This window comes from Equus caballus, chromosome 3, assembly GCF_041296265.1.
Source record: "Equus caballus isolate H_3958 breed thoroughbred chromosome 3, TB-T2T, whole genome shotgun sequence".
NCBI classification, from domain to species: Eukaryota; Metazoa; Chordata; class Mammalia; order Perissodactyla; family Equidae; genus Equus; species Equus caballus.
The window spans coordinates 39,867,627-39,934,548 of record NC_091686.1 but is presented as its reverse complement, the minus strand read 5'-3'; the positions used below and the strand labels follow the sequence as shown (position 1 = coordinate 39,934,548).

At 45.1% G+C, this 66,922-nt stretch overlaps 1 long non-coding RNA gene across 2 annotated transcripts; it reads right to left on the bottom strand.

Moving 5' to 3' along the window:
• Window positions 1-6,179: 6,179 nt before the first annotated feature.
• On the bottom strand, window positions 6,180-45,628 carry LOC102147471 (uncharacterized). 2 transcript variants are annotated; one of them, XR_011436990.1, is made up of 8 exons: window positions 45,194-45,628; window positions 25,210-25,796; window positions 14,720-14,809; window positions 10,643-11,712; window positions 9,451-9,650; window positions 8,732-8,874; window positions 8,255-8,340; window positions 6,180-6,610 (listed from the first exon to the last, which is right to left on the bottom strand). It is a non-coding gene; the product is annotated as an uncharacterized lncRNA (long non-coding RNA). The 2 variants fall into 2 exon arrangements; XR_011436989.1 differs by lacking the exon at window positions 45,194-45,628 and adding an exon at window positions 43,788-43,916 and having other exon boundaries at window positions 10,643-12,351.
• Between the last annotated feature and the right edge of the window lie 21,294 nt (window positions 45,629-66,922).

Sequence of the window (66,922 nt, the reverse complement as noted above, 5' to 3'; positions counted from 1 at the left end):
CATGGTTGGGTCTCCGAGTCTCACTGTCGGTTGATGTATTTTGGAGCTGAGCCTCCCTCCATCATCACAGGCAGAAAGGGAGAGAGGAAGGAAAGTCTTGGAGGAGTCACCCTAGAGGGATGGACACAGCCTGGGAGAGCCTGGAAGGGGCACATGGAGATGAACCTCTGGATAGGAGGATGGGGGCATGGGCCTCCCTCCGAATGATGGTGTTACCATCTCCACCTTCTCACTTGCTCTCCTGCCTCCGAGGGCTGAGCCCTTCTGAGCATAGGAGGAGGTTTTGGTTGCACTTCCCCATGGGTTTACATCACTGTGGAAACACCATGATCCACATACAGATCACAGTAATAGTTGGCATGTTTTGGTCTCAGTTCCCCATGGGTCCGGAGCACTGTGTTATTGCTGATGCTATCGTCCCATGCTGAACAGTAATAATCAGCCTCATCCTCAGGCTGGAGCCCAGAGATGGTCAGATAGGCCGTGTTGCTGGACTTGGAGCCAGAGAACCGAGCTGGGATCCCTGAGGGACGAGAACTTCTGAGCGTCACAGTTTTGGGGGCACCGTGAGAAATTTGGTACCAGCCCACATCAAATATTCCAACGTTGTTGCTATTTCCAGCGCAGGAGAGGGTGACTTTCTGTCCCACAGACCCAGACACTGAGGCTTCCTGTGTCAGCCCAGACTGCGCCCAGGACCCTGGAACAGAGGAGGTAGAGACATGGAGAGTTGAGACTGGGGTTATTGCCCGAAGCATGTGCACAAAATTATGGTTAAAGAGCAGCCAAATTGTCCCCCATAATCACTTCTCCTGCTTTCCAAAGCCAGTCACCTGAGCAGTGAGTGAGGAGGGCGAGGAGGAGAGGGGTCCAGGCCACGGTGGAGACACCCAGGCTCTGCTTCAGAGCCTCAGGAGTGAGGGAACTGCAGAGTCCTCTTATCTCTTCCCTCAGGAGAGCAGAGATGGCCACTTCATGCAAACCACCCCCTTCCCCTGGAGTGCCTGGGCCCGCATTTGGTGGAAGCTGAGTATGGGTGGGGCTGGGGAGCCTCTCCTAGGGCCCTGGGAGCTCCAAGCTGCTGGACCCCAGTGAGCACAGAGCAGATGCACAAGGCAGGGCTCCAGGCTCTGGGTTCCCAGCTGAGATCACCCCACAGACCCTCCGGACAGGCCCACAGCACCCCCTGCTGTCTCAGAGCCCAGATTCACCTGTGACTGGGATGGATACCCCAGGGCTGAGCAAGGAGAGAGAGAGACTCTGGACTCAGCCCTGCCTCACACCCCTTCTCGTCCCCAGGGGGCTCCTTGCTGTGCTGCAGGTGTCACCGCATCTTTTCCTTACTTCAAAAATATGGCCTCTTCAGTATAAAGTCACCCTTCTGCCCCTTCCACCGTTAGTTAATTATGTGTTGGGGCCATGGGTGACTGACCCCTCAGAGAGACCATGTCCTGCAGCCAGTGAGCAGAGGGCAGAGGGCATTAACCCTCCTCCACACCCTCTCTGTGGGGGGCCTGAGGTGACCAGTTCCTCTCTCCCTCATCACAGGTCACTTCCAGCCACGGCAGGCCAGTCTCCATAACCTTCTTTACTTGTCCCCACCTTTACCCTCAGTGGGGCAGGGGTCCATTAATAACTACACACAAGGAATTCTTCCAGAAGAACCTTTATTATTTAGGAGAGAGACTTGCTTCTCCTGTTGCTCGTCCACCCTGGGGAAGATGATCAGGGACATCAGTCCCCCCAGGAAGCAGCCAGGAACCCACAGCCCTGAGGGTGGACAACAGGGTGAATGGGTCTCCCACACACGATGCGGGCTGTGCATTAGGACAGGGCTGGACCTCCGGGGAAGTGCAGAGGGGCTGACCCTGCAAGCAAATGGGTGAGGAAGGTGGCACAGATGTCCCCAGATTTCTTGTCTAAATCCTCTACTCGCAGCCCATGCATCATTTATTCCTACTCTACAGATCCTTCTGTGGCACTGCCATGTGTTAGATATTATCCTACCTGCTTTATGAACATTAACAAAATTGTTTCTCCCAGTGACCAGATCCACAAGTGTAGTTACAATGGCTTTAATAAACTTCAGTCGATTACATACATATATTTCTAGCCAAGCACTTGCTTCTTGACCTCAGTCCTCTACACTCTATTCCTGTAAGTACTGACTGTGTCCAACTGACTGAGTCACAGAAAACATCTGCTCAACTTCTCTACCGCTGAGTCAGACTAAAAGCCAAAGGATGCCTGTGGCCTTAACAGTGTTGTTTCACTGCTGTGGCACTCAAACCCGGGAGAGTGCTGAGACTTAGTAGTAGCCAGTCCAAAAGTAATTTTGAATGAAAACGTAAATGAGTCAACAAAAAAGACAAAAATGCCTCTCCCCTCCCCCACACAGGGTGAAGCATGGATAGAGACACTATGCCGGACCTGCTCTTTTATCTGTGTTCTAATCGACCATCCACATCCCCAGCTGTGTACATGAGTCATCCTAGAGACATCCACTCACGTCTCTCACGCATCCCAGCAAACCCCCCAGCCTGCGGATCCTTCAACACAAAGACCACCAGGGTCAGGCCCCTAGCCGAGTGGTTAAGTTCGTGCCCTCCACTTCAGCAGTGCAGGGTTTCGCGGGTTCAGATCCTGGGTGTGTAAATGGCTCCGCTCATCAGGCAATGCTGAGGCAGCGTCCTACATAGTACAACCAGAGGCACTCACAACTAGAATGTACAACTATGGACTGGGGGCACTTTGGTGAGAAGGAGAAAAAAAAGGTCAATATTGGCAACAGATGTTAGCTCAGGCGCCAATCTTTAAAAAAAAGCTCTAAATTCTGATGAATCTTCTTTGCCGGTGAAGGCAGCCTCTCCAACCCCTGTGGAAACAGCCTCGTGAGGAGTTCCCTGTGATCAGCTTGGGAAGCAGGAGAAGCCTCGGGCCAGATTTCCAGAGCACTCTGTGATATGCAGGTCCCACCCAATGGTGCACAGCAGCATCCCTGTGCCCCTTTCTGGGGCATCCACGAAGGTCAGTGATGAGGGGAAATCTTTCCAGTGAGCAGGACTTCCAGGAGCACTCCTGGCTGCTCACTTTGCTTTGAATAAGAAATATGATCCGTGAGTGGGATCACGCACTGACACATGGGCTGTGGACAACTGCTTGGCCTGACGGTCAGGTCCCTGGAAGCAATACCGTTGGAAAACTGCTGACCAAGAAAATGCAGACAGGTCTCTCTGAATGGGCAAAAAATGCGCAGACATTTGTATCACATGTGAATGCTCCCCAAAGGGTGACCTTGGCACAGGAGGATTTTAATCAAATGGATGGCCTGTTTGTGGATACCAATCAGCCTCTTCCCCAGCAGCCCTGGCATCACCCAATGAGCTATGAGCAAAGGGGTCCTGGTGGCAGGGATGGACGCGGTGGCAGGGAAGGACGTGGTGGCAGGGATGAACGTGGTGCCAGGGATGGACATTTTGCATGGGCTCAGCATCATGGACTTCCACTCACAGAGACTGATTTGGCTCCGGCCACTGCTGGGCGCCCACTCTGCTGACAGTGGAGACCCACACTGAGTGACTCACACAGCAAGCATCGCCACAGCCATCAGTCAGCTGCCTGGGGTCAGGGTGATGACACTGGACTGCATCCAACATGGAAGAGGCAGTGTGCTGTTCTACCCGAACAGACACTCACTGTGAATATGGACTTGGCTTCCCTGAATACAACATTTCTGCGAAAACTACTGTTAGTGAGCTCAGAATCTCTTTCCCACAGTTATGGTTTCCACATAGCCTTGCTTCTGATCAAGGAACTCAGTTCATAGCAAATGATGTGAGACAATGGGCCCATGCTCATGGAATTCACTTGGCTTATCATTTTTAACTGTCCATTCACTTGTCCATCCTGAAGCAGCTGGCTTGGCAGAATGGTGCAGTGGCCTTTTGAATTCCCAGTACAGTGTTTGCGAGGGGACGATCCCTTGTAGGGCTGGGGCATGGCTTTTCAGGAGGCTTTAAATGCACTGAATCGTTAATTGACATGTGATGCTCTCTCTCCCACATCCGGTATTCAGAGTTCCAGGAATCAAGGAGTGGAAATGGCAATGACATAACTATTACCCCTAGTGATCCACTAGCCAAGTGTTTAACCTCTGTCCCCTTGACCTTATGTTCTGTTGGCCTAAAGCTCTTAGTTCCAAAGGGATATATGCTGCCACCAGGAGACACAACGATGATCTCATTGAACTGTAAGTTAAGACTGACAACTAGCCACTGTGGGCTCCTCGTGCCTCTAAATCAACAGGATAAGAAGGAAATCACTGTGCTGGATGGGGTGACTTCTCCTGACTGCCTTACCAAGGAGAAATTAGACCATTATTTCACAGTGGAGGTAAGGAAGAGGGTGTCTATAACACAGAAGACCCCTTAGGGTGTCTCCTACAACTGCCATGCCCTGGGATTAATGTCACTGGAAAATGACAACAACTCAATTCAGGCAGGTCTACTGATTGTCCGTACCTTTCAGGAATGAAGGATTGGGCCATCGCAGTGACATCTAGGAGGTCACACTGTCTGACCTGGAGCCAGAGAATCTCTCAGAGACCCCTGACAGCCAGCTGTTACTCCTGTGGATCAGGAGTTTGGGGACGCGGCCCAGGAGCTGCTGCAGCCATGCTGCTCTCTGTTGGCCAACACTGTTGCTGTTTACCATGCAGGTGAGTGTGCCTGTCTGTCCCAGGGACTTGGTCCCTGAGGGTGGCTGAGTCAGTCCCATCTGGACCCAGAATCAATAGTGGGAGACACAGGGAGAACAGTGAGCTGAGTGAGTGAGGGGGAAGCAGAGGTGAGCTGAGGCTCCCCAGAGTCTTGCACTCAGGAGAGGCCCCCAGCACCTGTGCAAAGTGAGGAGGCAGATGGGGAAAGGGGCCCAATGCACCATGCAGGTGCTCAAGAGCTCCCCTCCCAAGACCCCTTCAGGGACACTTGGGTCCCCCATATCTCTTTCATTATCTAAAAGACCCAACAGGGGAGGAGTTCCTACATTCAAATGTGTGTGGGTCCCTGACCCCCTGTAGCACCCCTCAGCTCTAGGCACAGTCTCTGTTGCCTGGAGGAAGAGGAGGAGGAAGAGAATTGCACCCTCCCAGGCCCCAGGTGGTGAGAGAGCCTGGCCCTTCATGGCCCAGGGTCCCGGAGGTCCTGACCGCTGCAGTCTCATCACAGCACAGCTCAGTGAACTCACTGCTCACTTCCCTCTGGCCTGTGAGACTTTCCCAGGTGGCAGGGCCAGGCAGGCTCACCTCTGAGATAGCCCCACGGTGCCCCCTGCTGGCCACATGTCCTTGCAACCAGGCCACAGACCTGACACACCTGAGTGTCCTGCAGGTCTGCACTTGATGGTGCAGTTGCTTCAGGAAAATTCCTTGCAGGTATTCAAACAGTGACACCAAGAGTTACCATGTGACCCAGCAATTCCACTCCTGGGTACAGACCCAAAAGAAACAAAAGCAGATGTCCACACAAAACCTTGTACATGAATGCTCATAGCAGACAAATACATAATAGCCAAAAAGTGGACACAACCCAAATATCCATCAGCTGAGGAATAAACAGACTGTGCTGCAGCCACACGATGGAATGCCATTCAGCATCGAAAAGAAATGGAGGGCTCACACATGCGGCAACATGGGTGGACCCTGAAGCCGTCATGCTGAGTGAAAGAAGCCAGAATCAAAAGGCCACGCATCGTATGATTCCATTTATAGGCAATGTTCAAAATAGGCCAATCCACAGAAACAGAATATGAATTTCTGTTTGCCTAGGCCTGAGGGCTTAGCAGAAACGGGACTGTCTCCTAACGAGTAGAGTGTTTCTTCTGGAGCAGTGATGGAAAGCTTCCAAAATCGATTGTGGTGACATTGCACAATTCTGTGAGAATATTAAAAACACTGATTTACACACCTTACAGTGTGACTCATATTACATGTGAACTATATCTCACTGACGCTGTAATGATGACTAAAGGCTGCACGGTGCATCAGCAACACAGAAGACATCCTCCAGAAGGGAGGACAGAGTCTCGTTCACTCACTTTAAAGGGTCCCAACCAGGGCAATGAAAACACAGAGGAATTCCAGTAGCGAATGTTCTAGGTACTAGGACATCCTGAAACATCCATGAGGATTTCTATGTTTTAATTTTTTTAAAAAAGGCACCTAAAGTTTAAAAAAACATATTCACAAGTGTCATAAAAGAATCATCATAGCTCAGGGGGAGGAGAACACAGGGAACCATCAAATGGAAAAGAAGTGGAAGAGTTCGGATCATGTGGATCTGCACCCCGAACATGAATGTGGACCTGCGTTTATTACTGCTCCACCCCAGAGAGACGTGAAACAGTCCAATTAATGAGATCTCTTTCAAAAGCATCAGTTTATGACAAAACAAAATATTAGGAAATAAATATTTTGCAATCATGAATTGAATCTTCCAGATTCCAAGATTTATAACTAAAAACTCCTGAAGGTTCCATTTCATAGGCATTGAAGTGACTCTCCTCCTCGTCGTTGTAGTGGATTCCAGAAGTGACAGATGCCTTCAGGATCAAACTGAAAAGAGTCCAACAGTGTGTGTAAGAGGCTGTTCTCGATGCTTAGTCTGACCCTAAACTCTATATAAGATCAGAGACGTGAACAAAGAGCAGCACAACCAGCAGGCAGAGCAACAAGGAACTGTGGAAAATTCAGCTCTGTGTGCCGGGATATTTCAGGGCACATGTCTATTAAAATTCATCAGGCTTTAACGCACCTTTCACGGTTAAACAAAAACAAATACAAAGACATTCTGGATTTGTCCAGGCGTGTGCCTGTTCCTGATACCAGCCTTTGGTGTCCCTTCAGTTCATGTGACTATCACCGACGACAGTATACACCCCTGGGCGAAGACACCGCTCACCAGGGCCAAGGTGACTGAGGCACTGGTGCCATGGAAGTCTGGGCTACTTAGCCAGGGGACACCTCCTACCTCCGCCTCCTCCACTTCTGTCCTGGGCAGTCAGGAGAACCCCACCCCACCCTAGGGGCTCTCAGATGGCTGTCATGACGTGGTCAAGGTTTTAATGACATTGTGGGCATAGGGTTGCCAGGTAATGAATGCACAAAGAAGCTGCCCTCTATCTGTATTATGATCACATCAAGGGACATTACTCACACTAAAAAGGAAAGATATTGTTTCTAGAATAAAGGACAGACTATCCTAGGACAGACCATTTGCCAAGCTTCCCCTGACGTGTGTGTACATAACACATAAATCGCATTCACCCACCTTTCTAAGGGGTTTCCTCATCTCTAAATGCAGATGATGATAAACCTCCCTCCCAGGGGTGTGGCGAGAAGGAAGCACAGGGAAAGTGTGGATCCAGCCCCAGAACAGAGTGAGAGGGAAGACATGTCAGCTGCTGGATTCTCACACACGCCTCCTCCTGGCCTCGATCTGCTCACTGCCCTCCATCAGGGAAGACTGCACAGGCCAGCGTGGAGAACCAGACCCAGGTGAGAACACCAGGTCACAAGGAAGAGGCCTGGCCCTGAGTCTGCCACCAGGGGCCCCACAGCTTCATTTGTACAAGACAGCTCTGGTCCACTCTGCACACCCACCTGAGCGCTGACCTGCTTTATACCAAGCACAGCACTGGGGGCCACGGTCGGGAGCAAGACAGCTCCTGCCCCCCAGGAACGTCAGACCCAGGGAAAGGAGAACCAATGACGGCCTCGGGTAACCAGTGGTCACTGATCTAGTGCTTCTCATGGAGGTTTAAACAGAAACATAAAGAAGCAAGCCATTTGAAAGACAGTCGACAGAAATTGGGAAAAAAATGAAATCATCTGGCTAAATGAGCATGGAGGTATAATCCGCTTGTCAAAATCTTAGCAGGATGCTCATGAGCTGTGCAGGCTGCTGGCTGAGTGGGTAGTAGAGGCAGCGGAACAAACCACCCTGTGTGGGAACCAAGCGCACTGGCGGGAAATCTCCACCAAGAGCAGGGTTGTCATCACCGCTCCCCCAGATTACCTGTTGCACAATCTGACCCTCACCCAACATCCCCCCTGAGGGTCATTTTCATTGATGGAGACTCACGCGAGCACCATGTGCTTCCAGCTCTGGAAAGCAAGGGGTCGACTGACCCGCACATATCAGGACCTGGCCTTGGTCCTGCTACCCTGCAGGTGCCCCAGTGCCAACAGTGAGCCTACCTGGATCTGCCCGAAGTCCACGGTGATGGTAGCAGCAGAGGTGAAACCTTTAATGATGGCACAGGAGACGAAGTACAGCAGGAACCCTGGCAGCCAAGAGGGAATACTGTGTTGGTCAGAGCTCTGCCTGGTCCCAGAGGACATGGGTGGACATGGCGGGGAAAGGCAGTGTGGATGAGACTGAGGCTGAGGACTGGAATGACATGCCCTGTTTGGGCTGGTTGGAGAGCAGGAAAGGGAGGTTGGGGTCTGAGGCTCTGGGAGCTTCTCCAAGTGTCCTGGCCTCTCAGCAGAATAGGGGAGGGCTGAGGGGTGAGGGTCCCCCTGCCCCTACTACACGCACACAAGGATAGCCCTTGGAATGCAAAGAAGGAAATGCTGAGGGCAGGGCCATCCTCAGAAGGCAGGGGCCTCGGTACTCTGGGAAGAGCAGAACCACACCTCCCCCACCATGGAATGAAGGCCTGAGAGTCTTACCCAAGCACAGGGACCCCATGGCTAACTGCATGCAGCCCCACAGGAAAGCCAGTAGCACAGCACAGGCGGGCTCAGGGTAACATGCCAGAAGGTGACCAGGAAGAACTACACGAAGCACCCATGAAGGCAGAGTAGAAGCCACACTGTTGGGGAGAGAGTGATGAGCACCCAGGAGGCACACGGCACACCCATGGTGCCCCTGGTGTAGACATCTGAGCACAGGGGTCTACGGTGTCCACTGTGTACTTTGGGCACACCAGCGCACACAGGCAGGGTAACCACTCACCCTCGATCATCCATGAGTGTGACCTGCTGTGATGAGGGGACCTCTTTTCTACCCGCACCCAAGTGGGGCCACAGGTGCCACCTGTGGGAGCACAAAGACCTGCGTGTTTCTGTGTGAGTCTGCGAGTCTGAGAAATAATGCTTAAAGCTACAGTGAGTCATCCTGCTGGCCCCATCACACAACCCAGAACTGCCCTGATACCTGTGTGTGACAAGTGTGACAAAAGAAGTTATAGGGGCGCGCGTCTCCCCAAAGGCAGTCACATGCTCTAGACTGTAAACCAAGGCTTCTTGGTTCCCATGGGGCTGGAGCCCTGGGTGCCCCGCTGTCTGGAGAGGATACTGTGCATTTCTACTCTGCATCTGGGCAGGCGATGAGGCCTAGTGTGGGGTCAGGGAGGGGATGTGGCCAGCAGCAGGGGCAGACATCTCACCTGGGGCAGGAGTCAGGTCACCTCAGCACAGGCCAGTGCGTGGGGAATGACCTTGAGCCCCACTGAAAGTCCAGTGATGAAGTCCATCTTCAGAGTCCAACCGCCAGGCCAGGATGGGCAGCCTCCTCTGCACAGCCGCAGGGGTGCAGCAGTGGTCTTGCAGGGCCATGCTGGAGCCTGAGGGCCTGGCCTCACTCAGCCTGGGGTGGAGCAGGGGCAACACAGACCAGCAGTCAGGGTCCCGGCCTCAGAGGACCCAGCAATAGTGCGGGGGTCCAGGGCATCAGGGGAGACACAATCTGTCTCCCCCCCAGGGGGTCTGAGCTAGATGGCCTACATCCCACCCCCTTGCTGGTCTGAGACAGGAAGCCAGAAACCTGTGCAGAGGGGGCCTCCACCAAAGATGGAGTGTCCCCACACCCCTGCCCCGAATCCCAGAACCCCACTTGCCCAAACCCTAGCTGATGAACAGTTTCTCAATAAGAAGCCTAAACACTCAGTTTTTCCTCCAAGGAAAATCTGCTTGCTTCTTTTTTTTCCCTCCCCAGGGAATTTAAGGAGGCACAGTGCAGAGAGAAGCAGCGTCCAGGGGGCTCCCTCCTCTGGCTGGTGTGGGTGGGAGGACTAGAGGCCCTGAGGGCCGAGGCTTTGCAAAGGCCAGCCATGGAGACTTCCACCCACTAAGGGGACTGCAGCGCTGGAGGGGCTGTCTTCCATTGAGGCCTTGCCTTACCCCCGCCCCCACCTGTGGCATTGGCATCCTAGGGGGCCCCAGGGGTTCTAGTTGGTTCTGGGAACTTCAAAGCCCCTTGATTAACTCAGAGTGCACAGCATCCATAGGATCCTGGCACCACCTGCACAGAGTTGGCCCCAGACTGCCCCTCATCCCCACCCCTGCGAGGCTGCTCTGGGCACAACATGGCCCCCACCCCGAAGCCACTTACGGCGAGTCTAAGGGTGGGACACCACGCTGCCTAAGAGTCTATGGCCTGCGGGCTCCACCAAGTTCGGTGGAGGCGGGAACCTGGGTTGGGACGCAGTGGGTGGGGAGCGGGGTCCACGTGGAAGGCGCCCGCATCCTCGGCCCCTACGCCGGGCCCCGCATCGGCCTCCTCACGCGGCCCCGCTTTCTCCCGGGAGCTCACCTACCCTTCCCTGGGCCCAACGCCACCCACTGCCGCCGCGGACTCACCAGGAACCGCAGCAGCTGGGGGTCTCCTGAGATCACCGCATCAGGGTCCACGGGAAGCGCGGTGGTTGAGCGAGGGGCGGGGCCAGGGCGCCTGGGGGCGGGGCCTGACGCGCACGTGTACTCGGGCGGGGCCAGAGCCCCGGGTGCAGGCCTTTGAGGCGCTGCCGGACCCTGAGCTCTGCCGTGCGCATCGGGCGCCTAGCTGGAAAGTGCTGCTGGTCCTCGGTGAGTGCGTCCCCCGCAGGCCCGCTGACGGCCTGAGCGCTGCCTTCCACCGCCGCCTGTTGTTCCGCCAGAAGTGGCCACTCGTCCCTTTACACCAGCGGTTAGTGCTGACCCGAGCGTGCCCTGCAGCCCCACTGCCATTCCCTCCCCATCTCCCCTCTCTGCTTCTCGGACTTCGTGGTCGGCTCCTTGGAGAGGGAGGCAGGGGCGGCCTCGCCCACCGCGGGGTGTGCAGGAGTGGGCACCATCATTCAGCCCCCAACTGCTGCCCTCCGCTCTGACCCTGCTCTCCCACAAGTGCCCAGAGCAACCAGAGCTAACCCTGCGGGCCCCCAGCTCAGAAGGCTGGGCGGCTTTCCACAACTCAGGGACCCACAGATCCTGAAGGAGATGCCATAGGAGGGGCTGGTGCCCCAGTCCCCAGAGACCAGCCGGGGTGCCCTGGGGCTCTCAACTGCTCCCCAGTCCTTTTTTCAGACTCCGGAGCGCTGTACTTCAGCTCTCCTTCTCCTGGCTGAAAGGTGCAGCCCCTGACAATGCATCCCCTGGTGGAAACCCCTGGGAGGTTTCCAGAGCCCTGCCGTTCAGGAGATTGGCTGCTGATGGGGATGTTTCCAGGGGCAGCAGGGCCCCAAGTGGTGGTGGTAGCAGAGGCGGCGGCAGGTTCAGCCTTAGGAGAAAGGAGGGCCACTGCACAGGGGTGTGCCAGGACCCGCGGTTGCAGGCTGGCTGGTCTGTCTGTCCCAGGAGCCTGTCCCCGTGGCATCTGCACAAATACAATTGTCCAGCCCGAATGCAAGGACACTAACTGCGGTACTCAGGCAGCAAACTCGATCAAGAAATTCCTGCAAAATAAAAGTGGATACTGGGCATTGCAATAAATCATATCGGGGAGAATTGAAGAGTGTTAGAATTATTCGAAAGATTTAATATCTCTGGTTTCACAACTGCTGCAATGTTGCAAAGTAAATATCCACAAACAGAAATAGTAAAGAAAATTAAAAGATCATTGCAGTCAGCAGAAAACACTTTTTTCACATGAACCTTCAGAAGAACCACGTGTTAATGAGAAAGACAAGTAGAAAATTAATATTCCATGTAACCAAAGACACAATGGTAGATGAATAAAAAGGCATTTTGAATTATATGCAAATGCAGAGCACACTTTCAGTTATTTATACACCCTCCATAAGTTATGGGAAATGTCAGAGAAAACACTGAAATGCCAAAGTATAAATTTACATTTAAAATTAAATTCAGATGGCATGAAATTGATTTGTTTGAAGGGTTAAATCTTCTTAGAAAAATTTTTCCACAAGGATCATCAGCTCTAGGTGTAATAAAATTTGTATTTTGAAATAATTTATCAGAAATCTCTCCAATGTTGTCATAGCCTATAAAACACTCTTCACGGCTCCACGAGTGTTTACCCCAACACAGACTCTTCTCCTCGGCATAAGTGAACGTGATCTGCAATCTTGCATCTGCCAAAAATAACAGAGACCTCTTTCAACTGTATCAATTTAAAATAAAAGTTACTAACTTTATATATTTTCATGACATAATAAATGAATTTGCATAAGTGAGACAGAAAAATCTTATGATCTGTTTAAACATAATATTGAGAAAGTGTCATGTACTGTATATGTTATATAAAGTAAGACTGATAAGATTGCCTTGTAATGTGTAAATTTATGTTATTCATGTCTTTTTCAGTCCTGTTATGTTTTATAAGTAATAAGATATTTTAAAGGAAAATGCTTCCTATTTTTGTACCTTTAACTGCGTATTTCCCCCTGCTTCCTGCATAAGGGGTTCTGAATGTTCATTTTTCAATGGCCCCACAAAATATTCAGTCAGCCCTACAGCTGTGTGAAAGGTTTCCAGCCCCCCTGCATGACAGCTCTAGTGAGGGGACAAGGCATGTAGCCAGCAGAGGGGCCTTGGGTCCAGCTACACACAGTGACACAGGTTGAGACTGTTCACACTATTTAGAAGGACTTTAATCAGAGTAGGATTCAAACTGAGTCTCTTGGCCAGTACAAAGTTGTGTTTTGGGCCATGATTTTAAAGCATAAATACTAACTAAAAGCTGAACATTGTCTTCTTAAGAGCACAGAATCATAGTCCTTGGTTTACAACTAGGGCTGCCTGATAAAATAGAAGACCTCTAAGCAAACTTAATTTCAGATGAACAACAAATAATTTTTTAGTATAACTAGGTCCTAAATGTTACATGGGATGTATTTTTTATTTCCTATATCTGGCAACCCAATTAATAGCACTATCATCATTAGTCCATACATTGACTTAATTAACTTAATAATTAATCTGATATTCGTGTTTTAGGTGCAGGAATTTTTAGTAACTATCCTCTTAAGAAACCTTGTGGCAACTCTAAGGCACTGAGAACTTATTTTAGATACTGAGAAGTGACTGATTCTCGATCCTGTTAATCAAATTGTGATTGACCCAGGGTATCAGCATCAACCTCATGCTTGTTAGAAAAGAATCTCAGGTCCCACCTAGACCTACTGAATTCAGAATCTGCATTTTAACAAAATCCCTATGTGATTCATATGCACATTAATATTTTAGGAGCACTGATTTAGAAAGCTGTGCTTTAGGAAAATTCCCAGGGCATATGCAGGGTGGACTGAAGGGGAACTGACTGCAAGTATAGAAACCCCTTACAAGAATATTTTAAAAGTTCAGGCATTGCTTCAAGATCTGAATTCTGGTGCAGGCGGCAGGAATGAAAAGAAAGAAACTGAAATGAGAAACACTCTAATGGAAAAAAAATCAATGGGACTTGGTAACAGACCAGATGGAGGAGAGAAAGGAAAGATGTCAGAATCCGAATGTAAATCAAGTAGAAGCATCAAAGTGTTTCTAGTCTTCTTGGCAGGGGTTCTCAACCTTAGCTGCACTGTGATCACCTTGAGCTTTAAAATACTCATGCCTGGGTCCCAACCCCAGAGACTCTGATTTAAGGTGAAGCCTGGGCATTAGAATTTCAGACTACTTCCCATGTGATTCTACTGTGCAGCCAAGGTAAAGAAACACCAATACGGGCTCTTTCAATCTATTTGTTTTCACTTAGAGTAGTGATTTTCAACCCTTGCTACAGTTTACTTGGGGAGCTTTAAAAATATATCAGTATCCAGACATTGCCCTTAGAGATTATAATTTAATTGGTAATATTTTAGAAGTTCTTCAGTCAATTGTAATGTGCAGCCAGGGTTGAGAACACTCAATTGAAAAATTCAGTTTAATTGGTAATTTATTAACCATTTTTTAAAAAATAAGTATAAATGAAGAGGGAAATCAGTGCTAACAGACTCCAAACCTTCTAGTTAGGTGAAATATAAACCAACATATTTTCATTTGCTTGTTATAACTTCACAATGAAATTTACTTGGAATTAGCTACAATTTCCATTTTTTCAAAACTTCATTTTGGATCCAAAAAGAATCGGCTTATGACCATTGCAATTAGATAACCATTTATGAAATGAGCATTATTCAGACACTTAAAATATAACATGAAATAAATTGATTCCAACTGCAACTACAATTATATATCTTAGGAGAGAATAAGGTTCTGGGGGAGAAGGACAGGAAGGAAGCAAAATGTCTGAAGTTTATTCCTGAGTCAAAGTCAAGTCTCCTTCAGGACTGAACCTTGCAACTAAGGTCCAAATAAAAAACATCAAGCAGAACATTTAAGCACTTCATAGTTAACTTAATCACTATAGGATTATTTCATAAATGTGCAAAGTAAAGTAAAAATTTTTTTTCAAAAAGAGAAATGTTTCCAAATAACCTTTTATAAAATGGAAAATTGGCTTACCTCTTCCCTATGATTCTTTATTGGCATACAAAGAATACTTTGTGTCTTGTAGCCTGTAATTTGGTCCACTTCTGCATTGAATCGAGGATCCTAGTAGGGAAAAAGAAATTCAATTTAATGACTGACCTGCTCAAAGATTGATTTGATTTTTCCCATTTATAAGATTAGAGAAATCTAACCTTTGACTTACCTTGTTGCTCTGAATGACAATTTTATCATTGTAAAAGGCACTGCTGAATGTAAGTACGTATCATCTTTGACAAAGATAAATTTAAGTGTTTTTTTTAGCAGCTAGTGTTTATGAGAACCAAAAAAATACAGACTCAAACATATAAAGGAAATATAAACAAAGAAATAAACTCAAAGAAATTAAGGAAATTCAAAATATTAACCAATTTGGATAGCCTTACTTAGATTCAGGAAAACTGGCAACTCTCCTCCCCGTAACACAATTTGCCTGTTCCCATCTCGCTACCTGATTCTTCCATGCCATCCAACAGGAAAGCATCTCTGCTCTGAAACTTTTCCTATAAAACCAACCACCTCCAAAACAAACTTCCAGTATTGACTTTACTCCCTTGTAATGGTCGTTTATATAATTCCTCAGTATTCTGTTCTATCTCAGGTGTTCACAAGAATTTATTTCTTTTTTCTTTTTTCTTTTTGTATATGTAAAAAAGCTGCATGGCCTCAATCAGACTGTAAACAACTCAATCATTTGAATCTCTTTTCCCTTTTATAAAGTATATCATGCACATCCAGTAATTACAAAGGACTCTGACACGTGTAAAAATTCTAAATGTGAGCTAAAGAAAGGCACAGGCTATTTTCTCTTAAACTCCAGATTGGGAAGACTGAAGTTACTTAGGCTGTAAACTCTGTGAGGGGCTTTTTTTGGGCTCATCACTGTATTCCCAATGTTAGCACAGGAACTCAACAGCATTTGGTAAATAAATGAAAGAATTCATCAACAAGTGATATCATAGTTATCAACTGTGATCATTTTTAGTTTATTATAGTTTAAATTAAATCTTGTAGGTAGGGGGAAAACATACTAAAGGAAATGGACAGATAACCACTATATGAGGAAAGATTAGAATGGAAAAAACAAACCAGAACATAAACATTTGAATGAGTGTTGTTCCTTCAAAGCAACAGCCTTGGGAAGTTACATGTTTAACCTAATGATAGCATCACTGCTCTCAAAACTCTGCTGTAGGAATTCCCTTCAGAGAATATGGAATCACTACACTGGAAAATCCTCATCTTTGAAGGTCATTTCTATTTTTTTTTTTTAAATTAGTCTAAAGTCATGCAAAGCCAAAGCTGTGAATGAAGTAAATGACTATACTAGATTCCATCAATTGGGGTCAGAAATGAGGCCAATTTTCCCCTGAGAGGGCCAAACCCGACATTAAGGACAACTGCAAAAGAAAAATTATAAAATGGTGGAAAATCAGTTTAAATATTTTATATTATAAATAAGCGCTACCGCATTTTTGCTTTTTCTGCAAACATACTCCAAGTTATATTGAGACACAGAGAAAACCTGGGCTGAATGTTTCTAAGAAATAGTTCCTAAATAACATCCTTTAGTATGCAAAGTATCAAAAGCAATTCTGATATTGATGAATTAAAGAAGTAGAAATTTATTAACTTATAGAATAAATTATTCTACAAGCTAATAATCAAAATATGAATAAAAATGCACCTTCAGCAATTATTTTGTTAATGAATATTTGACTTACAAGACCAATTTATGAAGACGATTAAACCCAACTATCTAATCACAGCAATAGAGTTTGACAGACTGAAATTAGCAGGACTATCACAACATTTTTGTGCATAGTAGAAGTTTAAAATCAACAGCAGCCTGGATTGCACTCTTCATTGAAGGAGGCGGGAGTAACATATGCTTCAAATTCACTTTAGGTGAATTTTGGCATCTCAAAATATTTTCCTTTAACAATGCACTCACTGCAGAGGCAATACACAGAGAGAAGTTCTAACCCCATTAGGTCCAAGAAACACCTTAAAAAAAATGGAGCACTACTGTTATTGTGATTATTCCTTTTATTGTTTATGAGAACATGTCAGTGTAAAAAAAACACAAGCCTTGGATCTCCACTTGCCATGATAAAGCAACTGGTACCAGACTTGCCCTACTGCTTTACTAGACAGTGGAGAGCGGAAATGCACGATTGCCATGCAACACTCCGGCTTTCTTCCTGGGGGCATTTTCCTGCTGGGGAGAAGGCAGGCAGCATCCAAGTGGAACAACAGTTCCAAATGGAAGTGAAAGAAATTCGAGACTTCTAAAGGGGCTGGAATTTGAAAGGCAAAGTACCTGATAAGAGAGGCTGTCTTGGGGGGTTGGGGAAAGGGGTTTAAAGGAGGAGTGGCAGAAGACGGAGCAGCTACTCACTTCAGACACGTACAGAGCAAGACTCTGCCCTTGCAAAAATGACCTGTTGAAGTCTGAAATCAGAACGGGGACACCAGTTTGGGAAATGTTTAGAGACACTGGACTTCCAGTCTAGCCAGAAGAGAGATCTTACTAAGCACCTCAGGCATTCAGTTGAGACACAGAACCATATCCTAGATTCAGGGGGCACTCCCTAAGATTAAATTCAAAAGTAAAATACATCCACCCTAACAAATAATAATACCAAGGCCAACAAGACCAAAGATCTCTCAACTGCAAGAACAAATGTCAGCCTTATTTTAAAGGAAGACGAAATGATCCAAAAGCCCTGCAATGAAACATCCACAATGTCCAGTATGAAATCAAAAATCAAGACACGTGAAGAAACAGGAAATTGCAACCCATAATGAAGAGAAAAACTAGTCAATAAAAATGGGCCCCAAGATGATTCAGATGTTGGAATTAACAGACAAAGATTTTAAAGCAGCTACTATAAATGTATTTAAGGACTTAGAAGAAAATATGGTAATAATGAACTGATAAGGAATCTCAGCAAAGAAAGAAAAAACTATAAAGAAAAATAAAGCCACATGGAAATTCTAGAATTGAAAAGTATAATGTCTAAAATGAAAAGTTCATTGAAGGGTCTGTGAACCTGAACATAGATCAACAGAAAGTATCTAATCAGAAGAACTCAGAGGGGAAAAAGAAAAAACCTATAAAAAGTTAACAGAGCCTCAGTGTTTTCTGGGACAATATCAAGTGATCTAACATATACGTAATTGAAGTCCCGAAAAGAAGAAAGAGAATGGAGCAGAAAATATTTAAAATTAAACCAAAAATTTCTCAAAGTTGTTGAAAACCTTAAACTTATACACATGGTGTGAAAATGAAATACAGCACCACAGGAGGTGCAAACACAAAGTATAGCTGACTTCTGATGAGAAAAATGAAGACCGGAAAAATGTGGGAAAAATCTTTTAAAGTGTTGAAAGAAACTACTACTAACTAATATCTTTTAAGAATACAGGCAAAATAAAGGCATTTTCAGATAAACTAAAAATGAGAGAATTTGTCAGCACCATACCCACACTACACAAAGTGCTAATGGAAGTTCTTCAGCCTAAAGGGAAAGATACTGGAACCTGCAGAAAGGAGTGAAGAGGTTAGAACTTGGCTTGAGCATATGCTTAAAGAGTAAGGAAGCCTAGTTCTTCACTTTTGGAGAAGGAAACACCTAACAGAGAAAAGAAGCAGAAAAAAAAAATGTACCTTGAGATGTGGATTGAAATTGGAGGTATCAGTAAGAATTCATTGTTTTTAATATAATAAGTAGATAGGTATAGAAATAAATAAAATATAGTATGTGTGTATATTTGTTTATTTTTTTCCTAGCTCTGTCTGCTAACATATTAGCAATGAGCACATATCAGAAGCAATGAGCTCACCTAGTGGCCAGACCTTGGTTTCTAAATACCATCCTTTCCTTGGAAGCAAGGCTGCTTGGAAAAAGGAAACATTCTAGGGCTAGGGCAGGGAAAGTCTAAGATAGCCTGGAACATCTTGTTAAGGCAGTAAGAACTTTCAGCCCTACCAGAAAGCACGAAAATTGTAGTGATGGGGGCATATAAAAAATACATGGGAGTCTGCAAATCTGATATAATTTGAGAAGCCAAATAAATAAAGATAATAACAGATCATAACTTATAAACAAAATGAAAATCCATGAGTCCTCAGTGATATACATGAATGAATGAATGAATGAATAAAAAAGACAAAACTCTTCCTCACATTAGAATGCCAACCAATAAATATAGAAGGTATGATGGCATTAGAAAATCACTGGATGCCAAAACTGGTAAACGTAGGTTGATGAGGGATAGGATATTTACATAATATCAAAGTATCTCCCCATAAGATACTTCTAATTTGTTGTTTTTAGTGCCATCAAGTCTCTCCGACTCCTAGTCACCCTGTGTACAGCAGAGCGGAACCCTGCTGGGTCTTTTTGCTCCATCCTCTCACCTACCAGCACTGTATCAAACAATGCTGCACTGCTATTCACAGGGTTTTCGTGGCCATTTTTTTGGAAGTGGGTGGCCAGGTCCTTCTTCCTAGGCTGTGTTAGTCTGGAAGCTCCAGTGAAACCTGTCCACCATGGGTGACTGCTGGTATTTGAAATACCATTGGCACAGCTTTCAGCATCACAGCAACATGCAGCTGCCACAGTATGACAATCGACAGACGGGTGGTATGGTTCCCTGACCAGGAAATGAACCTGGGCTACGGCGGTGAGAATGCTAAATTTTAACCACTAGACCACCAGGGCTGGCTACTTATTATTTACAATCAGAAACTGTACCCTTATAGTGGAGAAACCCGGTGGACACCACTGTAACCAAGTTATCAAATTTAACACCATCAGTACTGGGATAAACTAATATCACATGCTTCCTGATAACATACACTGAGAACGTCTGTGGTATAATAAAAAATATATTTGGTCTTTATCCCTGGTTCCTGGCACAGAGCTTCTAAAACCCTTAAAATTTCCTGAGTTGATAGGAGAATATTTTGATATTCCTAACAAGCCCCTTTCAAGCACAACTTAGTTCATGCGAATGAGATGGTTCATGGGTAATTGAGCCCCAGATAGCTTCAAGATGGGGGCTGGCTGCCAGAAAAACCAACCAATTGACTGGAGGGTTAGAACTCTCAGACCCACCCCCGACCTCCAGAGACGTAAGTGGGCACTGGCGACCAGGTTGGTGAAGATATCTATGTCCTAGGATGACGCTGCAAAGGGCATGTAAGTTCTGTGTCCCCCACATCCCATTCCTCACCCTATACATCTCTTCCATTTGGCTGTTCCTGAAGTGTTTCCTTTATAATAAAACTGTAATTGTAAATATAGCACTCTCTTGAATTCTGTGAGTGATTCTAGCAAATAACTGAACTTCAGGGGGGAACCCCTGAATTTTCAATCAGCTGGGCATAAGTGCAGGTAGCCTGGGGACTCCATTTGTGGCTGGTGTCTGAAGTGGGGGCAATCTTGTGGGACTGAGTCCTTAGCCCATGGGGTCTGCGATGACCCCAGGTAGTTACAGTCAGAACTGAACTGGATTGTAGGACCCCCAGCTGGTGTAAGAGGAAAGAATTGACTGTTGTTTGGAAAACCAAACAAGGTCTAACATCAACACCTGTGGTATTCCTGCCCAAAGTGCCTAACTTGAATCTATTCAGGAAAGACAGTCTACTAAATAACTGGCCTGTATTCTTCCAAAATATATGTCAAGAAAAATAAACACTAACAAACTATTCTGGATTTAAAGGAGACTAAAGAGACATGACAGGTATGTACAATATGTAATCCTGGGTTAGATCCTTGATCAGAGGGAAAAAATAACTATAAAGGACATTTATGGGATGATTGACAAAACCTGACTATGCATTGTTAGATAATAGTATTGTATCATAAAATTTCCTGATTTTGATAAATGTGTTACAATAGCGTAAAAGAATATTCTTGTTAGAAAACATACTCTGAAATATTTAGTGAAAACGTCTCCAACTTAGACGGTTGAGAAAAAATAATATGCATTATTACTTATATGCAATATATATAGAAAAAGAAAATGATAAAGCAAATAGGGCAAAACATAAACAACTAGAGAATCTGGGTGAAGGGTACACAGAAGTGTCTTATACAGTCTTGCAACTCTTCTGTAAGTTCAAAATTATATAAAAATAAAAAAACAAAAAAGGGAAACAACAGAGTAGACTTGCCAAATTATACACCGGTTTTCTTCCAGAGTGGCATTTTTAAGACATTGCCCCAAGATTATTAGAACTTTGAACAAAGACAAATATTGCAGCTCCCAAACTGTGTTCCCTGGGGCACAATTATGCCATGACAGCTTAGTAGATTTATCAAAATTAAAACAGTTGCTAGTGTTATTTCTTTCTTCTAAAATTCAATTTGGAAATAATTTTACTCATCAGAAATTCATTTGAGAGAGCTCATATTTCTTTAGAAAAATATCTTGATAAATCCTTGGAGTAGAGGTGAGACCCACAGGGTGAGAGATGGGGAAGATTCATTTATCTGGAGAAAGAATGACAAGGGAGGAATGATGGAAGGATGGAAGGAATTAGCAGCTACGTGGTGAAGGCCACACGAGTGGAATGTGACCCTTCCCTAAGCCCCTCCAAGTTTTCTTCCAGAAATCAGGGCATACATGGAGTGGTTGTCCTATGGAAACAGGAGAAGTGTCCAAGTTTTGTACTCCAGTTGACTTGGGAGAACGAGGGGTGTTTTGACAATGTAAATCCTTTGACATAGGAAATCTTAGCTAGGCTTAAGGACACGGAATTAGGGGTTCAAGGCAATCTGTGATGGTTAATTTTCTATGTCAACTTGACTAGGCTAAGGGATGCCCAATTCGCTAGTGAAGCATTAGTTCTGGGTATGTCTGTGAGGATGTCTCTTCAAGAGATTAGCATTTCAATCAGTAGACTGAGTAAAGAAGATCTTCACCAATGTGAGCAGGCATCATCCAATCTGTTGAGGGCCTTAACAGAACAAAAAGGCAGAGGAAGGGCAAATTCGCTCTTTCTGTTTGAGCTAAGACATCCATCTTCTGCTGCCCACCTGCCTTCTATCGGAGCTCCTGGCTCTTGGGCTTTCGGATTCAAACCTAGACCAGACTTACACCAGTGGCCCCTCGATTCTCAGGCCTTCAGACTCTGAATTACACCACCAGCTTTCCTGGTTCTCCAGCTTGCAGACAGCAGGAAGATCATGGAAGTTCTAGCTAATTCCAACTGAGCTAATTCCTATAATAATCTCCTCTAATATATCTATATATATCCTGTTGGTTCTGTTTCTCTGAAGAACCCTTATACACAATCCAATCTAGATATTGGATGATATCTAGTTTTCATATACAGTCTTGCACCGCATAACAACATTTCAGTTAACAACAGACCACATATACGACGGCCGTCCCATAAGATTAGTACCACATGGCCTAGGTGTGTAATAAGCTAAACCATCTAGGTTTGTCTAAGTGTACTCTATGATGTTCATGTAACAGAATCGCCTAGTGGTGCATTTCTCAAAACGTATCCCTGTGGTTAAGCGACCCATGACTGTACAAAGAAAACACCAAAACACATTTACATAGTTGTTCTGATTATTATGTGTCAATATCTTATTATTCATAAATGCTGTGCCACATTCAAGAAAGCTGCATAAATGATGGGCTGATGCAGGAGGAGATGGTGTGACTGAACATCAATATATAGGCAGCATTTACCAACTAACCCTATCATTGGTATTTGTGGTCTAATTGAGAATTACTGGTCTAAGTTGGGGAGCTTGTCTTAGATTTTAAATATATGAATGTGTAATTTTACTAGTAATAAAATGGTTGAATCCTCAAATTTAGGTCATTCTGTTACAAAGTTTTAAAGGGCGAATCAAATGTTGACCCCTTCTTACAATTAATTTGTCTGAGACTATTTTTTAATTCTTAGCTTCAGTCTGAGCACTACTATATTTCATGGCTACCTCATGGTCTTCTGCTACATTACAACTTTTAAAGTGTTCTGTGGTCAAATAAGCTTAAGAAATACTGCTGTACAGTGTCATTTTTACAGATGCATTTTTAAAGAGGGAGGACTCAGAAAACATTAGAATGTATTTTCATACTCTGACTACTTTCACAAAGGCCATGAGACAGTATTTTGATTATTCAAATTATGGGTGGGGCTGAGAAATGAATTACTCATTAGCCACTGACTTCCACTGTTAATACCAATGTAAATTACATGTCACAGATCAACTCCACAGCTTCTATTGAAATTCCTGGGACACAAACAACTTCTGCAAGGCCACTAGAAACACAGATCAGGGTGCCAAGAGTGAAGTGGCAACATGAGGAACACACATGCTAAGAGGCTTCACTCTGGGAGCGTCACAGATCAAGGGCATGGGGCCTCTTTTAGACAGCAGTACAAGAATTAAATCATTACTAACTGCAAAACAAAAATTACATTGTCAAAACTTTAAAGATGGTAAGCAGATGAAACAAAATGCTTATAAGGGAAAAAATTCTCCGGGCTGGAGAAACATAAGCACGCGGACAGATGAAAACTTTCTCAGCAAAACTGAAGCATATTTATGGTCCTACTGTACTTGAGACTATAGTGCCATTGAAAAGCGGAAACACAGCTGTCACCTAAGACAGGAAGGGAATTCCACAAATCTGGCAGCAGTCCTTCAGCTGTGTCCTTAATACCCCCCTCTTGGAGTCAGCTACCATGTGACGTTACTACAGAGCTCAAAGAGGACATGGAGAGAGCTCCATGAAGAATCCGAATTGAAGAAACTGCTTGTACAGAATGGATTCTGAAAAATATCTCAGGATTTAACCTTTCTGAACTATGACATCTCTCCCCAAATCCCTGCCCTCAGTGTTCCTTACCAGTTACCATCATTTATTCACCCAACTTGAAACCTGAGTCACCTGTGACTCCTCTCTTCCTCCTCACTTCCATCTCCCATTAGCTGCCAAGTCCAGCAGATTCTGCTTCTTCATCTGAAGTCCATTCCCTCCTTTTGATCTTTAAGGCCAATGCCCTGGTTCAGGTCCTCACTTCTTCACACTATTACAATAATCTATCCTCCCAGCTTCCAGTATTTTTCCCTCTAATTCATTTTATGACCACTGTAAAATTCATCTTTCTAAAGCACAGTCAGAATCATACTAGTCCACTTTTCAAACCATCTTCAATTATTCCCCATGGCCCCGGATCACATACATACTCCTCAACCTGGTGAATTCAAGACCCCAGCAATCTCTGGGCTCTGCTCCAACAGCTCCTTAATGTCTATACTGACTATACCCCTACATTTCCATACAAGTGCCATGCGATCCAACTTCCCTGTCTCTTCTTCCAGCTTCTCTTTACATCTGGATCTCACCGTGCACACAACTCAATCTACTCAAATCTTATCTATTTTCCAGGATCCTTTATCAGCTTTACTTCCTCAAAGAAACCTTTCTCCATTTCCCCAACTCAATGTCATCTCCTGCTTCCATGAACCTACCACATTTTCTTTGGCATCTATTATGCTCTGCTTTCTATTCTACTCATCTATCTTATCTACTATAAGTTTCACTGAATCAATACTTATTAAGACTCAACCATGCACCAGGCACTGTATTAGGCACCAGTGATACAGGGGTGAATAAAACAGCAGTGACCTCTCAAATTACATATAAGAATGTCGAGCTGGGATTATCCCGGAACCTTTATGGTGTACTATGTGGTAGGTAGCTAGAATAATTGTTCTTTCAAAGTGCTAGAAAGTATTTCATAAATATATCAAGTGTCATTCAATTAAGATGCTTTGTTTAAAACCCATAATTCTATCAATAAAAAGGATTATTTTAAATAGAAAGCTTGAAGAATCGTATAGTATAATCTTTAGGTCCTTAATTAAAGACTTACACATAACTATAGCACAATGTATAGCAACTATACATAACATACAACTACACGGAAGAAAGGATGGAAAGACAGAAAATCAAACTTTTTTGGTGTCAATGAGACTTTGAATGAGTGAATATGATTGAATGAATGAATGAATGAATTTTGAAAAGACTATGAGTTTGGTTTCTTGACAGTTTTTGGACCTATCATGTTGGAATCTCAGTAAAATCCTCAGACATGGAAATAACAGATAGGAATATGTATAGTGATGAGAGAATATAACTATGAGATGAGCTATGTTAAATTATCATTAAGGAGAAAAACAAGATAAGATTTTTCTCAGGTTCATATCCTTGACTCAACCACCAGTAAAAAAGATTTAAAAGATGGGAAAGTTCCTACCATACATTCTAGTTTTAACTAAGTACACAAATTACTACCTCTCAGTTATCTTATTGCATACATCTCAGTTTTTAATAACACCCCCATTCACAGTAGTTGTCCAATGCCTACCCATGTTCCCCGCCCCAACCCATCTCCAGGGTTCCAAAGGCTCCCTATTTACCTCATACGCATCTTTGATGTTCAAAGGCTTACCAAGCGCTGCCACATGACCCACAATGCCTTTGTTACATTCTAAGTGGATACAGTTATTGGAAGCTTCTTCCAGTGTTGAACCTTCTGCAACATCAAAGAGGTGGCTGATAAGAAACTTGTCGTTGGAGCTGTCCTCACAGACGAGGAACAAGGAATAGTGGTCAGCGGCAATGAGTCCATGGATGTGCAAGAAAATTTTGTGACACAAGGCTGTGACATCCAAAAGACTAGAAACATCTTTCACTAATTCCAAGTCTTGTGCACTGGTCCCCTTCATCATTATCAAACCTTGGAGGGGTTAGAGGCATCTGTTCCTTCTTTTCTGAGTCAGAGAGGAAGCTCACAGTTCCCTCAGAATCCTTGACAACAATGGGTCTAAGAGGCCGGTCAAATTCGGAGGCAGAGATTTTCCTGGTTTGTGTCCCAGGGGCACTGCTATCTGCACGGGAAGTCTGCTGCAAGGGGGAAGAGCAGGATTCCGGGTGGCCTCTGGCGCCTTCCTTGCAGACAGGGATGGTGTGAACTCTGTCAGCAAACCATGAATTGACCATCTCTCTGCAGAACAGAACACGTGACACATTAAATATTTCAGATGGAAAGGCGCTGCCTCTGACAGCTGCTAAAAATTCCCTCACAGTAAGCTGGTCAGATCATAATTCGATTTGTCATAGAAAATATAAACAAGATGGTTTGGTTAAGAAAGTTTTATTTTGAAAAACTGTAAGGGACGATTGCTTCAATGAATAATTTTAATAAAGTATGACCTCCATATATATTTTTTTTCAGATACCTGATTTACAACACATCAAGCATCAAGTCTGCTTTTCTCAAAATCAGTTTATATTAAAGTAAAAGACACTAAATTTGACAATAGTCTTAAGAAAACATAAATAGGGAAATTAATCTGCTGTTTAAAACATACAACTTGTTCTGAAGTTAAATATTTGAAAGTTAAAGATAAATATTTATCTAAATTTGGCCAGCAATATGCTTGATTTTAGATAGTTTTATCTATATTGCTATATATAGATTAGATTTAGAAGGGGAAATGGGAAATGCAAACAATTTTATCTGATAGAAAGACTAGACTTCTGTAAATATCCTAATAATGCTTGATGAATGGTAAAAATGATTTATTCTAGATTACCTACTCCTGGTATAAAGGAAGAAAGTTAAAAAGTAGGCAATACCTAATTTTAAAAATTCAATCCAAGAAAACTTAAATTATTTATGTTTTTAATGTACCCTCCTGTGGAAGAAACCTATTTGAGCTAAAGCCTTCACAGTGGGTGATTTTTTTAAACAAACATACCAGATCATACACATCCAAATGATTATTCATTTCAAATAATTCCCCTTGGAAAGCCATAATCTTATACAATTGATACTACCATTACTTTAGACATTTTTGGAACTCTTCTTTTGAAACTAACTTCTAAGAAAATTTGTAAGCCAAATAAGATTAGTTTTATCTAAAAGTTAGATCTTGGTTTTCACTAAGCCATCCTCTCAAAAAACAAAGACCCAAAAAAACCTAGACTAACAGCTAACTTACTATCTAGCTCATGCACAAGACTTGACTTTCCCCAAAACTCAAATTTACCTTCAAAAGATAAAAACTTGCTACTGCTGAGAATACTTAAAAGAATGTGCCCATAATAAGAACAACACAATCTCTACCCTACGATAACATAGGGATTATTTTCACCAAATGGCAAGACAAAAAAAGCTTGCCAATGCCCAGGGTATTTCCTGTAGTACTATTTGTTTTAGCGAAGGTGAGAAGAAACCCAATAACACCAATGGGAGGCTAGCTAAACGCATTTATCCTATGGACCACTAGGCAGACAGTGAAAGATGGTCATATGCACTGATACAAATAATCTCTAGATTTATTAAGTGAAAAAAGAAGAAAGCTGAGGGGAAAAGAAGAGGTTGTCTTATTTCTGAGTTTCCACTAAGTCTTTCATTTATGGGATGCTCTCTTCATTATTTTACTTTGAACAACACTGTATTGTTTGGTAAATATATATTATTCTGAAATGGTGCCAGTCTAGAATGAAATGGGCAAAAAAATAACACAGATATTATCCGGATGCCCTCATAATTTCAAGCGTTGGATGCAGTTATAAAACCCCTTTAAAGCTCTCTTTTAAAAGTATCACAGTAGACAGGTCCATAGCACAGATCACAAGTATATACCCACCGCACAGAGTTTTTAAAAAAAACTGTCCTAATGCTTTATGAAGACATGCTGTGACTTAGGACAAACTTTCCAGTGACAGCAGCATACACTGATTCAAATAATGCTGTATCTTAAAAACAGAGAGAAATGAGGGGGAGGTACTCTGGGAAATGCTTATATGGCAGCCGCAGTGCCAAAGGCTATTGATGTCACAAACACATGTGAAGCTGTCAAAAATGTATAGGAAGCTTTTAAATAAAATTGTTTTGTATAATGTAAGATAGGAAAACAGCAGTACGTGTAAATTCACGGAACTTACGAGATTTTTAAATATGTACATGTAACTTAAATTGCGAAATCAATATGAAAATAGGCATTTTAACTATTTCAGCTACAAACCCAAAACGTTGCCCTAACTTATTTCTTATCTTCTCATTGGAAAATGGTGATCAACCTTTTTATTTTTTAATCAAACCACATACGTAACAACTCCATGTGGATATCTAAGCAGACAGGTGAAAACGGGGGAAACAATTCCTAATGCCCCTCCCAACGTCATCTTGCTCCCATCTCACTCCCAGCCAGTCTCCCTCACAGTAAGAAATAGCACCATCACCTCCCCAGTCACTCAAACCAGACACCTAGGAATTACTCTCAATCTCCGTTTCCTTCCATTCTCACGTCCAATCCAAGTCGCATCTACTTGACTCACAAAACCTTCTATCCCAACCTGTTCATTTCTATCTCCTGTCCTACCACTCTGGTCCAAGCCCCACCATATCCTACCTGGACTATGGCCACAGCCCCAACTGCTCTCTCTCATATCATACATGCCCCTTTCAATCCATTCTCCAGACAGCAGCCAGAGTAATCTTTTAACAAAGTAAACCTTAAGAGCTTAACTACCCAACTTGGCTTCTCCATGAACTGAGAATAAAACCCAAACTCTTTGAAACCCCCACAGTGGCTGCTCTCGCCCATGCTGGCCTCCTTGGTGCTCCTCAAGCACACTAGCTCCAACTGCCCCCATCTGGAATGCTCTCCCCTCCCCTGCGCCGGCTGATCACAGCCTCCTCATCTCATTATTAGATACTTTTCTTGTTTATTCATCTGCTGGTTTGCCTGTCTTTCCTGACCAGATGTAAATTTCATCAGCGCTACTTGTCTCCCTTGTTCACTACTGCATTTCCTGTCACATAGAAAATGCCTGTTACACAGTATGTCCTCAGTAAATATTTCTTGAGTGAAGTGAGTGAATAAATAAATGAAGCCTCCTAAATTAACTGCATCAAAAGGGACAACAGTCTTTTGAATATCTGAATGCTAGTATATTCGTTACAGAAAATCAACACTGTGTTTTAGCTATTAACCATCTCTCTGACGTTAAGCATTGTAACTGATCATGGCTAATTTATCCTCATATACGCTGCAGTGCCGACTACATGTCTCAGAGCCAGTGTTCAAAAATTCTTCATGGGGCCGGTCCCGTGGACGAGTGGTTAAGTTCGCGCGCTCCGCTGCTGCGGCCCAGGGTTCGGATCCTGGTCGCAGGCATGGCACTGCTCGTTAGGTCACGTTGAGGTGGTGTCCCACATGCCACAACTAGAAGGACCCACAACTAAGATATACAACTATGTACGGGGGGGAGGGTTGGGGAGATAAAGCAGGAAAAAAAAAGATTGGCAACAGCTGTTAGCCCAGGTGCCAATCTTTTAAAAAAATTCTTCACGTGTTGTCTATTACTATAGTTAATTGTCTCACAAGTGATTTACCTCTAGATATTTTCTTGGAGACATGAACTCAGTATTAAATGACACAGGTAAATTGATCTAGTATATTCAGTCATTCAATCAACAATTCTTATTAACTACCAGTCCTGGAGGGAAGGAGTTTCTCATGACCACATTGTTGATTATCTGAGCCCCTGCGGTTATATGCTTGAGTGGGAAAACATATGTTATCAAAACATCAAAACCATCACTTATGAATCAACCACAGATCAAATTAAATCGTCCCTCACACCTCCCTTGTCAGGCCTCCCTGAAGTGTTGCAGTGCATGACCTATGTGGCTGGATGAAGTGGGCCCCTCCTCTTAAGACTAACTTCTATCCTCTTCCGATGAGTTTTTAATACTTCAGTCTCTATACAAGTACAAATCACCTGCAAACTGAAATTGAAATTCCTATACAAGATACAGAATTTCCAGAAGTAGACAAAAGTGATGCTGGAGAAGCATTCTAATATTACACAGAGCCACTGACGAACAAGAGCTATGCCCAATTAAAGACCAGCTAACAACTGAAGAAAGAATCAACCAGGATAATGAGATAACAGATACTTGAAAAGAGAATTCTGTTCAAATAATTACATTCTAGACTAAGAAAGGCCCTTGGAAAAACTGATGCAGTTTTCAAATATTAATTCAAAAAAACTATTTTTGGGGGGGAAAAAATCTCTTTATGATCCTGCTGCAAAAGTCAAACATGAGGTACACATGTATTTATACGATAAACATGTGCCATGGTTTATGGTATAGTTTTGTCAGAAAATCAATTGTTTATTGTAAAAATTAGCAAGGAGTTTTCATTATAATCTCAATTTTATGAAATCTAAAATAAGATAAATTCACTTTCATAATCTACGGTTCCATTTTTCAAGATAAAGTTCCAATTAAAACATTTTCACTGCTATTTTAATTGAATTCACTTTTAAGCATCCTTTTTGTCTAGAATGAATTATTCTCATGAGGTAAAGATCGCTGAGTGGGGCTGGGCACCAGGGAAATGGTAATGAGCAACCTCAGATAAATTATTAACTGACCTCTCCTCCCCAAACTGAAGTTTATTTTGTGTTCAGAGGTTAATTTATATATATATTGGATCTTGCTGTCATATCAAATTAAATGTAAATGCACACAAATGAATAAAGATGGAAAAGGTGACTGTAAACATGTCAAATATAAGGGTAAAAAGTACCAGATGGGACTCAAGAAAGCTGCGTGGTGATTCTGACCGGGCAAATCACTCCTAATGACCTTGCATACGATCTCTGTTTTCCCTTCTTGCTCTTCCTTGATTGTATGGGACTTTGAAAACTACATTAGTGATACCGAGGGAAAAAAAGCACCTTTTATTTAAACCTAGTGAGGCAGGCATTAACAATCCTGCTTTGTCAATTATGAAGCTAAATTAAATGGTTGAACCAAACATATTCTGCTATTTGGTAGCAAAACCAGGTCTCCTGTTCCAAGTCTTACAGCCTGGAAGAATACAAAAGTTCAGGAACCTCAGTGCTTGTCATGAAGAAGGCCTCCATAACCTCCCGCTGCATCAGAAAGGGTCAAAGTCAAATTCAGGCACATGAGGCCAGGGAGAGTAAGATCACTTCCAATAACAGTCTCTAACTTCTTTCCATCCAGATCACAAAAGGATGGCACACTCAACCACGGAGGTAAGAACTCTGCCTCAGAGGACTCAAGAGAACAAAGATTCTTAAGGTTAGTGTCCTTAAAAAAACCTGCCTGAATCTCATGTCTGTATTTCTCTGAAAACAGGTCACATTTAAGAAATCTAAGACAAGGCACTAAACAGAATGTATTATAAATGTGTTCGAGACAAGAGTCATTCTTAGGGTTGCTTGATTTAGCAAATAAAAATACAGGACATTCAGTTAAAATTGAGTTTCATATAAACAATGAATAATTTTTTAGTATAAGTAGTATCTGAAATTCAAATTTAACTGGGTATCCTGTACTTTAGCCAGCCACTCTAGTCATTCTATCTTCTGTTTTTCCCAACTGGAATTGTTGGCAGAAAGACCACAAAGAAAAGGTAAGGTCTATGCAGCATACTAATGAGTTCCAGGCTATCAAATCTCTAATGCTAATTTATCATCAAAAGAGCACAAAGGATCCTGTATACAACACTGTGATCCTGTGTATGGATAAAGAAACCTTTTGAAAGCTCCTGGATTAATAATTTGTGGCATAAAATTCCTCCTTAAATCAAGCTTTCTCCTGTTACTCTCAAAACCACACTATATAATATATTTAATAGAGAGAAAACAAACTGCGGTCGACATATAAAAGACAGATTGACTAAGTGCTAAAAATTTGGGGGACGACAAAGCAGTAAGAAGCTGTGTTTTTTACCCATGAATCCTAAATTCTAATATAGTCTTAGCATTCGCTACTAACAGGATGTGTAACCAGTGGCAGACTTCTCTTTCTGCATTTCAATTTCATCCTCTATAAACAGGGCAAATACCACCTATTCTGACTTCTTTTCGAAGTGCAAGGTGCTGACTTCAGCAGGGTATGAAGTCAAGAATACCAAACTGGCGGTCAGGAGATAATTCCAGTTCCAGCTACAAGATGACACACATGTGAGGGTGAACTAGTTACAACTTCTCTGGAGTTCAGGTTCTCCAGGTGTAAAAATGGGCAGCTGTATTAACAGGCCATGAAGACCCCACAACGGCTTACAGTATCAAAGGCCAGGAGGGCATCATTAGGTCAATCAACTTCCTTAGCCTCTTTTTGTCCCTCGGCTTCCTCATTTTTACATAGCCTTACTCCTTCACTCACTGCACAGGGTTGACATACGAGTCAGATAGGAAACGCGTGTGGAAGCATTTCAAAATCTCTCCCACGTATTTAACATTTTGCTGTCTCACATGCTTTAGTACTCATCCCAATGGAGATGTAGGGCTGGGGTAAGGAGCAACGGCTGTTTATTTCCTCATAAAATTCTGCCAAGAGAACCAGGGAAAAGACAAGGGAAAAAAGGTGGTGTTCCTGGGTACAGGCCCACAGGCTGAGGGGGCTTCATGGGGTCTGGAAACAGGCTGACTACACGCACCCTGAGGACTCGAAGTCCTTGGCCAAAGCAGATACTTCAGAATGCCATTCTTTATAGACTCTCCCTAAGTTTTACCCCAGAAAAGAAGAGTTACATCCTAACTCTACATAAGTTACACCCTAGCCATCCGAGCAAAAAGAACGAAGGGGACATCTGTTACACAAAGGTATTTTACCCTTTGCTACCAGCACTAGTTAACTCAGAGACTTGACTACCATGTGCAAGCCTGTCCTTGCTCACTGCCCTGCAAACCTGGGAGCAAGCATGAGCAGAGCGGCCCTCTTGAAGTCTTTGAGTTGATTTAACGTTTACAAGGCTGTTAATGAAAGACAACAGGCCCTAGACACTGGAAACAAAGCCATGGCCAAGGCAGAGGCGATGAAAACTGATGCCAAGGCTTTATAATCAATGACGAGATCCTCATGCTTAACATCCCATCCAAACCATTCCCTGTCTCCTCACTGCATGTTTCATTATCCTCCAGTCATTTATTTCCGTCCTCATCTTATTACACACAAAAGTTCTTACCTCATAAATGAGTTGTATTATACACCAATTTTAAGTGGGTAAATTAGATTTAGTTTTGTTTTAGACTTTTTCCAATATGTCTTAAAAATAACTGGAGAAATCTCAGAGGGGACCAAAAATCAATGTTGGGAGTTATTCCGCTCAGGTAACACAAATGCAAATCCTATCTGTGGCTTCAAACCTGTATTCTGCATACCACAGATGCTGTGCAGGATCGCTGAGCGACCCTTTCCCACACTGAGCAAGTCAAGAACCCAAAACACTGATAGGAATTAGACAGTAGGAAATAAAACCAATGGAAGCTGCCAAAAACTTGCTATAAGTTGTCAAAAATGTAACTTGAATTTTAAATCTCAAATCTCTTTTGAACAATGAATGCAATCAATCCCTATTTATTGTCCTAATATTCTACTTAAGAGAAGACTTTCGCAGCTCAAACTGCTCCTGCAATGACAATTTGATATAAAAATCAGTGTCATGAAGAATAACACTCAACACATTTTGATTTCATGAGGCTTCTTTACAGCACTAACAGCACTGCGCCCTTCAAGATGGTGTTAAAACATAGGTGGAGCGCCCTACAAAACTAAATTGAGTTCACACACTCACAAGGCCAGGCAGCCGGGGTCTAGCAACGGCTGCAGGCAAAAGCTGAACTTGACATTTCCAGGGCCGGACATTTTGCTATGTCTTTACTAACACACAGAGGGATGAATACATTCATTCTTGAATGATAAAAAAACATCAAAGGAATTCTAGGGGGGTAGGAAGCTTAGAAGGTGAACTGTCCTTTTTTTACAATGGTTGTAACACAAGGCTTATTTCATCAAAATTACACACATGCCAGAGAGAAAGTGCTATATATTCCATTCTACACTTCCTATGTGCTCATATGTTTTAGGTAGATGAGAAGTGTATCATAGACTCACTTAAGTTATTGATTAAATTTCATGGTGCCAAGTAAGTAATACCTTTTTTAGGGATATTTAAATAAGTTTAGTATATTGGGTACACTTGATCTCATAATTTCTAAAAATTTATAGATCAGTAACATTCAGTTAAAAAATGAAAATATGGCACATCCTATTAAGAATCAAAGTTTTCCCCTTTCCCAATTTCTCATTTTCACTCAAGATTATTATAAACCTGTCACAGGAAAGAAAACTATAATTTATTTTGTGTTCTGGAAATTTACCACTAATCTAGACAAGTCACAGCTTCCTCCAAATGCCTACTATCTAGAAGTATTAAATAGGATATGCAAAACTTATCAACAGGAAGGAGGGACCCAAGCTCTTGCATGGCATTTCAAATATGATTAGCAAAAGGGACACACACACTATTGCCTGTGTCCATAAGGGCTCCATGCAGCAATAACTTTACTTTCTACTAAAGCTGAACTGCTTACTCATCTTACAAAAGAAATCTTCAAAAAGACAGAAATGTCTAAAAATACATATTCAATATTCCAGATGTCTTGAAAGGTAAAAATAATTAAAATACGTTGCCTAGGTTTTATAGAATATTTCTTGGCATCTAGAAAAGTAAGGAAAAAGAAAAAATTACAATGTAAAGTAAAATTGTGATATAAACACAATAACTCTCATGAGTTAAAAATCTAATTAGGGACCACCCCATGGCCGAGTGGTTAAGTTCACACACTCTGCTTCGGCGGCCCAGGGTTTCAAGTGTTCGTATCCTGGACATGGACATGGCACCACTCATCAAGCTATGCTGAGGCGGCATCCCACATGGCACAACCAGAGGCACTCACAACTAGAATATACAACTAGGTACTGGGGGGCTTTGGTGGGGAGAAGAAAAACAAAAAAGAAGATTGGCAACAAATGTTAGCTCAGGTGCCAATCTTAAAAAAAAAATTGTAAAAAAAAATGTAATTAGATTTTAGATGAAACCTACTTGTAGAGCAACTAGTTTAATGTATTTTGTACTCTTGCCTAAAATAATGTATCAAAGGATAAAAATTATTTTGAAAATATACTGTACTTAGGGTATTTCAGGTTCTAATATTAAAAATATAATTGTAATGGCCTAGTACCTAAACTGTCAGCCACTCTATTTTAAAACATCATTTGAGAGTTCCCACTTTTTATACTCTCAAATTATATATGGAAACTAAACCCACTTGGGCAAGGTCTCTAGGCACATCATTTAGTAAGATGCTTGCACAGTAAGAGGCCCTAGGAGAAACTTCCACCTCTTCCTGAGTGAGAGTCACATGACATTAACTCTAGGAGCCTTGCTTTGCTTCCAGAAATACGGACAGTGAATTCCAGCAGAGCATGGCATTTAAGGGTCCCAGGTGGCAAAGACTTAGCCTTCAATCCCAGAACTACTACTATCTAAGAGTGAGACCTTAGATACATTAATTACTCTCTCTCTAAAATGGAGATAATGGCAATAACCCTCATAGGGTTCTTAAGAAAAAGGAAATGATGCCCATAAAATGACAGCATGGAGTCTGGGACACAATGTTTTTAAAGATTTTATTTTTCCTTTTTCTCCCCAAACACCCCTGGTACATAGTTGTATATTTTTAGTTGTGGGTCCTTCCAGTTGTGGCATGTGGGATGCCACCTCAGCATGGCTTGAGGAGCGGTGCCATGTCCATGCCCAGCATCCGAACCAACAAAACCCTGGGCCACTGAAGCAGAGTGCACAAACTTAACCACTCGGCCACGGGGCCAGCCCCCTGGGACACGATGTTCAACACATGATAGATACTATTTTTAAGTTAACCAATTAAATGGAGTATACTTTCAAAAGTGATTTATTTTAATTTTTTTTTGCTTGAGGAAGATTAGCCCTGATCTAACATCCATGCCAATCTTCCTCTATTTTATATGTGGGATGCTGCCACAGCATGGCTGATGAGTGGTGTAGGTCCACGCCCAGGATCCCAACCCAGGAACCAGGGCCGCTGAAGCAGAGTGCATCAAACTTAACTACTAAACCATGCAGCCAGCCCCAAAAGTGATTTTTTTTGTAAAAATAAAAATTTATTTGATGGGCTTCTATAGAATAACTAGATGTTAGCCATTTGTTGCTCCTAGTTTAAAAGCACTAATTTCTCTACAGAAACACTCATAAGAAAAAGATGTTTTAATGTTAGCATTTTCTCAAATTAGTACTGAAAAAATATAGAGTCCCTAGACCAATGACTACACTTACATATGACATGATGTTCTGAGTAACACAGAAAGATTAAGAGCTGAACATTTAGTTGAGAAAAATAATTGCAAGAACGTAACTTGTTTTTCCATTACTACTTAGAAATTAATTTTTTTTAAAAAATAAGTTATAGATTTGGGGGATGATTTTTTCCAAAATATCAAAGATAAAATAAAACCCTTTGACTGAGAAAATATACAACTAATTACTATGATGAAAACCATAGCAGTATTTCATAATAACTGTCATTCTAAGTTGGAGAATGGTTTTAACACATGATAAAACAATGCTTTCACACTCTGACACAGCAGATTTGGGGATTAAAGTTGATCTGTTTTAGCTCCTACCCAAGGGGGCTCACTTGGGGAAATTCTGTAAGCAGGCTGATGCATGGGCCTCAAGGATGGCCATATAGCAGGTCCCTTGAGCAGTAACATTTGGGGAGACTTGTGGGGTGCCTTGAACAAAACAAGAGCGAAAAGTTGCACGCCCTCAATGATCCACAAAACACGAGTTCTCATGTTTTTAAATCTACAATTAAAACAGCATCCCTTTTTCTTTCTCTCCAGTGCTTTCTTCATCAGTCATGTGAATTAATCACTACAGCCATAATTACAGAGTGTACTAATTTCCTGTCTGGAAAGGGATAGTTGATAACTCATATGGAAATCTACTAAAATTATCTGTAGGAAAAACATAAAAATAACTCACATTATAATGTTAGAAATTTTTCTGCTCTTGGATCCTAATTCTATACAGTTTTAGTTACATAGTTGGCATAATTTGAACTGGATCCACTACAGGTATTTGGAAAATACTTAAAGGAGGAAACTATTCAATCTGAGAAGTCGACACTCTGCTCTCCTGGTGAGAATCCAGAATGCTTAGAGCTGGATGAGATTTTTAAGCTCACTGATTAATCTGTCTGCCTTGATTCTCATTCCCTCTCACCTCCCATTGTAAAGTGCAGGTTTATTAACTTGAGACAGTCACAAAGCTGGGGACAAACTCGGGAAGTCTGGTCTCCCATTGCAGTCACCTTTCCAGGACCTTACACAATCCAGAAAGGTTCTGTTCAAACCGTCAATAAAAATTCATCTAAAGAATGAGAAGGACACTTAAAGTCTATAAAACCCCTGTTCTGTTCTTCTAATTCCCATTTACCAGAATAAGGGAATGACTATCACAGTTGGTGATTATATTTAAGGCATTGATGATTCTCAAGATAAAACAGTAAACAACTGACAATCACTCTAAAAAAGGTAAGGAAATAGGCGTTATTTCTTTTAAATTTCTCAAGAACTCTATGAAGTGAATGCTCTTATTTCCATTCAACAGAGAAAGCAAATAAAGTACCTAAGGGCATACTCTCAGAAAGAGGTAGTTCTGGGGGTGAAGTCTGAGTCTGTCCTACATGGGTCCCTGGCCCACCATAAACAGGAATAAATCTTAAAGGGTTCAGAACAGTGGCTCCCAACTCAGTCATGGTGCCAGCCCTGAGGGGGCATTGTGACCATGGCATCACAATGATGGGGGTGCTCCTGGCATTTAGTGTCTGGGGCCTAGAGATGTTAAACAGCCTGCAATGCACTGAATGGTCTCTCACAACAAAAAAAGGTGTCTTATTAGTTAGGAAGCTTTTGGTCCACCAAGATGCCAATAGCATGCCCTTTGGGAAGCATCGGTTTAGATGAATAAAAGATTAACATACTATAACAGTATTAAATGAAACGGGAGATTTGGGGCACCTCCAAGTGATATCCTCATATGGTTTTACATTCAAATTTGACTGAGAGTTGGAAGAGACCCGTTTTATAATTCTCCGCACATTCATAATCACGCGTATGAAAAATGTTCCTTTAAGGAAAACCTACTTACATCTGAAAGGACAAACATCGTAACTGAAACCTATGCTGTGAATGTGTAAATTGACTTGCTTTGCAGCTTAGATATGGGACAGACTGGTCTATTGGCATTTCTCAATCTGAGGTCTGAGAAGTCCTGAGAATCCAAAGCAAGTATGTTTTGAAGATCTGTACTTTTTCTGTGAAAATGTTTTTAATTTTGTGTTTTCACATTGATGACAAGTAAAACCAAAAAAAGGCAAAAGAAGTATACTTTAAATTAGTGGGATGACCACCTTATAACCAAGTACTGTCCTACAATTTTAGCAGTCAGGTTTATATTTGTGTTTACAATCACAGTGCAGCCGAGTGGTTGTAGGATAAAGAGAAAATAAAAGATGTAAATATAATATGCAAATATGCTTTCAAACCAAGTAAAACCCAAACGCTGGTATGCTGTGCCATAGGAATAAAGTTTCATGACTTCACACAGAGACCCAGTGGGAGCAGTGAAGGATGCCTCCTAAGGCAGCCACAGCAAAGGCGAGCTGACCTCACCAGACCCTCCATCCGGCAGTCAGGGCCACGTTCACTTTGCAAGGGTGAGTTAACGAATGCTGTCAATTTGCATTTGGCTGGAGTTTTATCATTTTATTCATAATTAAATTATAAATTTATTTTGGTATTACAGTTGCATAAATGCTGTAACTGTGATTAAATTATATCTACTCTTAAGAATTCCATATTTAACTAATATTAAAATAAAAGGAAGTCCACATCCAAAAGATGGATGGATGGATGGATGGATGGACTGACTGAAGAAAAGACAGATAGACTAGCTAGATATACAGACAGACAGAATTTGACAAGATTATTTGATCAGTTGAATTTCAGAGCCAAGCCAATCCCCAGGTATCTGGAACTTCTGGGTGTGCCCTCATCACTTTCTTTTGGGAATTCCCTCTCCCCCAATGACATATCCAACTATGGGTTACCTGCCCCAACAAAGTAATCAGATAGCCCTATTCTTCTGGACACCGTGATTGGTACAGAGAAGGCATGTGACCCAAACATGGCCAGAGTAATTTTGAGAGGACTGATATAGATAAGAAGGTACTTCTCTAGTATCAGAAGTTTAAGACCCACATAAATCTGCCAAGAAAAAACTTTTCTAGCACAGGAAGAAAGTATGCAGGAGAATAAACACAGCATAGGAGCAAAAAAGATGGATGGATGGATGGATGGATAGATGGACTGAAAGGAAAGATAGATTAGCTAGATATACAGACAGACAGACAGAATTTGACAAGATTATTTGATCAGCTGAATTTCAGAGCCAAACCAATCCCCAGGCACTTCAATTATGTGAGTCAATTTCATATGAGTTTAAGTTGGGTTTCTGTCACTTGTGACCAAAAGCTTTCTAACTAATATCCTGGAGCTCAATAAGAAGATGTGTCTTTAACAGGGGAACATTACTTAAGTTTGAGAAACACTGGATTACATGATCCTCTTTAACTTGAAAGTTCAAAGATCCTGTATGTGTGTTTTAACTATTTCACCAGCTTAAAAGATCAGCATCTTTTCTCTTCTTATGACCTCAGCGTAGGTATTCAACAGAGAGGAAATGATGATTCTTATTTTTTGTAGTTATCACTAGAAGTATAATATCAGGCGAGGATCTTTTCTCCCCCAAGTTTAAATATAATAAAATTATTCAGAGAAGATAATTTGCAAAAAGTTAATCTTACTTTACAAGTCAGAATCAAGGGAAAAATCTCAAAGAATCCAGACGCTAACGATGGCACAAGAACACTGTAAAAGCGTGTTTCCTGCGAACTACAAACCAGAAGACCGAGGAAAAGATACACAGATCTCTTTCAAGGCTTTTGAAAAGCTTTTTAGAATGATTATCAAAATGATTCTGATGAACTTAACTCTGAGGTCGCTTTACCTGTCTTAAACATTTGGTTGGCAATAAGTATAAACTCCTACCAATTAGGGAAAATGAATAAAGCACTTACATTGTGAAATATATATATATAATTCAAAATAAAATGAGAATACTGAGTCGGTAAATAAGATTACAGAGTTAAATATCAAACAGATGACTCATGTGGAAAGACTTTCTTTGATTTTTTACTCCTAGGTATGTAGCTCACGGGCACTCTTTACTGAGAACCTGACGTAACAGATACTGCCAAGGCCACATCAATCCGCCGTAACACTGACCCACTGAGTGTCCATCTGTCCAGTTAAACTAATTTCACAGGAAGTCCTGCAAGTCAGCAGCTAGTCTACATCCTAAAGTCAGAAATCAGTCATCGTTCAACCCTCCACTATCAACCAACTCAGGGATTTATTTAATCGCCCTGCAGTCTTTACGAAAGGCTTTTATCCCAGGAAGAGGTTTTTATCCTTCAATCAGCTCTGAGAACAGAGAACAAATCTAACTCGATATAACATAATAAATTTATACGGTTTAATAAATTATTAGGTTGAAAAATGTTTGGGGGATAAACTAATAAATACTGAGCAGTTCCGATTAGCCTTTTCAATTATGAAAGAAATCTTTCCCAAACATTATTAAAAGGCACTGGGAAGTTCAAACAAAGTTCTAAGTGAATTTGTGTTTTCAAATCCAGAGGAAGGGGAGCATCTCAGTAAGGCATGTTCTCCGTCATCAGATGAAAGGTGAAGACGAAAACTTTATCCATACAACTTGAAAGCAGTTTCAAATATTTTAAAAGAAAATGATATCAGAGACCAGAGTCAAATCATCTACTTAGGTGGCACTGCTTAAAAAGGAAATTTTGTTACACGACATAATCAAAATGCTAAAAAGTGCTCATCTTGAGGTTGCTGAAGACATGACCTTGTGAAAATACTGGCAGTTTCTAGAGATCTTCTGATCACAAACTGAAAAAAAAAAGCTACTGAATAGTACTACAGGCCTATTTAGATGATGTCATACTAAGCACACAGAGATCTCCATCTATGACTAACGGCGACTGCATTAATTCTACCACATTTTAGGAATCATGACCTTGTATTTCAAGATCTGAATGGATCTGCATTTGAAACCTCGAGAACACTAAAGCTAGAAGGGCAATGAGAAATATCCTTTCAGGGGCTCCTACAGATTCTTCCAGAAAGGAAGAATTCAATCCACATGAGGACTTTTAGGTCACTAAAGGCTGCTTAGAGCTGGCTATATGGACCCCTGGTTATACACAATAAAAGCAAAAAAGGCCGTAATTGCACCATCAGAAAAATATTATAAATAACATTGAAGTCAGATTGAGTCCATGCCCACAGTTCTATCTTTAATACTAGTAACTGCTTAACAAAATATGCTTAACAAACCATTTGTCTGAAAATTGTGAAAAGTTTCTATCCCTATGTAGTTATAGAAAGAGCAATTTTTAAGAGCACATAGCAATGTTTATTTTATATCCATCATCTGATTTTAATAAAAATATCTTGCAAACAAAGATGTTTCAGCTGTTAGAGATGAGAAAAAAATTACCAAAAAGAAAGGATCACAAACACAGGACCTGGAAGGTCAACTAATTCAGCACAGCCCTGCAGGGTCGAATGAAAAGTCTATAACAGAAAACTACACCGGGTGTGAAGCTTCTGGACTTTGATCCAAACAGTCATAAAAACTTGTCCTCACTTAATATTTCCTATTTCCTGTATATACCAAATATTCTCAAGCTTTTGCCTAGTACAAAACAAAGCAGTAAAAAGTCAATTATATTACCCCACCACACTAAATGACCTAAAATATCACCCACTACCACAGAGCTGATTAGTAACTAATGAAAGGTAACATTATTTTAATATGCTGTCAAGAATAACAACAGCTGTTAAGTGGAGTTAGCAGGGGAAGGCTGCATTGTGAATGCATGAGCATTGAGAGCCCTTAATTAAGACGGGATCTCCGGCCTGGAGAACTGCAAAGTTGTCTACAATAGTGAGGGTGGGAGTTTTCCATATATTGCGGTTACTAGTTTCAAATGCATTTTTATGCCAGTAGATTATGACTTGTTCAACTGACTCTCTCAAATTCATATAAACAGGCTGTGATTACTAAAAAGCGTCTATTCCAGGCTCCAAGCTACAGATTTTAATGGGGTGCTTAGCTCCAGAGCTGAAGATAGTTACTAGAAACAGTGTAATAGAGCAGCACAACTGCATTCAAGGTCAACCAAAATTCACAGGTGTTTAAATGAGAATTTAGGAATGCCAGGAGCTCCATTCTGTTCAATGACTGCTACTGAGTGCAGATCATTCATGTCCCGGGACAGGATAGAGAAGCGTGCATGCATGAATGTCAAAGGACAACAATTAAATCAAATAACATAGAAACAGTTCCATCAACACGCCTGTTTACAGGCACAGATGGCCAATCTAAGTGAATCCAAATGTATTTCAAATTCTAAAACATGCCAAATGCCTCTACAGGACTATCCTGTTTCATGGGTTCCTGAGTCACATACGGTATTCATTTACACTTACAAAGTGTAATAAAAGGGAAAAAAGTAAAGCAATGTGAGCTTCTAATTAAAAAATAAAATCTTAGCTGTAAAGTTAAAATGTCTGAGATAAGTTTGTACCACAACCACGTGAATCTTACTGGATTGAGCTGTTTGGCATTTTTATAATCAACTAACGTCCAAACTCTCAGTCTTAAGTCTCCAGTTAATGCCACCAAATTTCAGACCAAACTGGAATATTGTTTTGTGAAGAACCTCTGGGTACACACAAGCTCTCAGATTATATTCTTTACACTGACAACTTTCAGCACTTTGCAACTCCTAAAATGAGGGCCTGTACTACTCAAATATTTGACACTTTCGCTTTCCAACTTATACGCAACATAAACTCTTAAGACCATAGGTACACACACATATATATCATAGAAAGGGTTCAGCCTGTTGTCAGCATCAACTATAATATAAAAACCCTAACTGAAAAACAGTATATAGTCTCAGACGATCTAAATTTTACACAGAGCAGTATAATTTTGAGAATTAGGGTTTTAATCCTATACTACTTGGGAGAAGTAATGTGAAAAGAAATGTAACTTAACTCTTTTCATTTATTTTCCAATAATATGTTACTTTCAATGTTTTGGCAGGCTTTGAAAGTGAAGTGTATGACTAGTTAAAAACTACCACAAACAATCCCAAATTTATGCCATTGGGGGGGGGGGGTGAAGGACATTTATGCTGATTTATAAAACGACTTTTTTCTTTCAACTGTTAATAATCAGCCTAAAGAACACCTCCAGGGAACAGCCACACACGCTGAAAAACTCAGCCCAGTTCTCTGCCCACTCCCCGCTCTGTGCGCTAGGATTCACGGGGACTGGGGTGGGGGGGGGGAGGGCAGAAGGTGGAAACGTATGGGGAAAGGAAAGTGAGGACAGATGGCCTTGGGGTAGCAGGTGACATCTGAACACTGTCAACCGACAGCAATCAATAACTCCAGACCTGGATGGCCTTAGTGCCTCGCCTCAAACTCACAGAAAAGTGCCCTTTGAGAAGAAACCACTTTCCTTTCCGGGTTTATCCTCTGGTCGCTCCAGATTTAGGATTTTGAAGGAAGAAAGAGAAAGAGGGAAAGAGGATTTAAAACGAAGGTGGAATAATTAAACAAAACATAAGATTTGTCCCAAAGCCATCGCCTTTGTCCAAAAACCCCGAAAGTGATCAAATCGACAACTCGTAAGGAGAAAGGGTTAAAAAGAGCCACATCTAAGACCCCAAAGTAATACATCCCCAAGAGACTAAAGGAAGACGAAAATGTCTTACAATCTATATTCAATGAAACATCGCCCCACCGGTGTGACCCGGCGCCACCACCCAGCACCCGGCCCCCGCCGCACCCCAGGGGAAAGTGGGACAGGGGGGATGCTGAAGGAAGTACCTTGTTTTGTCTCCAAAGGGCAACACAGCAAACGTGGGAAGTTCGAGGTGCAGATCCTGATGCCCCGGCGGACCCTGGACTCCAGGAGGCGCCGTGGGGCCACGACGCGCCCAGGTGAGGCCGAGATTCAAAGCCGGGTCGCCTACCGCCCCCGCCGCCCCGCCGCCGCCCGGCGCTGCACCGCCCCCTGGCGGGGAGCGCCCCGGCAGAGCCGAGGCCGCGCGCCGGCGGGTGGGAGCCCAGCGCCCAGTCCCCGCCGGCTCCTCCACCATCACCGCCCCTTGCGCGCCTCGCGGGCGGCCGGGCCGGCCAGCGCGGGCTGCCCGATGGCCGCTGCCCAGAGCCGGCGGGGCGCGGTTCGGGACCCTTCTGCAAAGGCGTGGGTCCTCGAGTGGGCCCGAGTCCGCGCTCAGCAGCCTCGCCCGCGCCCCGGCTTCGCACCGACTCCTCGGGCTTCGGAGGACCCGCCCGCCGCGCGCTCTCCGCTCCACCCTCCTCGTCCCTCGGCTTCAGCCTCAGTTCCTCCCCAACTCTCCGGCAAGCGTTTCCCACGCGCGCCCCGACTGCCCCCTGCGCCGCCGCCTCCTAAAGGACAGGCTCCCTCCCCGCCCTCCACCGCGGCCGCCCGGCGCTTGGCTCCTGACCAGGAGGAGCCGGCCTCTGGGGTCGGCTGGGGCCGCGCGGGACCCGCCAGCCCCCCGGGGTCCGCTGCCCGCCACCCTCCCCCGCGCCCTTTGTGTGCGCGCCGCGATCCCCTTCGCGGAGCTCTTTTGGCGGCGCCGCCTTGGGCGCAAGAGCGAGTGAAAGGTGACGCGCGGGACAATCGGGGGACTGGAAGGGGGCAAAAGGCACTCACTCTGGGAAGGTTCAGGCATGTTGCTGCCTTTGGACTTCCTCCTGGTCTCGCCCCTTCCCCGGCTTCTCTGCCCCGCCAGGGCCGGGGCGAGGGGGGCGGGGGAGGAGCGGAGCCGCTGGGACCGAGTTGGAAATGGTGCTTCCGGAGCTGCAGGGAAGGGGCTCAAAAACTGTTTTGGTTTCGCTAAGGATATTTAGGGGAACCAGGAGGCTAGAGAAGGGCTGGAGGAAGGCCCGGGAGCACAGCTGTATGAAAATAATCTTCCTCCCAGGGAATACCAGGGCGATCACGGTTGGGGGCCGGGGCATTTTTGTATTTGAACTTTGTGAGCAAGTTGGATCGAATCCGACGCTTGGGTTTTTTGACTGTACTCGCCTTAAAGTCGAGGTCTCTACACCGCAAGAGGACCAAGGACCTACTTCAAAAGCGAAGGGCCTGGGAACGGAGGCTGTTTAATGGTGAACGAAGGGGAAAATTCAAAAGAGGGGAGAGATCAGCCCCAGGTCACGCTCCGCGCCCCGGTCGCGTCTTCCCTGGGTCCTCTTCTTACCTGGTGGCTTTCCTAACAAAGTAAGAGAAGGTAAAGTCCCAGTGATCGTCCAGCCAGGCTTGCACTGAGTCCTGCTCCCGCTGCTGCGGCGGCGGCGCAGAACCGAGCCCGGCCCGCTCCATGATGGGCGCAGCGCGTCTCTGCGGCTCGCGGGAGCTGCTTGGCCGCCCCAGCTGGGGTCCCTCCCTCGGAGGAGCAGGCTGCTGCCGCAAGACCCTCCCCCTTCGCCTTGCTCCAGTCCCGCCGGCTTTCGGGGAAGCGGCTCAGGCACCGGGCCAGCCTTCTGCTGCGCCCCTCCTCTCCCAGTCCTCACGGCTCCCAGGTGTGCCGGGCGGGGCCCTGCGCCGCAGCCCCGCGCCCTCCTTGGGGTCCGGCCGAGCCTGGCTCTCGCAGGCTCTCAAGTCCCAAGATTCCGAGGCAGCTGCGGCGGCGACTGGCAAGCTCTCCGGAAGCTAAGTGGCCACGGCTAGAAGGAGGCCACGCGGCCGCTGGGATGCGCTGTGTGCCAAGCCGGCTCCCGGGGAGCGCGCAAAGGTGACTGTAGTGTGTTCTCGGAGTGGCCGACTCCAGGAAAGGGAAGGTCGCGATGTGAAGACCCATCCGGAGCCCAGAAAGCGGGAGCTAGGGGAAGTTTCGCCTGAACGTGAGAGGTGGTGCTACCTTGGGCGCTTTTCCTCGGGCCTGGGAGAACAATAACTGTCCTGTCTCGCTTTCCTCCAGCCTAGCGCTCTGGTCTGCGGGGAGTGGGGACCGATCTCCCTCGGAGCCCAGCCAGCGCGGTGGCTCAAATCGCCCAGCCACCGACCGCGGCCGGGTAAGGAGAGGGACGTGTGCCGCCAAGACAGATGTCGGGGTCTGGGTGGGTAACTTCCAGCAAAGCCATTCCCGTACTTCATGTTAACAAGAACAACAATAATCATTACAAGCTAAGTGCCTTTGCATCAGACAACCCCTTTTCGTGACTAGAAAAAGATTTTCCGGAAAAAGAAAAAGGTAAACTGAAATAATCAGGGATGGTTTGTGAATGAAGTCAGAAAACAAGGACATCGCTCTACAATTAGGGTAACTTGAGAGCACCGGTGCTACGCCGGTACAGAGCAGAGCAGCCAGTTCCCCACTTGAAATTAATTCATCATTTATATTTAACTGGAATTAACATAGACACACACACACTCTGGAAAAAGTATCCCTATAAAAGGGATCAGCCTTCCTTCTCTGTTTTGTCCCATCCCTGTCACGTTTGACAAGAAGAAATTGGTGTCTTCTTCTGCTTTGTCCTCACCCCCATCTCCCTGTCCTGTATTTGCAATTTTAGTATGGTATTTCACAAAGACCTAAATTTTTTGGCAGAATTACATCTGGAGCTGTGTGTTTCACAACGTGTGAATGACACCATTAGCAGCAATATACCAAAAGTGATTGAACTGACATACTTTTACAACCTCTTTTCAAAACATTCTTGGCAAGAACGTAAGACATTACTCACTACATAGAAACACATAGTTAAATTGATAATATGAGAAGGTTAAAAAATGTCTTCCATTTCTCCAATGCAATGGTTTATCTTTCCTGCATTAAAGAATTGTCCTTTTGTAACTTCAGTTTCTCAAAAACTTGACTGTGGTATGCAAGTAACCACAAACCAATAAAAAGTAAGCAAAGCAGTAGTGTGTGAAGTAGTGCGTGATAAATTGTGTCTGATTTTAAAATGAGAGTTCTCTCTTCATGTGTTACTGTGATACTGGTGACAGTTCTCTTGAAGTAGAGACTTTCTCCTCACTGCTCAGTGTTTCCCTGTGGAAATCCATGTGTTTCTTCTAACAGGAAGTCAATTATAATTTAAAACTCCACTTACCTACTAAAGATGGAGTCAATTTTTGGCTTGAATTATTTGCTTTGGCATCCTGTACCATATCTTGTAGAGAGGATCTGCTGGTCATCAATTCTGTAAGATTTTGCAGTCTGAAAATGTTTTATTTTGCTTTCATCTTTTAATGATATTTTCGTTGGGTAAAGAATTCAAGGTTGACAGGTTTTCTCTTTTAGTATTTTAAAGACATCTCTCCACTGTCTTCTTGCTCACACGACTTCTGATGAGAGCCTGCCCTCAGCGTGATGCTTGCTTCTCTGTATGGAGCATGTTGTTTCTCTCTGGCTGCTTGTAAGAGTGTGTCTTCACCACTGGTTTCTATTCACTTCATCAATCCCGTTATGATGTGTGTTGGTGCCGTTTCTCATGGTTCCTCTGCCCGAGCTTTGTTGAGCTTCTTGGATACATTTGTTTATGAATTTCACCAAATTTGGTGAAAATCTGTGAGGCCAAGTGCATGGGTTGGAAAAGCCCAGGAAGGGACAGTTGTCCTTCACACTTTTCGTTAGTCACTTTCATGTGACAAGAGCTGAGTGGCCTCTGATGAGACCCTGCCCCTGTCACAAACTTGACCATGAGTAATGTCCTCTCCTGGCCCCTTGGTCCCTCTCCAGCAAGGCTTTGTAGAGGCAGCGCCCTCACTGCTTGGTCACCATTGTGGCACAACAGGGCATGATCTTTATCTGCCTCCCTTTACCGCTTTCTATCATCACTTCTAGCAGTTTGTCCCTCTGTCTGTCCACCAGAGGCTACTGTTGACCTTCTTCCAAGTTGTTAGCACCACGAGGCCCAGGGGAACATGGTTGTGGTGTCATCACACTGGCGTTTGGATTTATTTCCCCACAGTCCTCCTGACTCCCTTTCCTACAATGTAAGTGGTGGTGGAAACTCCCCACTGGAGGGACCATGGGAGGCCTTGTTGGGGACAAAGTCACTGCAAACCCTTGTAGAGATCAACCCTTTAGTTGAGTGGGGAGCATGGGAGGTGGCCCTGTGACCTTAGTGACTCAGCCAACCACAGGCTGACACATGTCACTGCAGGACTGAGCCCTGATGTCCACCTCTCTTCCTGCTACTCCGGTAACCCGTCCACTCCATTCCCAGGAGCCTGGCCACCTCTTACCCACCTGGGGGGTCATCCAAACTGTGGCCAGCTCCTGGACTTTCCATCTCGGAGATTAGACACGGGGGTAGACGAGCCTGATGTTCTGCGGTTCAGCCCCGACTTCTCAGTTGACCCTGCTCAGGTCAGTGCCCAGGGACCAGCTTTACCTGGTCAATATGGCTACTCTGTGTTGATACACAGTGTGAGTGTGTGTGAAAGATGCTTGTTTTTCAGCTTCCAGAAGAGCTATGGAGGAAATCAACACATCCAGGAATCCTGCCCCTCCCAATGTGTTTGAGGTGGATCATCCACAGGGCTGAGATCAGGGGAGTCAACATATTTTCCACCTCAGTGTCCCCCATCCACCATACCCTGCTGCTGTTCCAGTGAATTTATCCTTGTCTGTCCCTGGAAAAGTCCTCTGGACAGGTTGTGGAACCATTCTTGCCACCACAAGCTGATCATCTACCACAGCTGGAGAAGCCCAGGCTGTGCTCCATGTTGGTCCTGCCACAGACTTCCTATCATGCACCCCAGTTTTCTACTGGAACACAGCTCTGCCACCACAATAGAGTTCAGGTTTCTGTCTTGCCTGCCATGGGGGCCAAATACTTCCTACTTTCCCTCAACGCTGACAGGAGTCCCACTTCACTTCAGGGTGAGCGCAGAGTCAAGACACTAGCTGCAGACTTCTGGTCACCACTAGAACTCTGAAATCCGTGCCCCTGTCCCAGAGCAGAACCCAAGCTAGGAGCACAGGGCATGATAGTTCTTGGGAACAGAGGCATCTCAGATCAGCCACTTCTAAGGGTCTTTTTCCTGCCAGGGCTGGTCTGGTCTCTGCCAGCATCATCCCCACAGGCCTGTGGAGGAGGAAACAGAATGTCAATTTATCAAAATGACCTAAATGTTACCTACGTCAGCCTCTTCTTAGTGGTTTCTCCAGGTGGAGCTCAGGATGACGGGCATTATAAGGAGAAGAGTCGAAATTTAAGAGTCCTGGAGAGGGACAGGGGACAGCTCACCCTAAGTCCCTGTGGGGAAGAGGGGAGGGGGGAGGGAGGTTTTGATCTCACTTCCACTTTGTCACTGTCACTGTGGCTTACCCGTCCTGTCCATCAATTATATGGCTCTCACCACAGTGATGCTCAGCCTCGTCCTCAGACTGGATGCTGGAGACGGTGAAGTAGGAGTCAGCCACAGAGCTGGAGCCTGAGAAGTGGTCAAGGGTCCTATTCCCGTTGCTGTGGCTTCCATCTCTGTTAACCTTCTTCACCTCCGCAGGGTCCTTCCCTGGTCTCTCTTGATACAGTGAATGGAGTAGATGCTCAGGGTGCAGGTGAGCTTGGCTGAGGCTCCCAGGGAGGCAGATGCAGATGGGGGTGGGATCAGCACAGGCAGAGCACAGAGACCCAGAAACAGGAAATACCAGAATGATGCTCAGCGCACTGAGACTGGACAGAAGTCCCTAGGCCCATGCTTGGAGGGAGGGGGGCATCTGAGTGCCCCGGGACACTCAGACCTGTGGGAAAAGTGGGGGAAGGAGGTAGAAGGGAACCCAGTCCATGGTGGGGGGAGGCTTCCAGCAGCTCTTTCCTGATGCTGCCCAGCTGGACCGGCCTCTCCAAGCTCCTCTTCCTCTCTCTTCTTGCAGCTCAGGAAGGGAGCAGCATTGAATGCACTTCTGTTCTCCTTTCCCTCTGTCGGAGCTCCTGTCTGAGTTCTGAGCCTAAGGACCTCCTGCTGGTAATTTCCTGAGGTCAGAAGAAGAGCCAGGTGTGGGTTTCAGAGTGGGGGTTGATTCTACCCAATGGAAGTGTCTGCAAAGGAAGCAGCAGTCACACCCTTTCCCCTTGAGCACAGCCCAGGGGACTTGGACTTACTAGGACCCCCAAACCAACAACCCCAGTGCCCCCAGAGTGGAAGTCATCCTACATGTACAGCTAGTCAACAGAATCTACTGCTGAGCCCTCAATAGATGCCAGACCCCTGGTGAGTGCTGACATTCACCCCCTCAACCAGATGTCACAATAACCCACCAGCAGCCTTCTGCTCAAGGTCACCCTCCCCTCCAGTCTGATGAGAAGCGAGCCATCATTGTGAGGTTAAATGATTTCCCCGAAGTCCCCCAGACAGTGATGAGTGAGTCAAGATTCTCACCCAGGAGCCTGACCTCAGAGCCTGACCTGTCAGCCCCCTCCCTGACTGCCCCTCACCATGGCCCATATCCTCCTCTCTCATCCCAGCCCTCCTGGACCCTCCTGTCACCATCACCTCTTCTGTATTCAGGTGCTCCCTCCTCCCTGAGTCTGTGTGAGGAGCGCTCAGATCTTCATGGTGTTGGAATCTGTGTTTCCAGGTTAAACGTGGTCTCTCTGTGCACAGAGGTGGGCACACTCCCTCTGTTCCCTCCATGACAGACAGCCCAGGAGCGTGTTTCTGTAGGACCTTTCGGAAGTCTGATGTCTGGTCAAGCTCCCCATGTCAGGCTCATCTCCTGACAAGTTAGGATCAGGATTCCCTTTCTAACATGGTCAAGGCCATTGAGTTTGGACAACCGACAGAGTAGAACAGAAACCTTTTAATTTTTATAAACATGATTGGCAAGATGCATTTTTCACATAATATTGTGAACAAATGTCTTTGTTTTCAAACCTTACGCTGCTGAGGATGTGATGACACTAATTCACTGACAAAATGCTGGAGACGTTGTTCACAGAAATGATGTGTGGAGTGCTGTGCTGATACATGAGCACAGACAGGAGATCCCATGTGTTCACTCAGAATTTGGTCTGAAGAGATCATTGAAGATGAGACGAGGGCCACATGCCTCAGACGCGCGCACTACTCTTCCCGCTGAATGTGTTACACACAGCTCCTCTCCACCCTCCCACCTCGATGCCTCTACTCCTCACACTTCACCCCTCAGAGTCTCCCCTGTGGGGCCCTGTTGGCCACTCCTGCAGGCCGATTCTGACACCTTCGCTTCTGGGCCTTGTCACAACATGGCAGGGAACCTGTTAGTACCATCCTGGGGAGAATCGACCTTCGTAAAAGTGATCTGTGCTTGTGAATTAGGCAAATGTATCTCTTCGTGGAGAATATCAGGTCATCCAAGTTCAATAAACTACTTCTTTTGAGCAGCCTTCCTTTCTAGATCTATGCACAAAATCTAACTTTATGACTTGTCGTGAGGTTTACAGAAATGATCTTCCCACTGAAAGTGATGTCACTTTGAGGTGACATTCATAAAAATATCACACAGACTATTGTCCTTTATTACATGGACTAATAATGAAAAATATGTGTTGATGGCTTATCTTTGTCTTTAAAATTGTAGTTGTATTTAATATCTTGCCTTTGAGAATGGAGGTAGTGTGGACAAACCTTATAGAAATTTGCTCATTTCTGGGTGGCCTCAATATTCCTGGTTTGGGTGGAAAGTGAAGCAGCCATTCGTCCTCTGTGGGGCTCCGGGTCATGGGACCCTCCAGCGCACCCTGGTGGCGGTGAGAACATACTGCAGGGACTGTTACCCCAAGCAAACCTCATCCTTCAGCTACTCTGTCCATAGGGTGGCTACAAGCTACACTCTATATAGCTGCAGAGCAGGAAATGTGGTGGTCCCAGGAAGATGTGCTGTGGTGCGGAAATACCCACCGCATTCCAAAGATTTAATATAAAAATAATGTGAAATATATCAATATTTTTATGTTTAATTCTTATTGAAACAATATTTCAACAAATTGCGTTAAAATATATTATGAAAAATAATTCCACCTGTTTCTTCTCATTTTTTAAATGTGGTTACTATAAATTTATGAATTACATATGTGTTTCTAATTTTATTTCTATTGGACAGGGCTGCACTGCAGTGTCACAGTATCAGTCATTTCCTTTTGAAATAGGAGAGAGAAGTTTCTGGCATCTTAAGGAGAGGCCAAGTCTCAGCTTTGAAAGCACAATGAGAGGTCACAGGATGGTGGTGAAGACCGGGGACTCTGGGGTCAGAGACCTGGGTTTGCTGCTGGGTCAGCCACTTCCTAGTTCTGACCTGAGGCGGGTTGCTCATCCCCCCGTGCCTCAGCTTCCCCGTCTGTAAAACGAGGTGATGATGAGAATGCCTGTTCACAGAGGATGTGTGATTAAACAGTTTCATAAATATGAAGTGCTTTGAATGGTGCTTGATACATATTAAGCACATGTGAATGTTTCCTCCTCCTAATAATAATAATAGTATCCTTAATCCTTATTCTTATACTTAATACAAAGCAAAGACACCAGAACAGTGGAAGGAGGAAAGTTACGGAAACAGAAAGTCTTAGGCTTGGGACAATGGACATTGACAACATTTCCTGGCCACAGTAAAATGCACACCCATGCACATGCACACTTGCATGCATACATGCACACATGCAAGCACACGCATGCACACATGCCCACAGATGCACTGGCCTTGGCACAGGTCATGGGAGGGCACATCCTCCCACCCCCTGTTCTGCCTTGTGGGGCCTTTGGGTGCAGGGATGCAGTCGTGGTTCTCCGACAGAGACATCACAGGATGTCAGGGCAGAGCCACAGCAGAACTGGTTCGTGCCTGTCCCGATCTGAGCTGTGGGTCATCTTGTCCCCGTTGCCTCACGAGGCATCCTGGCTTGTGGCTTCTCGTTCTGGGATTGGATACTTACTTCTGCAGAAACTGCCAACCTGAACTCCCCAGTGTCGACATCAGTGTGTGTCCGCACACTGTCTGCAGAGAGCAGCATGTAGGTCTGGGTGTGTCAACCTAAAAAGCAAATTCGGGGCATGCTCGGTGGTACAGGGGTTAAGTTCCTGTACTTCGCCTCGGCGGCCCAGGGTTCGCAGCTTTACATCCCAGGTGCAGACCTAGCACCGCTCATGAAGCCACACTGGGGCAGCATCCCATAGAAAATAGAGGAAGACGGGCACAGATGTTAGCTCAGGGCCAGTCTTCCTCACACACACAAAAAAGCAAATTCACCAGGTATTTTAATCTCAAAACGAATTTATTCAGAAATAGCCAAAATAATTGCAATTCAGGAAGTGCATGCTATGGCAAGCGACAGGCGAATCCAGAAAAGAAAGGAGAGGAGCTGGTTTTAAGGAGAAAATGGGGAGTTGGGAGGGGCTGTTCTAAAGAAAGCCCACTAGGGGAAGTAACAGTTCAGAGAGGCAGCGGCTTCTCATTGGCCGGGCTGTTGCTGGGTGGGGACAGAAATCTTCCTTCAGCAGTAAGGGAGTGCAGAGTTCATTGACCTCCCTGCCTTCCAGGGACACTGGGATCTGGGGCCTACGTGAAAGAATGTGTCTGGGTTCAGGGCCAAAGATGGCCCTGACCCCAGGGCACAAGTTACTAAGACAATGTCCTGCGTCATGTTCCTTGTCTGGGCTGACCACCCCGATGGGCACCTGATCAGACTATAGAAACAGCCCATCCATGGGAACAAGAAGAAATAACTCAAAGTGTCTAAATGTTTGAAACCCTGAATCAGAACCCAGAAAACATTAGAATAAAAGGGATCCCCAGGCATAGAATGATTGGGAGTCTCCCTGAGGAGAGGACGCTTTGCCCCAGACTGGGACAGTTGGCAACCCGCCCGCTGTGCAAACTATTGGGACTTCCGGGCTGATTGTGGTGTGGGTGTTGTAAGTACCAATTTGCTGTTCTTTGTTTCACTGCTCCTCGTTCTGTTCCCCTTTATCAATAAACTCTGATTACTTGAACAACCAAGTAGTCCTGGCAGTACTTGTCATTCCCTCCCCTTTGCGGCTGTGGACCATGAGGAGTTGTACTTCCTGTTGGAGATGAAACTCCCATTTGGAGTAATTGATGCTCTATGACAGGCATGAGAGCTCTCCCTACAGTCCTTTCTGACTCCAATTTAGCTAAGCTTTCTTTTGTTAATTTCCCAAGTGGGCAGGTGATGACTGATGGTCCTGGGGGCTGGGCTGGGGTCACTGGGGGAAAGGTCACTTGGTAGAGAAAGCAGGGACACCTCACATTGATCCCTCGGGTCAGTCCAGAGAGCACAGGGGGAGTTTAACAGGCCTTAGGGATGCCACATCAAGAGCAGAACTGAGCTGGCTCAGGAGGCCCAGGACCTGGGGTTGGAAGAGAAGCAGATAAGCTTGGTATCCCAAGGCCTCCACCAGGAAGCCAGTAGCCACTGAGTCCCTGTGAGGAAATAGGGTTCTTGTCTCACTATGGCCTGACTGGAGGCTGCGGAGGCCACCTTTCTTTGTGTCAGAGATTTGCTCATTATGGGCTGGAGGCTGGACATCAGGCACAAGAGATGGGGCATTTAGGGGATGGCCAGGGGTCTTCTGGTCTTTCAGTTCATGCCTCACCTGAATCCCTGACAGCTTGGTGGTACACTGCAACCTGCAGAGCTGGGCACCTACAAGCTTGTCCCCAAGGGAAGGGAGGACCAAACCATGGCAGAACCACTGTTAAAGTTGATTTGAGTCCCCTCTCAAACCCGCAAATTGAAGTCCTGACCTCAGTACCTGTGAATGGGACCTTACTGGATAAAGGATCACCGCAGATGTAATTCGCTAATTTAAGACGAGATCCTACCGCAATAGGACGGACCCATAATCCAATTTGACAGACATCCTTCCAGAAGAGAAAATTTGGAGACCCTCACAAGGGAGAACATCATATGAAGATGGAGGCAGAATCTTCGAGCAAGGAACACCAACGATTGCCTGCAAACCTGCAGAAGCTCGAAGAGAGGCCTGGACCAGATTCTCCTTCAGAGCCCAGGAGAACACCGACCCTGTGACACATCCATCCCACACTTTTAACTCTGGAACTGTGAGACAGTAAGCCTCTCTTGTCAGCCCCCAGTGTGTGGTGCTCTGTGACAGCCACCCCAGCAAACTAGCTCACTCCCCCAGAACTCTGGTCTCAGGGCCTCTGCGGCAGGGCTGGGCTCCTTCCAGCTGCTTTGTCTCTTGATCCCAACCCCCTGGGAGGGGCCTCCTGCCATGTGTCCCCTCCCCTAATGTGTGAATTGTCCTCCCAGGAGCCTGTCTCAAGTTCCCAGACAGTACAGTCTCTGCTCTGACCTAAGACCCTCCATCCCCATGCCTGCCCCTTCTGGGGTCATGGCGGGCAGTGGTGCACTCAGTTACAGAGTCTTCCCCTGTCCCATAGGGAATGTCCCATAGGGAAACATTTCGTGGTTTCCAATGTGAGTTAGGACCATCACTGAAAATACCCCAGGTCCCTACCCTGCTGGGCCCTGTGCACAATCTCCACCTCACAGAAGCGGGTCTAACCAAGACACAGATATGAAGGCGATAGGACATGTGCTAAGAGCTACAAAAGGGGATGTCCAGGGTCCTATCAGAACATTCAGGAAAAGCATCTCAGTCTTTATGTCATGGCTGTTCTCCCTGAGGGCAGGACTTTTAAACAGAACCTTGAAGGTTTGTGTTACCGTGGTAAGGTTCAGTATCCCGGAAGTGCCGATGAGGGGCAGGCAGCTAAGACAAACCATTGGGTGGGGAAAGAGATTTATGAGGAGGCTCAGGGCGTCTCTGGTGGTAGGGTCCACGGCTCCATCAGGGCTCCAAGGCTACAGGTTACAGACCACACCTGACCTCGCATGGCGTGGAAGACTCCCCCAGGATCTGCTTTCTCAGGTCACAGGCAAGTAAGGCTAGAGTCACCTGTCCCCACACCCCTCTCCCTGGTATTGGGAAGAGAGGACAGATATGCAAAGGTGGACAGAGAGGCCCCCACCCCAGGATGGGGCAGACAGTAGCTGGAGGCAGGATCTCAAGGTGATCCCCATGCACTGTCCCAGCCTGGACTCTGACCATCTGGATGTCAGCTACAGCTGCCTCTCCTGAGTGGATCAGGTGGTGTCTGAGCACACAGGCCACAGGCAGGGACAGGGTCTTTGTTCCCAAGTGGCCTCAATGAGCTGATGCTCCCAAGGACGCACTTTGTCAAATGGTGGGAGAGAAGAGGGGGCTACATTTCTTCAGTCTTGAACCTAGAAAGTGACGCATGCCAGAGGAGCTGACAACAGAACAGGGGGCAGCAGGGGAGGAGGGCCAGCCCAGGATGGTTTTGGTCTCACTTCTTTCTCACAAGGAAATAGTGGGAAAGAGCCCCGTCCCCTACTCTGCACAGGAACAGCAACAAACATCAGCCTCGCAGCTGGGCTGGAGCTGAAGGATGCTCAGAGAGGCCGTGCTGCCGGATTTGGAGTCTGGGGCCTGTGAGGTTTGATTTGGGACCTGACCTGAATCTTGTGGGGCTGTGCCAGGAGCTGTTTACAGCAGACACAATTACAACCCTCAATGTCACTGTTGCTTCAGCACAGCAGATAGTGACTATCTGCCCAGAGGCCCCAGATGCCTCAGGAGGCTGAGTCAGGAGACTGAGGCCCCAAGTCTGATGGGAGGGAGCAATGTGGACAGAGCTGAGTGCAGGGCCAAGACCCCATGGAGCCTGGAGGAGGATGAGCATGTCCCCTGAGCTTCACAGACTGTGCCTTCTGGTGCTGACTGTCACCTGAGCTGTGAGGAGCAGGTGAGCAGGAGTGAAGCCACTCAAAGTGTGGTCCTTGGAGGACCAGCAGCCCAGGATCCCCTGCGAGCTGTTAGACATGCAGATTCCTGGGCCCCACCCTGACCTGCTGCAGCCGCCTCTGCATCTTGTGGGGACCCCCAGGGGACTGTGCGCTCACTGCAGTCTCAGAAGCTCAGGTCTAGGTCACCGTGGAAACTCTCACTTCCTCCTGCTTGTCTCCCCAAGTCCTTCCTGGGCCACCTGGGTCTTGGGGTTTGACTGTCCCGCCCTCGTCAACTGAGCTTGTTTCGGATTCGAGGCCCTGCAATGACGTGGGGAGATGCTTAAGGACAGACTTTTTCACAAGCCACATGGGTGGTATGTTGGGGGGGTGGGGCAGTGATGTCCGAATGAGATGTATAGACAGAAACAAGTGGTTCCTGCTCTTTCCTTGATCTCACTCAGCCCCAGTTGATGTAGACTTTCCTACTTTCTCACACCTCACGCTCTCTTCTGTCTTCTAGTTTCCGTACGTTCTTCTCTCCAACTGAAGCCCTTCCGGTGTGCCTTCTCCTCACCAATGCCTGAATCCTAGTCATCCTTTCATTCTGTGTCCATATCACGTGTCTAGGAAGTGGTATCTCAACACCAGAACATTCAGAAACACAGAATCACACTCCTTTATCATTTATCATCAATACCCTCACCCTGGGTATGGGACACCCAGATTCTTTGCACAGAGTAACACCCCATCCCATCTCTGCACCTCCAGTCTCACCTGTTTGAGGCTGTAACAGGACTAGAAACCCAACCAGAAGCAACGTCTGCTCTGTGAAGACATTGTGACTCTTGAGAAGTCTATTCTATTCAGTTGGTGCCTTCCATTAACTGACTTCCAGGTGTTAAAACAACTTGCATTCCTGAGCTAAACACCACTTCGTCATGGAGTTTACGCCTTTTCCCATGTTTCTGGGTTAGGTTTTCCAGGAATTTGTAGAGGATTTTTGTATCTATACCTGTAAGTGTTACTGATCTATAGTTTTCTTTCCTTGTGACCTCTTTATCTGGCTTTGGTGCCAGAGTAATAGTGGCCTCGTAGAATGAGGTACTCACCCTTACCTGGTTAACACCCCAGTATCCTTCCTCCCTCTGTATAAAAGTCCCATCCTCAGGGAGTCCATCCATGACATAATGAGCCTCATAGAATCAGGCTCATTGATTAATGAGCCAATCAAATATTTCCCTTTCTCTGCGTCTGCACTTTCTCTTTGTAAATTTTTCCCAGCTCCCTCTGGAGGAATTCTCCTAACCACTTATGGGTTGGCGCTCTGGTAACCACTTCCACTTCTAATATTTTTCGGAAATGCTTGTGAATAATTGGTAGTAATCCTTTAAATATTTCATGGAATTCTTCAGTGAAGCCATGTGTGTCTGGGCCTTTCTTTGTGGGTAGTTTTTAGTCACTAATTTAATCTTTTTTCTTGTTGCACGCTTCTTCAGGTTTTCTATTTTTTATTGAGGTAGTTCCAGTAACTTGTCTTCCTAGGAATTTGTCCACGTCATCTAATTTTTTGGCATGCAGTTGTTCACAGCATTCCCTCACCACTGTAAAGTCCTTCTTTGTTCCTGTAATGTCAGGAGTGATGTCATGGACTCACTCCTGGGCTGGCAGAGCTCAGAGGTGAATCTGTTGACATTATCAGAAACTACTCTACAGCTGACACCCTAAGGCACAGACAGCGGCAGGGTCCTACCCCCAATCACAGCTTCTGATTGGCAGAGCTGAATAAAACTTCCCCCTTGCTAAGGCACATAGAGTATTTCAGGAGTCACAGAGGAGCTGCAAGCTTTTGCTCTTCCTGAGAGCTCCTGGGGCAGGTCACAGGGGCTGTGCCTCAGTAACCCTAATGTGTGCACAGGGCCGGGTACAGATGCGGTGCTGGAAAAATGTCTGACACGACGGTGTTTCAGCTTGAATGGCATGGGCTGGGATGAAAAGAGGGATCTGAGCACGTGCCAGAGAGAAAGGAAAATTCCCCAAGAAGAGATCTGAGAGACACGGAGTTAGAGGAATTCTACATGAGTGTCAAGGACGATACTCTAGAAAAACCTATGCCTGTTCCTTCAGGCGTGAGGTCCTGGTCACTAACCCCCTTGCACGGTGGAACTCCCTGATGCCCAGGCCCACCCCATCTCAGGTGCTGGGCCAGGTGACTCCCCGCTGCCCCCTGGTGGCCGCCCCACACTGGCTGCAGGGGACACAGGGGCATCTTCTGTCCAGGGGTGGATTTAGACCCCCTGCTGAGGTCCCGATTCCCTCATCCATGGACTGCTGCCCCAGGGGAGGAATTACTCTTCCCTGTGTGGCCCATGGCTGCCTCAGGGCCAGGCAAAGATGAGCCATGAAAACATGAAGAGTCCTATTAGAGGAGGAGGCAGGGTCCACTGGGGGCAGCGCATAGATGTCTCTGGGGTGGGGGCGGCCATGCAGCTGGTCTTGGGGCTTGGCACTGGGGACGCAGACCTCAGGGACTGGCTCCTACTGGTGCTGGCTGTGGGTGCAGGGCCAGCGTCGGGTGGTAGTGGCTACGTCCCTGAAGACAGAGACAGAAGGTCCATCAGGAAGTGCTTATTCAGACCCACTTAGTGGGCGTCCCTTCCGTCCTGGGAACTGGCACAAACAGGACACAGTCCTGCTTTCAGGAGTTCCTGTCCTGTGGGGCTTGGAGACCCAGCAGTTTCCATCACCTTCTACCTGAACACTGACCTATATTTATTTAACAGCCAGACACTCTCTCAAGTTGTCTCTTTTTGTTGGTTTGTTTGCTTTGGTTTTTGTTACTTTGCTGGGAAGATTCACCCTGAGTTAACCTCTGTTGCCAGTCTTCCTTTATTTTATGTGGGTCACCACCACAGCATGGCTGACGAGTGTTGTACGTCAGCATCCAGGATCCAAACTCGTGAACGCGGGCTGCCAAAGGAGAGAGCACGGAACTTTAACCACTCAGCCACGGGGTCGGCCCCAGGGTGTTTGTCTTTTTGTTGCTGAGTAGAAAGAGTTAAATATTGTCCTGACACGGGACTCATGCTCTATGTGTGTTAATTGGTTAAACAAGGAGGCCATCAGACAGAAGCTGCTCTAAAGCTCTGATGGCTACGTACGCAAACCAAAACCTCAGCCTGTACCGCCTCAAGGGTAAGAAAGCGAAACCTGAGGAAAAATAATCACAAAAAGTCGCCTGGGCTTTAAGCTGCAGCCAGTCAATGATTCCCTTTCTCTGCTTCCGCACCTCCTCTACACAAGTTTTCCCTGGCTCCTGCTGGTGGAGTCTAAGCACTTGCTGGTTTGGTGCTGCCCAATTCCAGCTGACTTTTGCTCAAGCAAACTCTTACAATTTGTAATATGCCTCTGTTTATCTTTTGACATATGATTTGCAATATTTTCTCCTATTCTGTAGGTTGTCTTTTTCATTTTCTTGAGAAACTCCTTTGAAGCACAAAAGTTTTTAACCAAGATGAAGCCCAATATTGTATTTTGTCTTTTTTTGTTCCTACTTTTGGTGTCATATATAAAAACCTGTGCCAAAGTTAAGGTCTTAAAATTTTACCCCATGTTTTCTTTTAATCAGTTTACAGTTTTAGCCATTTTTTTGGGTTATCGATCTATCCTGAGTTAATTTTTGTATATGATGCAAGTAGGGGTCTAATGGTATTCTTTTTATTTTGGATATCCAGTTTTCCCAGAACCATTTTTGAAGAGACGTTTTTTTCCCAATGAGTGGGCTTGGCACCCTTTGGAAAAAGCAATTGACCATAGATATGTGGGCTTATTTCTGGGCTCTCAATTCTGCTCTACTCAAAGATTTGTCTATCTTTATGTGAGAAGCACACTATTTTGGGTCAACTTTTCCATTTCCAAAAAGCCCATGAAACTTTGAGGGGGACTGCATTAAATCTGTAGATTGTTTTGGGTATTGCTAGTATTGCCAGAGCAATTAGGCAAGAAAAAGAAATAAAAGGAATCCAAATTGGCAAGGAAGAAGTGAAACTCTCGCTGTTTGCAGATGACATGATTCTATATATAGAGAACCCTAAAGAATCCATCAGAAAACTATTAGAAATAACCAACAACTATGGCAAAGTTGCAGGTATGAAATCAACTTATAAAATCAGTTGCATTTCTATACTCTAATAACGAAGTAGCAGAAAGAGAAATCAAGAACAAAGCTGGAGGCATCACAATACCTGACTTCAAAATATAGTGATCAAAAGAGCATGGTACTAGTACAGAAACAGACACACACATCAATGGAACAGAACTGAAAGTCCAGAAAAAAACCCCACACATCTATGGAAGGCAAATCTTTGACCAAGGAGCCAAGAATTTACAATGGAGGAAGGGAAGTCTTTTCAATAAATGGTGTTGGGAAAACTGGACAGCCATGTGCAAAAGAATGAAAGTAGACCATTATCTTACTCCATACACAAAAATTAACTCAAAGTGGATTAAAGAGTTGAAGGAAAGACATGAAACCATAAAACTCCATGAAGAAAATACAGGCAGCAGACTCTTCGATAGCACCCTTAGAAACATCTTTTCGAATACCATGTCTACTCAGGCAAGGGAAACAAGAGGAAAAATAAACACATGGGGCTTCATCAGACTAAGGAGCTTCTGCAAGGCAAAAGAAACCAGGAATAAAACAAAAAGACAGCCCACCAACTGGGGGCTTTTTTTACTTTGCTGGGAAGATTCACCCTGAGTTAACCTCTGTTGCCAGTCTTCCTTTATTTTATGTGGGTCACCACCACAGCATGGCTGACGAGTGTTGTACGTCAGCATCCAGGATCCAAACTCGTGAACGCGGGCTGCCAAAGGAGAGAGCACGGAACTTTAACCACTCAGCCACGGGGTCGGCCCCAGGGTGCAAATCATATGTCCGACAAGGGGTTAATCTCCAAAATTCACAAAGAACTCACGCAACTCAACAACAAGAAAACAAACAACTCAATCAAAAAACGGGTAGAGGATATGAACAGACATCTTTACAAAGAAGATATACAGATGGCCAATACGCACATGAAAAGATGCTCAACATCACTAATCATCAGGGAAATGCAAACCAAAACTGCAATGAGATATCACCTTACACCTGTCAGAATGGCTATAATTAGCAAGACATATAGTAACAAATGCTGTAGAGGATGTGGAGAAAAGGGAACCCTCATATACTGCTGGTGAGAATGCAAACTGGTGCAGCCACTATGGAAAACAGTACGGAGATTTCTCAAAAAATTAAAAATAGAAATACCATACAACCCAGTTATCCAGCTATTGGATATTTATCCAAAGAACTTGAAATCAACAGTACAAAGAGACTTCTGCACCCCTGTGTTCATTGCAGCATTATCCACAATAGCCAAGACGTGGAAGCAACCCAAGTGCCCATCGACTGATGATTGGATAAAGAAGATGTGGTAAATATACACAACGGAATACTAATCAGCCATAAAAAAGACAAAATTGTCCCACTTGCGACAACATGGATGCACTTTGAGGGTATTGTGTTAAATGAAATAAAGCAGACGGAGAAAGACAAACACCAGATGATTTCACTCATCTGTGGAAGATAAACAAACACGTGGACAAAGAGAACAGATTAGTGGTTACCGGGGTAGGGGCTTTGAGGGTGAGCACAAGGGGTAAAGGGTCATATATGTATGGTGACTGACACATAATAATGTACACCTGAAATTTCACAATGTTATAAACTGTAACTACCTCAATGTTATAAACTATTATGACTTCAATAAAAAATAACTTTTTAAAAAATGTTAACAGCCAACATTGAAAAAATAAAGCTGATTTCCTGTTTCTCTTGAACACTTACTTGGAAGACCAGCTACACGGCCCGCACTTCTTTCTACCACACTTCCCTGCTGACCAGATCGCTCTCTCAGGTCAGCTAAGCCCCACAGGGTCAGGGTCCACCCACAGACTCTTGAGTGAAAAAAACGCCTTCTGGGGTTTTGAGGGTGTTGATAATGCCCTGGATCAAGTGCCTGAGAGCCCTGGGTCAGATCACACTTACCAGCAGCTGCCCCCCTTTAGATGGTTTTGTGCTCCTGGTTTACTGCAGTCCCCACCACTCCCTGCTGCCTGCACGTGGCCCACTTCTCTCACTCACTTGCCTGCCTGGCCCCTGGAGGCATCTGAGATTGTGACAGTTTAGCACACTCGAGCCTCACATCAAATCCCTGAGGGATGTACTTTATCATCCCCAGTTCACAGATGCGGAAACAAGGTCAAGCAGACAGTGACTTGCCCAAGGTCACACAGTCAGCAAGTGTCAGAACCAGGATTGGAACACAAGCCTACCTATTCCCAGAGCCACCTTCTCTGTCCTTTGCGAGCGAAGTTCCTGCCTCAGGCCCGCAGGCTAAATGAGAGTGTGCGAGCAGAGACAGGAAGGAGCATTCATGCCAGCCTCTCTTCGGGGAAGAAACGTACAAGGAGAGAGTGCTCGAGTCGGGCTCAGGTCTCCCAGACTCTCCCGCCACCTCCTTTCCGAGGACACAGGGTGCTCCCAGCAGCTAATGGCTCCTTGGGTGCAAGACCCTCAGCAGGGAAAGCACCGAGCTCACGTGTGTCCCCATCTGGGGACATCACAGAAAGGCTCCCTCCTGCAGTCTTCTGTCCCCTTTCGTCCTTCAGACCTCACAGGAGAGCAGGAGGCAGGGTGGGCTGTGGCCACAGCGACCCCACAGCCAGCCCTGCCCAGTGGGTGACAGCGCCAAGGCCCATGCCCCGCGTGAAGGGGCAGCTCCCCCAAATGTGCACTCAAAGCAGCCTCCCTGGCAGGGGCGCAGAGAGGTTCCATTGTCTCTCCTCTCCCAGAGCACGCAGCTGGGCAGCAGCTTTCAAGGAGCAGCTTCATCCTCAGGGAGACACATGGCTGGGGCTTTAAACACTCCTGAGAACTTCCAGAATTTCTCCCTGCTCGGGCCCACCCTTGGCCTTCCATGAGGTCCCCACCCCTGCCCGGGGAGCCTCACTACCACTCCGCAGAGGCCGCCTGTCTGTCCTCTGGGCACAGAGCCACTGGGCGCGCTGCTGTGTGGTGAATGAGGGTGAGGCTCCGTGTCTATCAGCCACTGCAGGTCACAGAGTCCACTGAAGGCTTCCCCAGGTGCCATCGTTTCATCCTCATAAGGACCCCAAGAAGGAGGCAGTGAGGCACAGAGAGGAGAACAGAGAGGGCTTCCCCAAGGTCAACAGCTAGGAAGCAGTGAAGACAAGATTCAAATCCATACACCAGTGGCAGAAGTTCTTGGTCGGGAAAATGTCAGTGTAAGGACACCAGCTGTCCCCGCCTGGGGAGGGCAATGGCCTTCTATTTCTGAAGTCACATCATTCCTACTCATGAGGTATTAAGATCGTCTTCCTTTAAGAAATGATGGAGACAGCGGATGTGTGTATGTTGTCTTCTTTCTTGTCCTTAATAACCAAAGTGGACAATTTTTGTTATCCTATGTCCCCCGCAGCCCCCAATCACCAGACCCCAAATCCAAGCTTGAGGACTATGTGTCCTGAAGACCAAGACCCAGTGGACTGGTAAATGGACCACTGGGGAGTCACTGAAGGGTTTCAGCCTGGGCACTGGAAGAGAGGATCTTGACATCATATCTGCATTTTCCATGATCCCCTTCACTGCAGCATGGGAAGGAGGCCAGAGGGCCAGAGTGGGCAGGGGAGGCAGAGGAGGGTCCATTGGGTGGTGCAAACCAGACAGCCACAGCGACTAGGAGCAACACTTCAACCAAGGGTCAAAGAATTCCAGGTCCTGGCAACAGAAAGATCATCTCTCCATATTCTACATGTTTAGTCTTTTCCAATGGAGCAATTTGCTATTTTTGGACTATTTGTTTTCAAAGTCCAGGGCTAATCACGTACACACACGTCCCACCTGGAGAGTGTGGGCCTGGCACCCAAGCTTCTGGGCCTGAATACACAGGGAGCTTTAATTCTAGGATGGGACATGACCCTGAGAAGTTTTGGCATCTTCTTCATAAAAGCAGAAGGAGTCCCTGAAGACATCTCTCCCTTTTTCCCAAACAAGGATGAAAAGGAAGGATTTGCAGAGGAAACAAGCAACACTTAGTTCATTTTTATTATGAAGATTAGAAGAGCTCCAGCTTGTGGTCCAATATGTATGGAGCTTAGAGACCACCACTCCTGTCATTGTAACAAGAAAAAAGATGAACAAACTGAAAATCAACAATTCCTCTTAAATCCACCAGAGAATTGAGGTCATAGGGCAAACTATCACCAACCAAACTGGAGACACGGTTGAATACAGAGAATCACAGCTGAAGGGAGCAGGGGCCTCTGCTGGAGGCGGGATCTGGGCAGCAAGCCTTAAACCATAACTGATGAATTTCTGGAGGCTCAGTGTGGCCCAGCTTGAGAGATAAATGCCCCAGGGGGCCCAGTCTTATGGCGCCTCCACACTTCCCTGAGTTTTACCTCCAGTAGCCCCACCACATTCTCAGGGTGAAGATCAGAGAAAACTCCTTCACGCTTCCAGCAGGGAGAGAAGAAAAGACCCATTTTGAGACACACCAGCGCAGCCTGTTGTCCTTGAGAAAGCCTTCCCTCTAGGGAAACTGTTGTGCCAGAGCAGCCGCCTTGGCTCTGACCAGAGCATCACTGGCCTGGGGGAAGGAAATACCCTAATCTAGGTGCTCCAGCCTTCCCTGAGGAAGGGCACTACCCCACTCCAGCTCCCTCGAGCACTCTCTCACCTAACGGGAAAAAGTCTGAGAAGCACTTGCAAAGGTCAAACCTCAGGCACCAGGCTCACGAAAAGCCTGAGATGTGATCAGAGGATACACAACACTCTGCCTTCCCTACACCTTCCCACGGCATTAACAGGGCTCCTGGATCAAAATGGGATCTCACTGGAAAGAACTTCCAGTCTCAGATCTGAGGGAAGAGGAAGTATCAAGGGAAACACAAAGAGAACAGAGCAGACAAACAACAAAAATGTGCAAAAAATAAAGGGTCCCGGAGAAATCAGAGCTTCTGACACCTGATCAAGCAGCAAACAGCAAACATGGTGAAACTCCTAGAACATCAAAACCTCACATTAAAGGCCCACTGACCAAGTTGTTCATACCCAATGCATCATGTCCAGCTTTCAGCCCAAAACTACAAGGCACACTGAAAGGCAAAAACCACAGTTTGAGGAGACAGAGCAAGCATCAGAAGCAGATAGGGATATGGCAGAGATTCTGGAATTATTAGACTGGGAATTTAAAACAGGTTTAGTGACTATGCTAAGGGCTCCGGTGGAAAAAGTGGACAACACGCAAGAACTGAGGGCCAGTGTAAGCAGAGAGACGGGAATTCTAAGAAAGAATCCACAGGAAATGGTAGAAATAAAACATACTGTAACAGAAAGGGAAAATGCTTCTGATGAGCTCACGAACAGACTGGACATGACCGAGCAAAGAATCAGTGAGCTTGAGGAAATGTCAACAGAAACTTCTCAAACTAAAAACAAGAGAAAAAAGACTGAAGAACATAGAAAAAATATCCATGGACAGTGGGACAATTACAAAAGGTGTAAGATCTGTGTAAAGGGCATACAAGAGGGAGGAGGGCGAGAGGAAGGAGCAAAGGAAGAAGCAGAAGAAATATTTGCAGTAATAATGGACAGAAACTTTCATTTAACGTACGTCCCACCACAGGTCCAGGAATCTCAGAGAACACCAAGCAGGATAAATACCAAGTGATCAACACCTTTGTAAATCATCTGACCCTCAGACAATCAAAGACAAAGAGAAAACCTTGAAAGAAGGTGGAGGGAAAGAAATCTTATCTGTAGAGAAACTAGTATATGAATTATGTCAAATTTCTCTTCAGAAACCACACAGGCAAGAAGAGAGTGGAGTGAAATATTCAATGCGTTGAAAGAAAAAGTACCCAGCAATGGAGGAGTTTTACCCATCAAATTTCTCTTTCAAAATGATGAGAAATAGGGCCATCCCGGTGGCATAGTGGTTAAGTTCGTGCACTCCACTTGGGCGACCTGGGGTTTGCAGGTTCAGATCCTGGGTGTGGACCTACACAGCACTCATCAAGCCATGGTGTGGCGGCATCCCACATACAAAGTGGAGGAAGGCTGGCATAGCTGTTAGCTC